This window comes from Rana temporaria, chromosome 5 (genome assembly GCF_905171775.1).
Source record: "Rana temporaria chromosome 5, aRanTem1.1, whole genome shotgun sequence".
In the NCBI taxonomy this organism is placed as follows: Eukaryota; Metazoa; Chordata; class Amphibia; order Anura; family Ranidae; genus Rana; species Rana temporaria.
Genome location: NC_053493.1, coordinates 93,974,221 through 94,046,309, shown reverse-complemented (window position 1 = coordinate 94,046,309; position 72,089 = coordinate 93,974,221).

Sequence of the window (72,089 nt, the reverse complement as noted above, 5' to 3'; positions counted from 1 at the left end):
TAACCAGCGGCTCCTCCGGGGGTAGCGCTACAATAGTTTATGGTGTAGTGAGAGGATCATTATAAGTAAATCTGTATACGTACAACAAATACACAAAAAACAACCAATGGATGTATAGATCAGCTATTGCTGTTTCGCCTCTGCTTAGTCCAGCATTAAAGCCCAGATCTTTCGATTCTCTCTGGTTTCCATGGAAGCTCTTAACCATAATAACGCTGACAGCTTAATGTAAATCACTAACTATAAGCACATGAAATAATGCCTTAATCAGCTTGTGTTGTACTGGATGTGAGGTGCAAGACTACAATCATTGCAGCCATTTGCATTCTCCGTGTTTTTAGCTGTACTCTCTGTGCAGTTTCTATAATTGACTAACATAAAAATTCTGCTGTCTTGATTAGCACCATGCTGTGAGCTACTTAAAGCGGGGGTTCACCCAAAAAAAATGTTTTAACATGACATTCAGCTGAGTTGTCAGAATGACAATCGGCTGTTTTTTTTATTTCAGTGCCGTACATACCGTATTTTCACCGCCGCTTCTGAGTATGTAATCTGCGGGACTGGGCGTTTCTAATTGATTGACATCCTTCCGACCGGCGCATACATCGCGTCACGAGTTGCCGAAAGAAGCCGGACTGCGAGTCGGCTCTATACGGTGCCTGCGCACCGACGTTCGGCTTCTTTCAGCAACTCGTGACACGCTGTATGCGCCGGTCGGAAGGATGTCAATCAATTAGGAACACCCAGTCCTGCAGATTACATACCCGGAAGCGGCGGTGAAAATACGGTATGTACGGCACTGAAATAAAAAAAAACAGCCGATTGTCATTCTGACAACTCAGCTGAATGTCATGTTAAAAAATTTTTTTTGGGGTGAACCCCCGCTTTAAGAATGTATTTTACTAAGTGCATGGGGAGTCACTGATTTTTATCTATTCACAGTTATCACTTTCTTATACATATAGTACATGAACTGGCCCTCTTGCTGTCTGCTACTAATCCACACTGGTTCTGCAAAGTGTCCCTTTCTTATAGAGATGTTCAAACATTTTTTGTTTATTGAAACTAGCCTTGCTTGATTAGGCTTACTAAATCATCCCTTTAGTAAAGGACTCTTATGATTTACATGTTCTAGGTTGGGTGACAAGGTGTAGGTGACATGCATTGGGGCTGGCTGCTCAGATTTACTTCTGATAACCCTTTTACCTGTTTAATCAGACATTCCTAGAACCTGTGTAAATTTTAACCAGTTGCCTACTTTTGGCGTCTTACAAACGTCCATAAAACTCCCTCCTCTGTACACAGGACGTGTCTTGTACGCCTTGCACTATCTTTTCTTATCTCCTTCTACTCAGCAACTGTGCACAGCCTGAGAGATTCTATGGCCTCGTACACACGACCGAGGAACTCGTCGTAAATTAAACATCGTTTTCCTCGACGAGTTCCTTGTTAGGCTTGTCGAGAATCTTGACAAGCTTTCTTTGCGTACACACTGTCAAGACAAAATCTTGTCGTTCTCAAATGCGATGACGTACAACACATACGACGGCAGGGGAAGTTCGATTCCACTGGCACAACCCTTGGGGCTGCTTTTGCTAATCTCATGTTACTGCGTGTTAAGTAAAAGTTTGGTAAGAGATGGTTTGCACTTTTCAGTCTGTTACAGCGTGACAAATGTGCTATCTCCATTACAAACGCTACTTTTATCAAAGGTGCGCTCCCGTCTCATACTTTATTCTGAGCATGCGCGGGTTTCTAAGCATACACACAAACGTGTTTCTTGTCGAAAACCAGCCCGACGAGGAACACGACGAGGAAATTGAGACTCCCGACGAGGAAAAAGAGAACTTGTTCTCTTTTTTTCTCGTCGAGTTCCTCGACAGTTTTCTTGATGAAAAACATACACACAACCGTTATCCTCGGCAAAAAAGCTCTCCCACCAAGTTTCTTGATGGATTCTGTCGAGGAAAACGGTCGTGTGTACGAGGCCTATGACTAGGAGATAGTCAGAAGCCTTCCTCACTGAATGATCACTCTGACAGACAATCTCAGTGAGAATTCAGTGTAACATTTTAAGCCAACACAACAACAAACAACTAACATAGTAGCTATCGTATCTCCTGCTTCCCCTTTCAGAGCCGGTTCACACAGGGGCGACTCGTCAGGCGACTTAGCCGCCTGACAAGTTGCGCTCCATTCTGCACTATGGAACCGTTCTAATAGGAGTGACTCAAGTCGCTCCGACTTAGAAAAAGGCTCCTGTACGACTTTGGGACGACTTCAGGGCGACTTGCATTGGCTTCAATACAGAAGTCATTTTGCAAGTCGCCTCTAAAGTTGTGTAAATATCGCCTTGCCGAGTTGCTTGGCATTTTGTGCTGCCCCAGTGTGAACCGGCTCTGAGACAGATTTGTGAGCGAGAGAGCTGCAGCTGACAGAGGAACGTTTTTATTGTGTGCACAGGGAATTAAAGTGGTTGTAAACCCTTACAACTCACTTTAGCTACAGGTAAGAGTATATTAACCACTTAAGCCCCGGACCAAAATGCTGCCTAAAGACCCAAGGGGTTTTTACAGTTCGGGACTGCGTCGCTTTAACAGACAATTGCGCGGTCGTGCGACGTGGCTCCCAAACAAAATTGGCGTCTTTTTTTCCCCACAAATAGAGCTTTCTTTTGGTGGTATTTGATCACCTCTGCGTTTTTTATTTTTTGCGCTATAAACAAAAATAGAGCGTCAATTTTGAAAAAAATGCAATCGTTTATCGGTCGGTTTGCGCAAAATTTATAGTGTTTACAAAATAGGGGATAGTTTTTTTGCATTTTTTTTTTTTTTTTTTTTTTACTACTAATGGCGGCGATCAGCGATTTTTTTCGTGACTGCGACATTATGGCGGACACTTCGGACAATTTTGACACATTTTTGGGACAATTGTCATTTTCACAGCAAAAAATGCATTTAAATTGCATTCTTTATTGTGAAAATGACAGTTGCAGTTTGGGAGTTAAACACAGGGGGCGCTGTAACATTTAGGGATCACTGTGTATGTGTTTACTAGTGTAGGGGGGTGTGGCTGTAGGAATGACGTCATCGATCGTGTCTTCCCTATAAATGGGATGACGCGATCGATGCGCCGACACAGTGAAGCACGGGGAAGCTGTGTTTACACACGGCTCTCCCCGTTCTTCAGCTCCGGGGAGCGATCGCGACGGAGCGGCTATAAACGAATAGCCGCGCCGTCGTCCCGGATCGCTCCTGAAGCCACGGGGACCGCCGCATGTACCGGGGGGGGTCCCGATCGGACCCCCGACCCACGTCAAGCAGGGCACGTATATATACGTTGATGTGCCTGCCTGTGCCATTCTGCTGATGTATATGTACATGAGGCGGTCCTTAAGTGGTTAAGGCTTACCTGTAGCTACACTGGATATCTCCTAAACCTGGACGGTTTAGGAGATATCCCCCTGTGTCTGCATGTGCTGAAGTAATCAACATATGCGCACTGAAGCAATGGCATGTCGTGCACGGGAGTGATGTCATCGCGGCTCGGCCAATCACATCGCTAGAGCCACGATACCCAGTAGTAAGTAGTAAGTCCAGGTGCCAGTTAGGAGGGGGTTAACAGGACCGCTGTGGGGGCTTTGATCTAAGTTAAGTAATACATATGAGCTAGTATGCTATGCATACTAGCTAATTATGCCTTTGTCTTGCCGGGTTTTTTTTAAGGGTTTACAACCACTTTAACTATTAATTAACCATGCCATGCTCTTTTTTTTTACTACCTAACCCTTTAATTTCAACCTGTATAATCACTATTTAACAGTTTCATCTCCTGTTCCATGTTTATATTTTAAATTATATGCTGGAAACATTACTTTATAAAGCACATATATATACATGTAGCGCCCTGCTCCTGTTGGGTAGGCGCTATTTGTAAATTTAAGTTATCTGAGCTGTAGTTTGTAGTTCTTTGGAACTTTGCAAAGTGTGTGGGTGGTCACATGGTCCTGTGGCAGAGGACTGTGCAAAGACTTGGCTGCACTCATCAAGTCTGTGGCAGAGACTTTTAAACAAGCTTTGCACCGGTTGCTCGGTCAGTGACAGAGGCCTATCCGGTGGATGCTGAATTCAGTGTGAAAACGGTTTGTCCTCTGGATCCAAGAACGTAACCGTGATCCGCAAAGCAAGGTACCTGAATCTCCCTTAACCCTCCATCCCTCTGTCTGAGCTTGTTTATTAAAACCTTGGAAGAAAAGAGACTAATGCCCTGTACACACGATCGGTCAATCCGATGAGAACGGTCTGATGGATTTTTCCATCAGTTAACCGATGAAGCTGACTGATAATCAGTCTTGCCTACACACCTTAGTTAAAAAAACGATCGTGTCAGAACGCGGTGACATAAAGCACAACGACGTGCTGAAAAAAATTAAGTTCAATGCTTCCAAGCATGCGTCAACTTGATTCTGAGCATGCGTGGATTTTTAACCGATGGACGTGCCTACAAACGATAATTTTTTTTCTATCGGTTAGGTATCGATCGGTTAATTTTAAAACAAGGTTTAAATTTTTTAACCGATGGATAAATAACCGATGGGGCCTACACACGATCGGTTTGGTCTGATGAAAACGGTCCATCAGACCGTTCTCATCGGATTGACCGATCGTGTGGACGCGGCATAAGTGTTGGTGTAGACAATTGTTTCAAACTCTTCAAGGAGGACCCCTAAGATGAACGTGGTGAATGGCGAGGTAACAGCAGGCCCAAATTTAAACCAGCGGCCCCTTCGGGGGTATTGCTACATACATTGTTATCTTTAAGGCTTTACTGTTAAAAATATGTGGTTTAGGGTATATATGTTTTATTTAAAATAAGTAAGAACTATAAATTACTGATGAATTATAAAAAAAATAAAATTTAAGCAAAAAATAAAAAAAATACTTTATTTCTTTTGTAAATAACTTTAACATGCTTTGTACCAAAAAAATAATATACCGCTCACTGTATAAATACGTAATTTTTTTAAAGGTGGATAACTCGGTAACGGGAGCAGCCGCTGCCACAACCAAGATATACATCTTTTTTTTAGTGAGCGGTCCTCTAAACGATATTGGTGGTCTCCACGGCGGATTCGCCGTGAGATCACCGTTATCGGCGGCGGGAGAGGGGCCCCCCTCCCGTCGCTCTTCTGCGCCCTCCGCCGCTTACCGCAGTCGTCGGCAGTGGCGGAGGCGATAGGGTCCTTCCTCCTGCTCGGCTGGGATACGAGTGAGAGCAAGATGGCCCCCACCCGTCTCCATAGCATAGAAGGGCGGAAGCGACGTCAAAACGTCACTTCCGCCCATGCTTCTTAAAGGGACATTTTCTTGTTGTCTTTTTTTTTTTTTTTTTGCATTTTAGTCAAAATATGTGATCTGAGGTCTTTTTGACCCCAGATCTCATATTTAAGAGGACCTGTCATGCTTTTTTCTATTACAAGGGATGTTTACATTCCTTGTAATAGGAATAAAAGTGATAAAAGTGACCCATTTTTTTTTTTTTGTGTAAAAATTAATAAAATAAATGAAAATAAATAAGAAAACCCCCCAAATTTTTTTTAAAGCGCCCTGTCCCGATGAGCTCGCAGTGCAGTGACGTCACCACACCGAGGAGTTGCTGGCCGGATCTTTCGTTTTACATGCTGCTTGTTTTTATCTTCGTTTTTAAGTACACTTACGTTTTAAATAAATATAAATTTTATACAAAATTACGCTATGGTGCATCCTCTTAGCATCCATATGTCCGGATGAGCCTGAGATTGTGCCTGGAGTTTTCCTCGGGAACCTGTTCCCCCCTGCAATTCTGTGAGTCCATAAAGGCCGTGGCTGGATTATTTATATGTTTCAGAAGGGTTGTTCTTGGATTTAAGGTGCAGAACAGAGAACCCCAAAAAACAAACAAATTACCAAGTGGCTGCTGTGGCTACACATAGAGGGTGGTGTAGGCTTTCAGGGATTAAAGCGGAGTTTCAACCAAAAGTGGAACTTCCGCTCATCTTATTCCTCCCCCCTCCGGTTCCACAATTGCCACCTTTTCGGCGGGAGGGGGAGCAGGATACCTGTCTTTGAGAGGTATCCTTTCCCACTTCTGGGAGTCCGTGCCGCGGATCCATGACGTCACTGCGAGGCTCCCTCCTCCTCCCCCGGGCGCCGGGCCAATAGGCGAGAGAAGCGGGGCCTCGCACATGCGCAGTAGGGTTTACTGCTGGGTTCCCTTACCCGCAATGGCGGCGGTAGCATCCGACAGCTGATGGAAATATCAGCTGGGGGTGCCGACATCGCTGGACTCCAGGGCAGGTAAGTGTCCTATTATTAAAAGCCAGTAGCTGCAGCATGTGTAGCTGCTGGCTTTTAAGTTATTTATTTTTTGCCAGAAAACTACTTTAAAATGTACAGGCACATAACACTTTCTCACCACCTGTCAAACGCCCTCTGAAAGCAATCCACTGTGGATTGCTCTTCAGAGGTCCAAAGCTGGTGTGAATTTTTTTTGTGTAGTGTAACACTTTTGGTAGTTAAATAGTAGATTCAAAAGTGCAATATTTAACAGTACAAAGAAAGAAAAGTAAGGAGGAAAGAGGGACAGAGGGATTTGGCTCCAATTGAAGGACAGATTGGGAGTTTAGGGTATGCTTGGTGCAATTGTTCAGTGATGTGTACTTTCTCTCCTTTTTCATAAACAAGTATATAGTCTGGTGTCAGTGGCCGGGATTCACGTAGAGCGGCGCATCTTTATACCGGCGTAGCGCATCTCATATGCGCTACGCCGACGTAAATCAGTGAGGCAAGAACAGTATTCACAAAGCACTCGCTCCCAACGTTGCGCCGGCGTAACGTAAATTGCCTGGCGTAAGCCCGCCTAATTCAAAGTAGGAAGGAAGTGGGCTTGATCCATTTAAATGAACCGTGACCCCATGGCTGAACGAATGGTGCATGCGCCGTCCCGTGGGCGCTTCCCAGTGCGCATGCTCAGAATCACGTCGGACCTAACGCCTAAGATACGTCGAATCACTGAACGTAACCTACGCCCAGCCCTATTCACGTAGTCCTATGTAAACGACGTAAAATACGACGGCTGTTCCGTCGTACATACCTTTGCATGGGATGCGCCTCCTATAGGTGGAATAACTTTACGCCGGACGTACGCCTTACGTAAACGGCGTATACTACTGCGACGGGCGCAAGTATGTTCGTGAATCGGCGTATCTCGGTCATTTGCATATTCGACGCGTAAATCAATGCAAGCGCCCCTTGCGGCCAGCGTAAATATGCGCCCAGGCTCCAAAGGCGTAGGAAACTTACGTCGGTCGGATGAAGCCACATTTCAGGCGTTAGGAATCAGGCGCATAGATACGACGACGCATCTGTGCACTTACGCGGCGTATATAAAGATACGTCGGCGTAAATGCTTTAAGAATCCGGGCCAGTGTCTTTAATCCTCCTTCTGTGTCTCTCAGCGGGAAGCTGCTAAACAAAAATACCTTTCCTATCTTTTAATCAGCAGCAAACCACCTTGACAGCTATCATCAAAGACATTTTGTTTTTAATTATGTTGTTGGGCACACCAGAATTAAAAAACAGATGGAGCCTTGATTAGCTGGTGTTTGTCATACAAGAAGTGTTGAGTGTATGTGCTTCATGTCTCAGGATTGAACTCGGTGTCTGTGCTACTCGCCAGTCACACTATATTACTTTCAATATCTTAGGGACTACCAGCACCGCAACAACTGTTTATCACATATGTCATTCTATTAGATATTCAAAGTGCACAGCATTGCATTTTTCCATCATAATAAATATAAAAAAACACTAAAGCCCTGTACACACAATCGGATATCTCCTGTAATCTAATCCGATGGATTTTTTCGTCAGATATCCGATGAAGCTGACTTTCATCAGTCTTGCCTACACACTATCGATCAAAAATCTGACCGTGTCCAAACGCGGTGACGTAAAACACTACAACGTGCTGAGAAAAATTAAGTTCAATGCTTCCGAGCATGCGTCGACTTGATTCTGAGCATGCGTGGATTTTTGACCGATGGACTTCCACACAGACGATCGTTTTTTTATCCATAGGAAAATTTTAAAACATGTTCTATTTTTTTTCACCGATGGAAAACAAACTGATGGGGCCCACACACGATCGGTTTGTCTGATGAAAACGGTCCATCGGTCTGTTTTCATCAGACAAACCGATCGTGTGTACAGAGCTTAGCAAATCTCTAAACTAAACAACTATAGAGTATAGAGCTAATACTCTACATTCAATCGAAACTGCTCCAAACCACCCGCCAAACACTAAAATGTCATATTAATGCCATTGTCAAGCATATAGCCGGGGGGAGGGGGGCTAGTTCAGGCCTAGAACTGCCCTGGGGGAAAAACCCAAAATATTTTTTTAAAGTTTCCATTTGGCAGGGTGTGATTTTAATAATGATGAACACAAGTAAAACATTACAAAAAATTTAAATAACATGCCTGGGAATACCTACTGCAATAAAAATTTACCTCTGTATGATGTAACCCAACCACTAAAATTTCATATAAGTGTTACCATGTTAATGTCATTTTAAAATTACATTTTTATATAAATAATTTCTAATAGTTTCAAGCCTGCAGCATTTATCAGAATAATACTTGGAGATCATGCCTTGAAGGTACTTTTTCAGGCACTTCCTGTTATTGGGTGACAATGTTCTGTCCTTGGCTCCCTACGGTGCTCCCACATTGTCATCCTGTCACACAGGTTTCCACACAGAGAATACAACGGGGTAATTCAACACACATTACACTACATGATCCACTATTGCTACTATTAGGAAACCCATCCTGGGAAATGTCATGCAACCATTGCTGTAGTAAATGTAGGAACAGGACCAGGCTGTAGAAGAATATTTTTACTATCATTATTATTAAATTATTAGTGACAAGTTGAAAACAAGTTCAGGTGCAAATCCAAACCCCACTGAAGTCAATGAGAGCCGAATCTTAGAAATCAGTAATTCCCATTTTCTAGACTAATAAGCTAAGGATTGTCAAACAAATGGCATGGGGAAGAGGGGAGGGGACTTGTACCAAAGCAAATAAATGTTTATTAGGCAGGGTATGCAATAATAATGTATAACAGTGTAAATTTGCTGTCCCCTTAAAATAACTCAACACACAGGCATTAATGTCTAAACCGCTGGCAACAAAACTGAGTACACCCTTAAGTGAAAATGTCCAAATTGGGCCCAATTATCCATGTTCTCTCCCTGATGTCATGTGACTTGTTAGTGTTACAAGGTCTCAGGTATGAATGGGAAGTAGGTGTATGAAATTTGGTGTTATCGCTCTCACTCTCTCATACTGGTCACTGGAAGTTCAACATGGCGCCTCATGGCAAAGAACTCTGGGGATCTAAAAAAAAGAATTGTTGCTCTACAAAAAAGATGGCCTAGGCCAGAGGTGTTCAACCAGTGGCCCGCTGAGCCCTCAGATGTGGCCCGCGACCTTCTGCTCTATGATCGTGGGTTGGAAATCCCAGATCTTGGGACCCTCCTTTCACCTCTATGGAGCGGCAGATGCAAACAGACTTGTGTACATTTACACTCGCCTACCTCGAATTCGATTCGCAAAAAAAAAAATAGAAGGGGATCTGTCCCCTTCCGTCTGGGCCCATAGAGTAGCGGAGGGAAGCGTCCATGTCCGCTCTGCAAAATGCATGTCATCCTCCCGCTCCACTCATTGTGGCCCGCGACAGGTTATCAAATCGCAAGACAAGTGTGTCTTGCCTACAGTCAAGCATGGTGGTGGGAGTGTCATGGTCTGGGGCTGCATGAGTGCTGCCGGCACTGGGGAGCTACAGTTCATTGAGGGAACCATGAATGCCAACATGTACTGTGATATACTGAAGCAGAGCATGATCCCCTCCCCTGTCTCCAGACCTAAACCCTATTGAGCATCGGTGGGGCATCCTCAAACAGAAGGTGGAGGAGCGCAAGGTCCCTAACATCCACCAGCTCCGTGATGTCCTCATGGAGGAGTGGAAGATGACTCCAGTGGCAACCTGTGAAGTTCTGGAGAACTCCATGCCCAAGAGGGTTAAGGCAGTGCTGAAAAATAATGGTGGCCACACAAAATATTGACACTGTGAGCCCAATTTGTACATTTTCACTTAGGGGTGTATTCACTTTTGTTGCCAGCGGTTTAGACATTAATGGCTGTGTGTGACAGTCAGTGGATGTCTGTTGCAAAGGAGCTTGCTAGGAGATATGCTTCTCCTCTGAACAGGGCTTGGTTCAATGGAGAGTCACATTAGGTGTTTTTGTTGTCATAGAATGGGGAATTAGGGGAATTAGGGGAATTATGATAGAGAGTGCCATTCTGTAAAGACTGGCAACAGCAGGACAGAAGAGCATGGAGAGAGATGCAGGTTTATTCTTTTCACTGGAAATCTATGCCTTTCCCTAAGAATTTTACTTAGGGAAAGGCAACAGTGGGCACCCTACAATCGTTTTGAAGTGAGAAATGGGCAGATAGAGAAATGTGAGCAGTGAGCTGTTTTTTTTACCACAGTTGGAAAGAACATATAATTTGTTTTGCCTTTTACTCTTATATGGTAATGAGAATTGAGAGGTGGAGCAGGCAGAGAAGATGACCAAGCCAGATGGGACAAGGCAGAAGAGGAGATGAGAGCATGAGGAAGATGTGGATGATCTAGACATTTCCCTATGGCCTGGAGGACAAGGGACTTTCATCTGGAACTTTCCTTCCATCTATGTGTAATCGGCGCTTTTCGTCACCGTATTGCATTCCACGCTGGAATGTGTACGGCGGCCGCACGATGACGTCATCGCCCGGCGCCGCGTGCGTTCCAGCGTGGAACGCGGAAGTGCCGAGCGTAATCAACGCTCTATTCTGCACACATGCCTCTCTGCTATAAACAGAGCAGCGTGCAGAGTACACGCTGTTCTATTATTGTCAGCCATAGCCGGACCACGCTACAAAACTACTGGTACTATGTATCCCTAAGCTGGAAACCATCCCACGCCGGATCCATGCCACAATTAAGCCAATCCCCTACCTGGATCCACACTGCCATGCATACTGCCATTGCTGGGGACACCCTAAGATATTCAGTATAAGGAGACCATCCACTACAGAATACCATTACTGCTACAATACTCTGCTATTACAGAAGAATACTCATCCTCTGCAAACGGATAAGTACCATTACTACATTACATTTACTACTCTAGAATTACCCGGATCACATATAGCCTTTACTAAGTACTATATTTGAATCTGCCTTTTGTTTATACTACCGTGCAGCTTGGGATTACTTAATGTGCCTTCTTGTAAACAGTTGTGGAATATCTTAAAGGCACATACACTCTCAAGCTATTTAAGCTTCAATTGCCTCTCTCAAGTTAATGCTACTTGCATACAGTATTCTCATATGCTACGTGCTTGACATTTGTTGTTAATAGTATACTGCCTTCCAGCCTAATATACTGAACATGTTCGTTATACCTTTTTTAGGCTAAGGATTGAAGGTGTGTTATACCTCCTCCCTTAGTAGCTCAATGCATTCCTATATGTGAGTGACATGATGTAGAGAACCCCCAAACTCGCATTCTCTGATTAGAGTGACGCCTGGGGTCCAGTACTGATGATCACTTCGCATAGAGAAGTGCATTGAAATCTTTTCCTTAATGCAGTTGTGATTCGCTCACCGTAACCTTTCAAGGCTAGGGGTTGAAGGTATGTTGTAATACCTCCACCCTTAGTAGCTCAACGCATTCATATATGTGAGAGAGATGATGTAGTGAAGCCCCAAACTCTTTTTCTCTGATTAGAGTGACGCCTGGGGTCCAATACTGAAAATCACATTACATAGAGAAGTGCATTGAAACCTTTCCCTAACCGCAGTTGTGGTTCACTCTCGTTCACCATAGTTTGTGACACTATGTTGCAAAGACTGCCAAGGACAATTGACAATCCTACTGAAAGGAATGTTGTAGCTTCTCCAGGCACAAAATTCTGCTCACCTAGAATATACAGGGGTTGAAAGGGAATTTCTGTCCTCGTAATTACAATACAGGGGGTTTATTTCGTCCTTTCCTAGACAAAGACTTTAAGAGCTGCTGAGAAATTCCAAGTTTCAGCTTTTGATAAATTATGCTATAAAAATTAAGAGGTGGAATGTGTTTCTATGGTAATTTATGTGATTTTTTTTATAGCATAAATATTGAATTAACACTATGCATTGTTTTAGAAGCTAGGCCTCCCCTATTGATATGCAAATTAACTTGTTGGAGTGGTTTGCGAAGCTCACTGCAGGAAATGATGTAGGGAGTAATTGTTGAACAAGCCATGTGCTCAGGAACAAAGGAACAGTTCTTTGGAGGACTTTGGAGAAGCATGCAGTCTGGAAGATCCTGTATCCTGGAAGACAACTCCAAGGAAGAAAGACCCAAGTTAAGATGATGTTTAGTATGCCTATCACATACATTGTACATGCTTATTTTCTAGAAAGGATCGTTAGCTTGTGCATGTTGTAGGTATATTTTGTAATATCTTGTATGCTATGAATTGTTTTTCCTGCAGCTGTATGTGCAGCCTTTCTGTTTAGTAAAACAAATATTATTATTACACCACAGAGTTGTAACTGTTTCCTTGGATTATACCGCAAAGTAACCTTAAAAGACCCAAGAAAAACACCATTCAAATGTGCTGCTGTACCTTTAAAATTGCAGTCACAGGGAATTTACATGGTGCTTTTTGCCATGCGATTTCCTGCACCCACAAACGCACTTGATGTGTAGATACATGGGGGTGCAATCAGGGCCGTTGATAAGGCAGTACAGCCAGCCCTCATGCTCTGGGCCCAGACTGCATAAGTTCAAAATGGGGGCCAAGGCACCTGCTGCAATGACCATTGGCTGGAAACCATGGACAATCAAAGTGAAGACATCAGCACACCAAGGATTCCTCGAAAGAGTCGAAAGCTTTATTTTCGTGGTCACATGGTAAACATATGGCAATGTTTGGAGCCAATAAGGGAACCCTTCGTCAGGCATGTGACAAAGGAAAAATAGGACAGGAAAACATATTTTTCTTCCGAAGCAGCGATGTGGGTGTGACAAAACACGTCAAGGGAGGGAGCATAGTGACGCCACTGCTCTATCCAGAGAGCCTGACTATCAAGATGGTGTATAGAGGTGAGAGTCTGAGGCGTTTTTAAACTACATACGATTGACTGCCATGAAGTTATGAACTGCTTTCTTGGTGCACTCTATTTGTAAGTAGTTTTATTTTGGTTTTAAAAAAAGTATGACCATTATTTTAACTGTATTACAATGTGTGGCGTTTTCTCATTACCTTCAGTAAATGAGCCTGGATTTGCCTCTTATCCTATGGGAGAAGCTTGTGGATCATTGCTGAGGCATCTGCTTATTAAAGTTAATGTCTGTGTAAAGGCAATACTTTTGGTAAAATAGTGTACTATAGTGGTAAAATAGTGTCTTATTGATTTGGGCTATTGACACACAGTCTATCAGTATATTATTATTTACATGCGTTGTTTTATGACATTTGGTTTATCATATGGTAGTTTGTGGCTGTACTTTCTTTTTTTTTTCTTTTTGATTGGTTTGTGGGGAATACATAATCAGTGCCAGCAGCAAGCAGCCTGTATCTTTCCTTTAAAAGGTAGTGCAAAGGACTCCTTTTGCTTTGTGCTTTCCTTAAATAGGCATTACTGTTGAATCTGGATACTTGCAAGCCTGCAGGAAAATGACCCTTCCATTAGGACCTACATTATGTCATGCTATGTGTGTTGTATGCCTACTAGCTTGATGAGGCCGAAGGGCACCACTTGGCCCAGCATAGGTCATGACTCTGATGATCTACTGTAGGTCTGCAGTGGTAGATATAAATAGCATATAGAGGGAGTGCAGTTAGGGTTAGTATATTTTAAACTATTCTTATATATATCTTTATTGTTAAAGTATCATTTTACTTTAAATAAACTGGGATCCATTTATAATAAAAACTGAAGGCTGAAAACTGGGTAGCTTTTGGATTCCTATAAAAAAAATAAAAAATCCTAATAATTTACTTTGCAAAGTAGGAAGTGTCTTCATGGTAAGTTATATAAATATTATAGGCTTAGAAACAAATGCATGCAGTCTGGCCGGATTTTCAGACTAATGCATGTTTTTATAGCTATCCCCTATCTTCTGTAGCTTTTAACTGCCAAGGAATTTCTTCCATATGTCATGACTCATGAGGAGATTTAACATCATAAGGGGCTCTAGGCAAGGTACCAACATTGTAACCCCTCCACACAGTACCCATGAATCTGGTGACTGTTGGCACTGGTTATACAATGTGGGAGCAATAGGTAGAGATTACTGGAAGATGTTCTTTTCTAATACACAGCTACAGTATATGATGTCATGCCTGTGGGGCTTTGGAAATATGGCGAATGATAATGCAGCACTGCAGCTCTGCCATACTCATATAGCCTGTGTTATTCATCCATATTCTACAATCACCAGTCAATAGTTATGTGGATGTCCACAGCACATATCTCATGAAAGATAGTTCTATGAGATTTAGGTGCAGTCACAATTTTACCCTTTCACAGATGTATGATAAACATTATGGCCCGGATTCACAAAGCACTTACGCCGACGTATCTCCAGATACGCCGTCGTAAGTATAAATGTGCTCCGTCGTATCTTTGCGCCGAACCAGAAACCAAGATACGCCTAAAAATAGGCTTCATCCGGCGCATATTTACGCTGGACGCATGTGGCGCTCCCAATGATTTTCAATTCAAATATGCAAATGAGGGAAATACGGCGATTCACGAACGTACTTGCGCCCTGCGCATAATATACACGGTTTGCGTAAGTCGTACGTCCGGCGTAAAGTTTTTCCCCATATATGAGGCGCAACCCATGCAAAGGTATGGACCAGGGAATATAAGCCGTCATATTTTACCCAGTTGTTTCGACGTGATTCTGAGCATGCGCACTGTGATGCGGCCACGGGACAGCACATGCACCGTTCGTTATATGTATCTGTCTGGCACTCGGCCCATCATTTGCATGGGGTCACGCCTCATTTGCATGTCTCACGCTCACTTCCACCTACGCTGGCTTACGCCTTAGAAACCCAGCGCAGATTTGGGAGCAAGTGCTTTGTGAATTTGGTGCTTGCCTCTCTGCGCTGCGTCGGCATAGCGTACAAAAATACGCTACGGCGGCATAAATATGCGCCGATGTCTGTGAATCCGGCTATATGAAGCCACATAAGTAATATGCACAAGATTGTACTCGAAAGAAAGAGAAATACTGGAAATGTAAATTCTCATCTCCCTTTAACCTCCTGGGCGGTGTTCCCGAGTCTGACTCGGGGTGAGATTTTTGGGCAAGGATCGGTAACCCCGAGTCAGACTCGGGCTCGCCTCGCTGGATGTACAGGGAGTTTTACTTACCTTGTCCCTGGATCCAGCGATGCCACCGCGCTGTGTGAGCGAGCAGGACCTCGCTCGATTCACACAGTGCCTCCGTGTGACGCCGATCTCCGTTCCCTGCGACGTTACGACGCACGGGGACGGAGAACGGCGCCAAATTCAAAAAAGTAAACAAACACTATACATACAGTATACTGTAATCTTATAGATTACAGTACTGTATGTAAAAAAAACACACACCCCTTGTCCCTAGTGGTCTGCCCAGTGCCCTGCATGTCATTTTATATAATAAAAACGTTTCTTTCTCCCTGCAAACTGTAGATTGTCCATAGCAACCAAAAGTGTCCCTTTATGTCAAAAATAGTTTTAGATCAGCTAAAAAACAGCGATAATAAATTATAATCACTTGCAGAATTGTGCGATAGCGATTTGTGGGGAAATTCGTCATAAAAAAAATAAAATAATGACAGCAACAATTCTGCAACTGAGCAAATTTCAGTGATTTTGATTTGATTACATTATTGAATAATTTTTATTATAATTATATTATTATTTGTTATAATTATTTATAATTATTTATTATATTATAATTTATAATTTTGTTTTTAAAAAAATGTCATACCCGGGATGCCTATTAGAAGCTTGTTTGGTCAGATTTAAGTGAGTTATTTCTAAAAATTACATACCTACAATATAAAACGCCAAATTTCCTTGCAAATAATGGTACCGCTTTCAGCATGTTTTTTCTGAAAGAATCATACCGCCAGGGAGGTTAAAGAGGAAGTAAACCCTACAAAATATAAAAATAAAATAAAACCCTGCAAGACAAAGGCATAATGAACTAGTATGCATAGCATACTAGCTTATTATGTATTACTTACCTCAGATGGAAGCCCCCGCAGCGGTCCACGTCTCCCCCTCCGGTGTGATTGGCAGGAGCCATGATGACGTCACTCCCGTGCATGCGCGGGAGCCTCCAGTAACGGCACATGGACTGAAGCAAGGGCACATAGATGCCTTTGCTTCAGTTTTCCCCAGTGCGCATGTGCCGATAACATCAGCAAATGCAGGGGACAGGGCATATCTCCTAAACCGTGCAGGTTTAGGAGATATCCTTGGTAGCTACAGGTAAGCCTTAATATAGGCTTACCTGTAGCATAACATGGTTGTAAAAGGTTTACAACCACTTTAATAACTTTTAAAACCATTCCTCTTTACATTTTCATGATAGTGGTTTTGGGCACGCTTTAGCTTTTGTTCTGAAACTGTATTGGAAAATAGGGCAGCCACTGCATGCAGGGGGAGCAGCTGATTGGCTTCTTAGTATGAATTCCACCTTTATGCTAACCCTAGAGCTGTTTTGAACTCTTTTAGTCATGGCAGGATCTGTAAGTAAGCGTTAAACTGATTGGTTGCCTCTGCAAGAGCAGTGCCAGGGCTGGAGGCAATGAGGAACATGGTAAGTTAAGTGTAAGGCTGGATTTATACCTATGCAGTTTTTAGTGCTTTTTGCATTTTGCAGATTTCCACTACAGTCCATTTAACATGGTCTCCTATGGAACATGACAGACGTGCACCTGGAGTGACGTAAGAAGGCGCAGAGAACGCCGCTGTTCAAGTTTTAACATTGCACCCGTTTTTTACTGTTGATGTAAGAGCATATACATTTAAATAAACGTCCCCTATTCTTTGATACTACACCATTGGAGGTCTTTCTCTGTCTTCTCTTCCCCGGCCCCCTATTGGAGCCTTGATAGGGACCATTTGAGGAATTGGTTGGAGTAAGCTGCAGCAATACATATGAAGTCTGCAGGAAGTCTGAAAGATACCAGTGGAAGTGTATACAGTGGGAATATCGCTTGATGTATGGAGGTGAAGCTCTCTATGGATTTCCTTGTTGCTGTATTTATATATATATGAGGTGAGAGTTCTGAGAGACCAGACACGCTGGGGATCAGACCACTTATTCATTTATTTGGGCATACAGATTGACGGACGTTTTTATTTATTTTTTCCATATGCACATTTTTTTTTTTTTTTTGTTTCTCCTCTTTAGCAGTTTATCTGCCCTATTTATATGGACTATTTTTTTGGTGTCATACACTATTTTATTATCACTTATCACTGTTATTGTTTTACCCACTTTATTGCAATATTTATGCGTGTTTAGATTATGCACGAGAACCTTTTGTCTTATATTCTATTTGGTGTATTGTAAACACTGTTAGTTTTTGCTGCATTTCACTGTGTATTTGAGATATTCACCTATTACTCTTAGTTGTGCAAAGGACACTATTTATCATAGCAGCTAACCTCCTTTGCAACTTTCAGTTCTTTAGATTGCACCTCTGCAACTCAAATGTTCTCCTTGGCTGATATGTAGGGGTCAGGGTGTGCATGCTTTCAAAAGTATATTTACCCTTTTTAACCTTAAAGTATCAATATGTCTAAAAAAAAGTAAGAACTATGAATCTCCCACAAATACAGTACTCAAATCTCAAATGAAACAATGTTGCAAAACATATAAAGAAAAAGCAAAATAAACTGCTGCAAAATAAACAGTGCTGTCATTTGTTCTTCACCACAAATGTCCATAGATTAAATAATACTAAGGCTCCCATACACATTATTTGTGTGAATAAAACACTCATAAAATGGTGAAGAAAAATATAGAATTTCAATAAAATCCTAAAGCAGGTAATTCCAGTGAATCTTCAGATAATGGTGACTTCACTCCTGTTACGGTAACCACTGTGACTGTGGGTTTTGGAGGGGACTAGGGGCTAACCTTCTACCCACTGATTATGGCCCATAGGGGAGGCTGGGGATTTTGTCTGCTTTACCTAGTCATAGCATGGAAAAGGGCTCAATTCAGGCTCTGATCCCATAGAGAGAGCAGATCATTCTCTAATGATGGACGACAACGTGACAAACGCTGAGAGCGAGCCTGGGATTAATTCTCGGGAATAAAGACGATAAAGCTTCCCTTCCGGAGTGGATGGAAAAGTGTAATATTCATTTTGTACAGGTTAATGGTCAGAGGAAATATGGTGGCCCTCCTGTAGACTGGGTTATTAACAATCTCCTTCAAGAAATCTAAAACAAATTGATTCCACTTTCCACTGCTGGAACATTGTATGAGATTTGTCTTATGATGACTTTTCTAGTGGACTTATTACACAAGTAAAAGCCAAACAACTGAAAGACAGCATGTGTAATGTACTTTGTGTATCCAGGCTGTGGGCTTGTTGCCAGATTGTCTGGGGTGGATTCCCTGACTAGTCAAAGCTGTCAGGGTGCCTGGCTGTGGATTTGTTTACTGTTATTTAGATCACTGTTTAATTAGGTTACTGTTAGCTGCTTAGCTGTTCATTAGATATACTGTTAGATGTACTGATGATATTACTATTTAAAGTTTGTATTGTTTAAGATAATGTGATCAAGTTCCTATCTGATTTTGTGTGGTATAAATTTTGTGTGAATTTACAATAGAGAGTTCCTGTTTGCACCTAAGCTAGTGTCGTCTAGTTTTTGGATGTAATTCCCAGCTATAATACCTTGTTTCTGTGTTCCAGCGGCAAGGAAGCATTGTTTGGCAGAGGCACCCAGGTTAGGTGCTAGGGGGTCCATCACAATCAGTGTTCATTTTGGCAGCAAATTTCGATTTTGTTTTAGTTTTAGTCCCATTTTAGTCTTCTGCAAGTGTTTTAGTTTTAGTCCTATTTGGTCTACTAAATCACCAGTACATTTTAGTTGACTAAAATGTCCTATAAGGGCACAACATGACAGACAAACAAACAGCCATTACTTCAGCATAATAAAGGGTATGCAATCTGACTGCAAGAAAGTTTTTGTTAAAAAAAAATCCCTGCAATGTACATAGATAAGACAGTTCTCAACAAAAGTTAAGTGTACTGTGCCTACCTTTGTATGAATTTCTGGTTGAATTGTCTGGAATGTCCGCATATTACGCTTTAAATTTGTTGTATTTTTACCAGCGAGTGCCGCTCCACATGATTTGCAAAGGATCATGTTATTTTTAACATCACAGCTCTGGACAGTCTGAGTACAGTGAGGAGGCCTGTAATGCTGCACAGTGCTCTGGACAGTGGTCTGAGAAGGCTTGTAATGCTGCACAGTGCTTTGGACGGTGGTCTGAGGAGGTCTGTAAAGCTGCAGACAGTGCAGAGTGCACTGAACTGCACTCTGTGGTCTGAGGAGGCCTGTAATGCTGCAGATTGCTCTGGATGGTGGTCTACTGCCAGTGGTCAGAGGAGGCCTATAATTATGCACAGTGCTGGATGGTGATCTGAGGGATGGCCTGTAATGTACAATGCCCTGGATGCCACTGCCAGTGGTCAGAGGAGGCCTTTAATGCTGCACAGTGCTGGATGGTGTTCATCTAAGGGATGGCCTGTAATGCACAGTGCCCTGGATGCCACTGCCAGTGGTAAGAGGAGGCCTGTAATGCTGCACAGTGCTGGATGGTGGTCTGATGGATGCCCTGTAACGCACAGTGCCCTGGATGCCACTGAGAGTGGTCAGAGGAGGCCTGTAATGCACAGTTCCATAAACAGTGCTCAGCTTCGACGGGCGGTGGTCTGAGGGGAGGCCCCAGGCATGCTGTAATTGTAATGTACTACAAAACTGTTACTGTACACACTCACAGTCTGCTTTGCTCTGGGCCACAATGCGATTTATGCTGGTTGTTAGGAGTTGGCACACGCTGACATCCTAACAACCAGTGACTCTAAGTCAGGGGTCTCAAACTGGCGGCCCTCCAGCTGTTACAAAACTACAAGTCCCATCATGCCTCTGCCTGTGGGAGTAATGCTTGTAACTGTCAGCCTTGCAATGCCTCATGGGACTTGTAGTTCTGTAACAGCTGGAGGGCCACCAGTTTGAGACCCCTGCTCTAAGTCAACGGTTTAAGAGTCGGCACTCACCGGCTTCCTAACAACGCGATATCAACGAGTTATCCCAGCTGTCAGGGGAGGATTCCCTGCTGACAGCAGAATGTAAATAAAAAGAGCGGACATTGAAAAAACAATGTGGGATCCCCCCAAAATCCATTCCAGACCCTTCAGCCTGGTAGGGATTCTAAGGGGATCCCCATGCAAAAAAAATGGCGTGGGGTCCCCCCCAAAATCCATGGCAGTACAGGTGCGGGTCGCCGGTGTTGGTTTACGTTCATTGTGTCTGACAACTGCCTTGAATTTTTCTTTACTTTTGAATTTTTTATTACTTTAGGTAAGTGAGTACTTTAAACCCTGTTCTCATTCACATATGTGTGTGTGTGTTGGGGGGGGGGGTTTAGGATCTGGTGACCCCTTTCTTTAAGGGGGATTCCTGATTCCGATACTCTACCCCCTACAACCCTGGCTCTACTCTTTATCAACAAGAGGACAAGATGCTGTGCCAGCGCAGTTCCTCCCCATGGAAAAGTTTCCACCCATGTTGAGGGCATGTGGCTCTGTATGGTTCGGGGGGAGGGGGTGCTTGTCCCCTCCCTTTCCTTGCCTGCTGGGATGTATGCTTGGATAAAGGTCTGGTATGGATGTTAGGGCTTCCTCTTAAAACCCATACCAGAGCCGAAGATATCAAAAGAGACAGGAACAACAAGCGCATGTGTCGCGCTATATAAGTTTCTCATTCATTCATTCAGGGCTGGGTATGGATTTTGGGGGGGGGGGGGGGTGTTCCCTCACAGTTTTTTTTTTCAATGCTGGCTCTTTTGTTTACATGTTGCTGTCAGTGGGGTATCCCCTGCTGACAGCAGAGGTGGTTCATCATTGTTAGCTGGAAGCTGACGGGTGCAGTTGTAGTTGTGAAAATGTTAAAAAAAAGTATCCAAATCGCAGTTGCGCTGCAGCTGTACTACAAAATCGCATTGAAAAATCTGATCAAAATCACACTGCACTAGTGTGAATCTAGTCTTAGAGAGGTTTCTACCTTATGTTGACATTTAAAAACACAATTTCTACATTGTTTCACTCTGCTCTATAAAGCTGTCATTTTGCTTCCATAATCACAGGTTCATCCTACGGTATTTGAATACTAGATCATTGAATATTATAAATATGTATGCACAACTGTCTGTTATTTCTTGCTATGCTAATTTGTTTAGAGTATTCATCTTTCTGTTTTACTGTTAGCACAAATTATTTTTAGAAGCAACTGAAATTCAGATTTCAACAAATTAATGTCGTAAATATGGCAATTACATTGGTCTTAATTACACTTGAAATGTTATATTTGAATAATAACCTGCGATTTTTGTAAACATTGAAGAGAATTGCAGCAGTTATAATTATAACCAAATCAAATTAATTTGGAAACAGCACTAAAAGACAAACTAACCAAATGGTTGCTTCTGTCTTCTCTGACATTATATGATGGAATTTGATGTAAAGACAAATGTAAAGCTGGCCATGGGCATACAAAGGCATACAGACAAAATCTAAATAGCTGGAGGCAAAAAGAAGGGAGAGTAGACACATCTGGCACTGTCGTACCTTGAGGGAAAGAAGAGGTTGAACACATTTTCTAGCCTATCCAATCAGTATTTCCCTTATAATGTCCACCCTTTGCATGGATTTTTAACCGATGGTTGTGCCTACTAACAATCGTTTTTTTCCCATCGGTTAGGAATCCATAGGTTAAATTTAAAGCAAGTTGGCTTTCTCTTTAACCTATGGTTAAATAACCTATGGGGCCCACACACGATCGGTTTGGACCGATGAAAACGGTCCATCAGACCGTTGTCCTCTGGTTAACCTATCGTGTGTACGAGGCCTAACCCTGGTATACCAGACCCCTTTCACACTGAGGGCGTTTCTCAGGCACTATAGCGTTAAAAATAGCGCCTGCAAAGCGCCCTAAAACAACTGCTCCTCACACTCCAGTGTGCAAGTCTGAGCGCTGGCAGGGTGGCAGAAAAAGTCCTGCCAGCAGCTTCTTTGGAGCGCATTAGGAGCGGTGAACTCACCGCTCCTAATGCGCTCCTGTCCATTGAAATCCATGGGCAGCGCCATACCGCTGGCAAACTGCCGCTGTAGCGGCGGTTTGCAACCGGTATTAACCTTTTTTCGGCCGATAGCGGGGGGTTAAAAGTTCCCTGCTAGCGGCGGAAATGCGCTGCAAATCCGAAAATAGCGTTGTTTTACCACCGATGCTCGGGGCGGCACAGTGCTAAAGGGGTCTTAATGACATCCCTCAAAACTGTTACTAAATAGATTTAGATACAGTAGAGAGGGATTAAAACACCTGACAGCAGCAGTAGAGCAGACACTAGTTATGGTGACAACCAGGGATTGCATCAATTTGGATGGATTTCCTCTCTCTTTTAGAGATGGGATAGGAACTGAAGGGAAATCTCCCCAATGGGACGAGATGGCAAAAAAACTGACGGGGGTTATAACCCTCCCCAACTCCGAAACCCCAAATGAAAAATAAAGTTTTGGCTTTCATTTTTTAACCCCATGACACATACTGTATATTTCGTGTGCACTAATTATATGGAAAGCTTCCCCCTTAAGAAGTTTTCAACTAGAATTAGCTAACTACCCAGCTGTCTCATGCTAAGCAAAACAGAAATCTGTCTTTTCCAGCACAAGATTGGCATTTCTTAGGGATACAGCTCAAGGTGCAGTTTCTGTTGCAAAGATGAAAGCAGGAAAAGATGAAAGCAGGTTTATTGGTAACTGGTGAAAGTGGTGTCGCATGGGAGGGGCCACATAGTCAGTTGCCATGGACTCAAAATTTGAAAAGGAAAAAAATTCTGCGCAGCCAGAAAGTCATCTGAAGGCGCCTCCTTGGCCAGATGTAGCCAGTGTATAAGCCAGTGTATAAGCAGCTGCATTAAAATTAGAGCAGTGGGCAAGATTATCAGAAGAGAGTGTTGGGTGGTTGGGCTTCAGTATTTCTTTCCTTGCTTTATTGGTTTAGGTGGCAGCTTGGATATAGCGATCGGCCCGTCTGACAGGCAGCGACTATTGGGCACAGGGTGATGATGGAGGAAAGTGTCAGAGCCATGTCATAAAAATGAGGAAGGAGTGGAAAAGGAGGAGCTGTTGCTGTCACCTCTCTCCATGGATGCACCAGCAGACATACACGTTGTGTCACCCTCCAACTACCTGCCTGTACTGTATTGAGTGTCGAACATGACAGGAACTAGGTGAGGAATTGTGTCACTTTACCAAATCCAAATCATTATTTACTAATATACTTCTCAGTCAATAGGGACTAGCTACATCTTGTATATGGTGGAAGAGACTCATGGAGTGCTAACAGGGGTTAGAAGGTGCAATAATTGCCTTGCCCCAGTCAATGGCAAGCAACCCACACTACCCCACTGGTTGGCAAGCATGTCTGCCTGTTACCATCTGCTGTCTCTAGTCACGTGAAAGTGAACACCGTTTTGCTGACTGTTAAACATTTCTCCCAAAAAGCCTACTCTTTAGAAAATATCATGTTAGCAGTAGGTAGGAGTGGATTTTGCTGAGGACTTTGCAGTTACTAGTTGACCAAATGGAACATGGTTAGCTGTATCATTTCAGTGATTGAACCTGTAACGGTCACAACTGTTTACGATATCCCATCCATCAACCACAACAGCTTATCTGACACTCCAACCAACAGGACCCGATCCATCCCATTTCCCAGAATAACCGAGACACACAGCTCTGGGTTCTGGTTTCAAATGAAAGACATCTTTAATGGTGCACTCTCAGGGTTTTATACAGTTCAAGCATTAAAGGAACAAAGAGACTCTCCACCCCCCCCCCATCACACACTGGGGCTTCAATACATCTTCAGATGGGCTAATTACTAATCAGTATCCAGACATTTCGGCGCCGGGCTGACATTTTTAACATGACCTAATTACTACACCTGAGAAGTCACATTCCACATCTTAGACAGTCGTTCTGTCTCCGCATACAGCTTGACAAGTTCCATTCCACATCTTATATCAATAGAATTCACACAAAGCAGCATCACACAATGAGAGGTCTTTCAGAAGCAGACTCAATTAGCATGTCAACAGTCTACACAGAGGATGAATCACTATTGACCAGTTGGGTCAACATTAACCTACAACTTGCTATATCTCAAGATCCTGCAATATGAACTATCAGTAATGTCCCATCTCATGTAATTTCTAATTAATATTTCTCAGTCACCCTATGCCCAAAAGGGACACAGGGTGACCCTAGACCAGGCGAGGGCAAACTCGGCCCTCCAGCTGTTTTGAAACTACAAGTCCCATGAGACATTGCAAGACCCTGACAATAACAGGCATGACTCCTAGAGGCAGAGGCATGATGGGAATTGCAGTTTCACCACAGCTGGAGGGCCGAGATTGCCCACCCCTGCCCTAGACACAAGAGTGATTAGTGACGCTGGCACAGGAGTACCCCTCATCCTTCCAAAGTCTCTGTTTGTCACGGGTCATTCTGTTACAGAACCTTTAAGGTTTAGTCCACCCTTAGCTGATATTTCAGAGAGTTATGCCCTGTACCCATGATCGGGCTTTACTCTGACCAACTCACATTGGAATTCCAAAGAAATTCCATTGGAGGAAAAGAGAACATGTTCTCTATGTAAACTCCAACGAAATTTCTCAGAATATCCGATAGAAAAACTGTGATGGGCATACACACTGTCGGAATTACTGATGGAAAAAGTCCATTGCTGCAGCAAAAATGATCCCTAACTTTGCATACAATGGGCAGTACTTTCAGCTGATCATGACTCGTTCTGCTGAATGGTGGTGCCATGCAACCATGTGTGTAGGTGAGGTGCAGTGTGGCATGATGACAATAATTCACACAGATGGGTGCAATAAAGAACTTGTATTGAAGAATGCATTGACATGCATTGACGGTTTGGATAGACTGTTTAAAAATGTTTTTTCAAGGAAAGGGTCTATGTACCCCAAAAAACTTTCAATTTTTTAAGATAAAATTAACACTTTTTCTTACATCTTCTATTTGAGTTTTGATTAATCTTTTCTCTCAGTTAATATTTTTGTCACACTTTACTAAAGCAGGCCTTACACGGGCGAATTTCGAACAAATTTTCTTTTCAAAATCAGAACGTTTTTTTTTTTTTGTGATCCGATGATTCCACCATTGATTTTCGAAATTCGGCCGACCAAACCTTCATGTTGCCGGGAATATTCGTTTCTCTCCGGGAATATTCGTTTCTCTCTGGGAATATTCTTTTCTTGCACATGCGCGTTTTTTTTCTATTACATTTCTCGCACGATTCTCCCATCATTGATCAGAAAATCTTTTGTTTTTCAAAAAATGTCAAACATGTCGGATTTCTCAAATTTGTTTGCCGCACCAAAATCGGCTGTTGCTGCAGCCCACTAACGGTGCAAAATTTGTACGAAGATTCTTTGATACGATTTTTGAAAGTAAATTCTTTCGAAATTCGAACCGTGTATGGCCGCCTTTACTGTATACTTTCTGTTTTTTTACTGTCTCAGTAGTTGAAGTTGTCTTTGGTCTCCTGGTCAACATCCTCTTGTGTATGGTTTACCAAATTGGTATGTATAGGGTGTCAACATTTTGGTGAAGTTTTAGATTGTGACTGTGATGTAGACTGTGATGCCTGTTTTAGTAATATATAATTGTATGTAATTGTATGTATAAATACATTTCAGCACTATGTATGCATACAGTATATATATATATATATATATATACACACACACACACACACACATACATACAGTATATATATTAGGGTTGCACCAATACCAGTATTGGTGCCGATACTAAGCAAGTACTCTTGCAAATGCTCCAATACCTAAAACCGATACCTTTGCAGTGCTATTTGAACCCATACAAAATTAATAAGATCAAATTGCACTGCAAAGAATCGCATGTGAGTTGAACAGGAATGCAGTGCGATTCCTATCCGAATGACATGGTGTTTCCCACACCGCTCCTGTGTGAACCCAGGCTGAAGTCACTGCATTCCTGTTCAAATCACATGCAAATCTTTGCAGTAGGATTTTAGCCCATTACTATTATGTATATTTATACTGTAAATATATATAGCAAATATTACAAACAGTTCCTAATGCTGACACCGCTTTGCTTTGAAAGCCAAGGGGATATAGTTAAAATGTCATTACAGTCAATATTTTATTGTTAGTTTTGGATAGAGTGGAGAGGGATTAGAACTCTTGTCAGTTTTTATTGCTGTATGTGCCCCTTTAGGGAAATTCACCCTCTCCATTTGTCTGGTTTACCATTATCATCAAAAGTGAAATGAAAGGAAAATCACACATTTTAGGTTGACATCAGAACAGGAATAAAGGAGAAATCTTCCAACGAGGACACTAGTTCTGGTGACCCTTGTGACACCCTAGGATTCCCTTACTTTGGGGGATCACCTCTCACTTCTTGTTATGGTTATGGGACAGGAAGTGAAGGGTAAACTCTGCAATGGGACAGACAACAAATAATAATAGGATTTATAACCCTTCCATACTTTAACCAAAAAATAAGTTTTGCCTTTAATGACATTTTAAGCTGGAATCTAATAAAATGATCTAAGAATCTGCCAAAATGATTCCGGCTCTACTTACACAATTATTCCTATGTGTTTCCTGGGGTATCATTTGAAATGTAAATCCAATTTTGCTCTCAGCGGATTTCAGTCATATTTTTTGGAACTGTCCTCAGATTAAGGTCTTTTGGGCTGAGGTCACCACTTTTATTTTGACTGTCACCACCATTCCTGTGCATATTGTCAGTGGAGGTATGTCTGTTGGGACTTGTAGAACAGCTGGCCCCTCGCCGGGCAAGCAGAACCCTACTAGGATTATTACTTTATTATGCCTGTAAGTCTGTAGTACTCCGATGGAAGGCTTTGTCCGCATCCTCAACAAATTTTTGGAAGAGGTTAGTGAACTTGGCTCTGCCACTATACAAGAGGAGAGTCCCGGATGTCTAAGACACTTGTGGACATCGCTGGAAAGCGATAGAGCTCAGGTAAGTAATTATGGGTTGCTGGGGAGGCTGCTACACACAGAAGGTTTTTTTATTCTAATGCATAGAATACATTAAAGTGGAGCTCCGCCATTCAAACAATATTAAAAGCCAGCAGCTACAAATACAGCAGCTGCTGACTATTAATATTAGGACACTTACCTGTCCTGGAGTCCAGCAATGTCGGCAGCAGAAGACGAGCGATCGATCATTGTCACTCTGCACCAATACTGTTTTTTTTTATGGACGAGTAGGAGTATCAATATTTTCGGTAAGTACTCGCTGATACCGAATACTGAGGGCCAGATCCACGAAGCAGTTACGCTGGCGTATCTATTGATACACCGCGTAACTTCTAGGTTGCTCCGGCGTATCTTTGTTTTGTATCCACAAAACAAGATACGCCTGAAGCTGGGCTAGATCCGACTGGCGTACGTCTTAGTACGCCGTCGGATCTAAGGTGCATATTTACGCTGGCCGCAAGGTGGCGTTTCCGTCGATTTCCGCGTTGAGTATGCAAATTAGCTAGATACGGCGATCCACAAACGTACGTCCGGCCGGCGCATTTTTTTCCGTCGTTTCCGTAAGGCTTTTTTCGGCGTAACGTTACCCCTGCTATATGAGGCGTAGCCAATGTTAAGTATGGAAGTCGGGCCAGCGTCAAATTTTCCGTTGTGTACGTCATTTGCGTAAAACGTTCGCAAATAGGGCTTTGTGTAGAATGACGTTCACGTCGAAAGCATTGGCTTCATGCGGGTTAATTTGGAGCATGCGCACTGGGATACCCCCACGGACGGCGCATGCGCCGTTCAGAAAAAACATAATTTACGCCGGGTCAAGACGTATAGACATAAAACACGCCCCCATCTCATCCATTTTAATTGCACGCCCTTACGCCGACACAGTTACACTACGCCGCCGTAACTTACGGCGCAAATTCTTTCAGGATACGGAAAATACGCTGAAAGTTACGGCGGCGTAGTGTATCTGAGATACGCTACGCCGGACGGGAAAATGCGCAGAGGATACTTACCTGTCACGTGGCTGTGCTAAGAAATTCCATAAAATATGGGACATCTGGACGGAATCCCTGTCTACTAATGCAGACTCGATGGACGAGTTAGTAATGCTCTATTAATTACCTGTAGCGGCTCAAGTGGCATCTCTGAACTTGTAGGCTTCCTTGGGTTGCTTGGTCAATAGTTATGGGGAGAGGGGGGAATGTGAATGTGTATATGTAACGTGTACTTTTATTTCGTAAATAATTACAATAAGCTATGTGGAGTATCTGTGGAAATAGAAGAATACTCTAGATAATCTGCACAGGTGGTTGAGCGTACAGTAGTTTATGTTGTTTATTATTATTTTAGTTTGTGTGTGACCGAGCCTGGGTATGCCCAATAGGCTCTGTATTGTATTGGTTTTTTTTTACCTTGAAAATCATAATAAAAAACAACTTAAAAAAAATAAAAAAAGATAAAAATAAAAAAAATCCAATTTTGATGAGAAATTAACAACCTCTCAGGGTCAACTATATACATTTTAGGGATTTAGACATTGAGGCAAACTTTTATTACACAATAGTAAATCCCCACTTACATGGGGCAGACTGTGGCTGTGATCTGCTTGCTCAGCAGGGGATCTGTCCACTGATCCCTGCTCAGCAGAGAGATGACAGGTCCGTGTCTGCTCTGTTTATCCAGCGCTGGGTTCGAGCTGCTCTGGTTCCTGCAAACCCACCCTGAACCTAGATATTATTACGTTTTTGCACCTGTGGGTTAGTGTTCAAGCAACGCGTCTCCACACTGAAGGTGGACCTCCCTATTGCTCTGGCGTTTGCTGTTCCTTCAGTACACTTGTATTCTGTGGGGCAGATCCTCAAAGAAATTACGCGGCGTATCAAGATACGCCACGTAATTTCGAATTTTGCGCGTCGTATCTTTGTTTTGGTATCCACAAGACAAGATACCACGGCATCTGTGTTAGATCCGACAAGCGTACGTCTTCGTATGCCGTCGGATCTTAGATGCAATTTTTCGGCGTCCGCTAGGTGGCGTTCACGTCGTAATCCGCGTTGAGTATGCAAATTAGCTATTTCCGACCATCAACGAACGTACGACCGGCCGTCGCATTTTTTTACGTCGTTTCCGTTCGGCTTTTTCCCGCGTATAATTAAAGCTGCTATATGGTGGCGTACTCAATGTTAAGTATGGCCGTTGTTCCCGCGTCTAATTTTAAAAATTTTACGTCGTTTGCGTAAGTCGTCCGTGAATGGGGCTGGACGCCATTTACTTTCACGTTGAAAACAATGACGTCCTTGCGATGTCATTTGGAGCAATGCACCCTGGGAGTTTTTACGGATGGCACATGCGCAGTTCGTTCGGCGCGGGGACGCACTTCATTTAAATGAAACACGCCCCCTACCCGCCCAATTTGAATTCCGCCACGAGAGATACACTACGCCGTCGTAACTTACGGCGCAAATTCGTTGAGGATTCAAACCAAAGCCAGGTAAGTTACAGCGGCGTAGCGTATCTTACATCTGCGCCGTCTATGTATGTGGATCTGCCCCTGTGTGTTTAATTAGTCTTGTCGCTGTTCTTAGTGTTTTCTTGCTGTGCTCTTATTCCCTAAGAGCCCATTCACACAGGGGCGACTCGTCAGGGGCGACAGCCGCCTGACAATTTGCGTCCTGCTCTATTGAATAGAACCGTTCTAATAGGAGCGACGCAAGTCCCTCCGACTTAGAAAAAGGTTCTTGTACGACTTTGGGGGCGACTCGGGGCGACTCGGGGCGACTTGTATTGACTTCTATACAGAAGTCATTTTGCAAGTCGCCTCTGAAGTCGACTTCAGGTCGCCTTGCCGAGTCACCCCCAAAATCGTGCTGCCCCTGTGTGAATGGGCTCTTAGGTGTCTGTCTGTGTATCCCTTTGTTTTCTGTTTCTGTGGGTGCTTTCCACAGCATTGTTTCTTCATTTTGCCTCCTTCCCCTCATTCCTACTTGGTGTGTCCATCTCTGTCTACACTTTTGCACAGCTTCTCCCACTCTCCTGTGTTTCATGCTTGTTTCCTGCTCCCCCCCCCCCCTCCAGTGTCTCTTCTTAGCTTGCTGCCATAGTCTTTCCTTGGTACCTTGTATTCAGTGTGTACTGAGTCCTTCCAGTGTGCTATTTGTTAGCACTGTGCCTGCATGCGTGTGTTGGAGAGCCGCAACCTGAGGGCTGCCTTGCATCGAAACATCCACACCTCAAGTGCCTCGGGGGAAACCTGTTGGCTCCTTATATCCTTTAGCTCTGACAAGCCTTTGTTTGCGTGCAGTAGCACTGCTCCTGCATCTTGTAGGACCAGCACCCTGGCATACCCGTTTAGTCATTCCTGCTGCCGCTATACCTGGAGTTTTACAGTCCCAGGTGTCTCAATCCTCAGATCGTGATATACTCTATGGGAGCTGGATGTAAACAGACCGCCTGTTTGTTTACAACTGACTGCCATCCGATACAATCTTCTGTACCATTCGTCTCTATTTGCCGTATTAGATCTGTTTGGATGTAGGTGGGTGTAAATGGACACGTCTGTTTACACACCCTGCTCCTTAGAGGTGAATGAAGGTTCCGATCAAGTATGCCTGAAAAACCCAATCGGAATGTGAAAGGGGGCCTTTGTTTCTTTGTTCTGAGAGATTTCCTTTTGTCTTACTGGGATCCTTGCCAAACAGTGAAATCGGAGGGTCTGTCCTTATCGTAACTACCTGAGCAATCTCCACATTAAAATAGGAACAGCTGTAGCATCTGTATAATCTTAGGTGAGGAATAGCTTCAGATTTTCTCAAAACACGGACTGTGCCTGAATCAGGGACTTTGCCTGAAAATTTGGGACAGTTGGTGAGCTGGACTAAAATAATGAATATTTTTCTTTTATATATTTTGAACTTTACTTGAAATGGTTCTGGTTACCTCTCATATCTGGTCATCCGCTGTTCTTTGCTCCTTCTACATTTCATCATCCAGTGGTGGCGTTGCTAGTGTCATAATGTGTTACATTTCAGCAGATGTGCCTGTGGGGTTGTCAGTTGATCTACTGCAAGTGCATACATTTTAAAGTCAAACTTTACTTACCATTAAAAATATGGTAGCAGACAGCCCTTTACTATGGAAGAGACATGCTATGAGTCTTCTGCAGTAAAACGTGTCCTGTCTGCTTGCAAACTTCTTTAGTAGAGATGAGCACAGACATTCTGTAAACTCATCTTTATCTGAACGTCCATTTTGTTCTCTACTGAAGTTGAGCCAGCTGTGGGCTGGGTTATTCCTCACCCTAATGCACATGAAACAAATGGAATAGGATGGTGGCATTGTCAGTGCCCCTTATACACATGCCCACAGTTTGTCAATGTAATTGGCTAAATATGAGCATGTGTCCATATAAGAGCACTGACCCCTGTGTTTACAGTAAGTCCCCTATATACGAATCTTCAAGTTGCACATTTTTTTGCACAAAAAAAACTGACAGATTGCTGTACTAACTAAAGCAATGTTAATGCAGCGATCTCCCCAGCTGTGCTATTGTGTTCTGACAGGGAGACTCCCCCCCCCCCCCCCACCCGCCAGAACACACTGATCAGTGCTTGCAGCCTTTGTCTGCAAGCACTGATTTTTTTTGTACTTACGAACAAGTTGGACTTACGAACAAGCTCCCAGAATGGAACTTGTTCGTAAGTAAGGACTTACTGTATGTGGTGTGCTTGTGTGGAATGACCCAGCCCACTGCTGATTGAACCTGAAAAGTGTCCGAAGTAGAAATTCAAATAGAGATGAGTTTGGAGGATGCCCAAACTCATCTCTATTCTTTAGAATGGACTGAGCTGCACATATGCACACACATGTGAATGTTATGTGACCCTGAGCCACCCAAGATGGCTGAAGATACTGAGCACGGGGGAAGACCAGATGAAGGCACTGGCAAGAGAGCTCACAGATGTTGCATTGCAAGAGTATAGCGAAGTACAGGTGATTATAGTGCTTCATTTTTTACCAAGCAGAAATGTTTACATTTTGGATGGGATGATTATTTAAATGATTTAAAATGTAAATTATAGATAAAAAAAAATTCCTTTGACAAAGTTTGCGAAAACACGGACAAAGATGATCTATTCAGGTTATAAACAAGTTAGCAATGCATGCATTATCGGCAAACATCCCACGTCAGTCTGTCCTAAGACTTTATTATTCCCCTGCTGGGTTCAGCTGTGTTGATGTTTGCTCAGCTTAAAGAGGGTGAAGCCATGTTATCAATCACAGCTTGCGAGCCAAACACACCTCTCTTCCGGTGAAAGTCATGAGTCACTACTGACTGCATAAAATAGCAGCCAGGGGATTTGACTCTTGATAAAAAGTCAGAATTTGCATATCAATACCAGCACCAGGTACATTGTACAATTTCGGTAAAGAAGAAATGTTTTTAAAAGAGCAGAGGAAGCGGATAATGTAGGTATCAATTTGTTTACAAAAATAGAAAAGTTCATTTTAATAAATGCCATAATCAAGCTTCCTGCTGATATGCTAGTTTGGCTACTGCTGCCTTTTAGATTTTTCTCCACTAGTCCAATTTATTTTTAAGCTGTATGCTAAAGGTGTTCAAAACTCATACAATAAAACAGAAAATATATGCTGCTCACTTAGAACATAAACTGTGCTCCCATATGAGACGTATTTTCTCTTTTTCTGTAGCAGTGTTAGTTAACTCAGCTAACAGTATTAATCATGCTCACTGCAGATAAGTAAACGCAGAATTGCATTTTATAGTTATAACACTAACCAGAAATTAAGGTATGTAATTACACTTCATGTTCATCATCTTAAAGACAAAATTGACCATCTAAAAGTGAACTGCTTCTATGCAGATGTAGCTCCCTGGGGTTTAGTCAGGGAGCTCCTCACAAATTCACTTGCCAAGCATAGTTATGTTGGTCAATTGATAGAGATCTATTGATTCCTCCCTAAGTTTAGCCTTGTTGCACTTTTCTCTTCTACCACTAGGTGGCCAGGTACTTGGTGGTACAGGATATGAGAAGGGCAATCCAAGGTCAGGTTATGGGTATATGGGGTATCTCATTCAATGGGCAGGGGTTTTCTTAAATCCATTAGCCTGCTGGGAGAGCCTATTCGGGTGATATCAGATGATCTGTATTCTGTGCCACCTGGGTGGACGTGTGTCGTACGCCCCTCCCGGCTGCTTGGTTTTGCCACCAACTACTAAGTCATGTTTTACCATCTTTGCACCCACTATGCCTCACAACTCACTACATATTATGCTTTAGGGGACAGGACAAATTCACTGCATCAAAGGGACGATGGATGGGGCCATGTTCCGTCAAATCTTGGGTGAGAACCTCCTTCTCTCAGCCAGGGCATTGAAAATGAGTCGTGGATGGGTATTCCATCATGACAATAACCCACAACACATGGCCAGGGCAACAAAGGAGTGGCTCAAGAACAAGCACATTAAGGTCCTGAAGTGGTCTCCAGACCTTAATCACATAGAAAATATGTGGAGGGAGCTAAAGTTTCAAGTTACAAAATCTCAGCCTTGAAACCTTAATGACTTGGAGAGGATCTGCAAAGGGGAGTTTGACAAAACCCCTCCTGAGATGTGTGCAAACCTGGTGGCCAACCACAAGAAACATCTGACCTCTGTGATTGCCAACAAGGGTTTTGCCACCAAGTACTAAGTCATGTTTTGTGAAGGGGTCATATACTTATTTCACTCATTAACCTCCTTAGCGATATTCCTGAGTCTGGCTCGGGGTGAATTTTTTATACCAAAAGCGGTATCCCCGAACCAGACTCGGGATTGCATTGCAGGATACAGGGGGAAGTTACTTACCTTGTCCTTGGATCCTGCGATGTGTCCCCGCTGTGTGTGCGGGCTCCTGCGCTGTGTCTCCTCGCTCGATTCACAGTGCCGCCGAGCTCCGTTCCCTGCGATGTTACGACGCACAGGGGCGGAGTTCGGCGCCAAATTCAAAAAGTGAAAAACACAATACACATACAGTATACTGTAATCTTACAGATTACAGTACTGTATGAAACAATTACACATCCCCTTTGTCCCTAGGGGTCTGTCCAGTGTTCTGCATCCAGTTTTATATAATAAAAACTGTTCTTTCTGCCTGGAAACTGGAGATTGTCCATAGCAACCAAAAAGTGTCTCTTTACATCAAAAGTGCTTTAAGACCAGCTAGAAAACAACGATAATAAATTAGAATCACTTGCAAAATTGAGCGATAGCGATTTGTGGGGAAATTCGTCACCAAACAATAAAAATAATGACAGTGACAATTCTGCAACTAAACAAATTGAAGTGTTTTTGATTTAATTTCATTATTGTATAATTTTTATTATAATTACATTATTATTTGTTATAATTATTTATAGTTATTTATTATATTATAATTTATGATTTTGTGTTTCAAACTTTATCATACCCCGGATGTCTACTAGACTCCTGTTTGGACAGATTTAAGTGAGTTATTCCTAAGAATTAGAGGCCTACAATATAAAATGCCAAATTTTCATGCAAAAAATTGTACCGCTTTTGGTACAAAATTTCAGACATAATCATACTGCCAGGGAGGTTAAAATGCAAATCAATTTGTAACTTTTTTGAAATGCATTTTTCTGTATTTTTATGTTGTTATTCTGTCTCTCACTGTTAAACTAAACCTACCATTATTATAGACTGATAATTTCTTTGTCAGTGGACAAACTTACAAAATCAGCAGGGGATCAAATACTTTTTTTCCCTCATTGCACAGTATTTTTTTTGTGTAAAATCATACTTACCTAGGTGGATGCAGCATCAGTCTGCCAGCACCTCTAACACTGAGAACCCAGCGATTCAACAACGGGTGATTCACAGCTCCGTGAACAGAGCTGCTGTCAGTCACAGTTCTCTGCTCTACCCCCTCCTTGCTCACTGGAGCGCTGGGCTGAGGAGAGGTGGGAGTTGCTGGCTCAGCCTCTCAGTGGCTCGCTGAGAGGCTGAGACAGGTGTCTGTCCAGGCATGTGGGCGAATCTCGACTTTATGGTCGTGATGACACCCAAACCTTGACCGACTCTGACATCAGCAGAGAGCGGACTTCAGCCCATCAGCGGACTTGCTGAAAATGGGTCACTGGAGTGCAAAACAAACTGCATTCCTGTCATCCACAGGAGAAGTACAGCCAAACAAGCTTTGGCTTTACTTCTGTTTTACTGGAATATTTACCATTACCTCATGCCCTGGAAACAACTTTAAAATTCTGTATTTCCCATTACATTTTGCCTTTGTAGAAATTGTCACCAGGACAAACAGAGAGGGGGAATCTGTCTAGTGGTGACGCAGACAGCAGTAAAAACTTGATATGAGTTGTGACGGATTGCTTGGCACCCCTCTTGGGTGCTTCTGTCAGTATACAGCTTCCTCTATCTGGAAACTGGAACCAGGTATTCTAGCTGAATATTGCACCCAAGAACTAGACAATATTAGCTTAGGTGCAAACTGGAACTTACTTTATTGTAAACTCACACAGAATATATTTACAACACAAAATCAGATAGGAGCTTGATCACGTTATGCAAACAAATAACATAGCTAAGGAATAGCCAACATAAACATAAACAGTAATCTAATTACACCGTAAGCTAACTAGTCACCTAGACAAGCCTAGGTGACTCAGTGCCTCTATTGCCGCAAGTTGTTTAATAAAAGAATTGGAAAAGAACAAGACTAAGTGCTTGGTGCATATATCTGTGGACTTATTTTCCAATAAAGACTCCTAGTTCTGATACGGTGAACAGTTAGGTAACGGCAGACCCAAATCGAATCCAGCAGCTCCTACGGGGGTAGTGCTACACAACTCTCTTCAAGACCCCCCTGGAGTGTAGCACAGTGAGTGAGAGAGCAAAGAGTGGCATGGGTGCTGCCAGGAGTCCGGGTCATAGAATCTTCCTTCTGAAGGCAGGCTTGGCTGTAAGGTGCTTGTGCAGGAGGAATCATGGTTTGGTCAGTAGCTGAGGGAACAGACAGCAGGCAGGTTTGAGTCGAAGACAGCAGACAAGCCAAGGTCACACCAGAAGGTCAGCAAAGTAGACAGGGTCTAGCTGAGGTTGAACCTGGAATCCACAGGTTGAATCTGTGGACAAGAAAGAATCAAGCTGTGGCCAGTAAATAGCATGAGTCCATAACTGGGAATCAGATCTCTTTTACGGGTTCATGGTTCAAGTTGCTATTTTTTAGCTGAATACTATCTAGCAACTTCCCAGTTCAGGTCTTCCTAAAATAGGCCATCTGGCAGCAAGTTAGAATTAGTCATGTGTGCCAATGCTACTGACATCTATGCAATATGCCCACGTGGATTGATGTGCGCATGTGAATTACAATGTTTGTGCAAATGTGTGTGTGTGTGGGCAGGTAGTAGGTAGGTGCCCTACTTTATTGTGTTTTATTGTTTTATTGATGTATTGTATTTTTTGTGTTCTGTAACTTCAAGTTCTGGTTGGTACTGTAAGGTGTAATTTTCTTCCTCTGTGTACATGTTACTCCCTTCTGGTGGGCATAAATACAGGAGAAGTGCAGTCTCTTGGTAACTGTCCAGGGTGAGAAGGGTTGTGAGAGGACCTGTCTGCATGATGTGAACAACTTAAGATACGAAGAAAGAGGATGGATAGCCGCACTCCAATGACGAAACGGTTGTCTTTTATTCAAAACAACACAGCAAGTACATCACTTCACAAGGTGCAACAAAGGAACAGGTAGATAGCCGATGCGTTTCGCACTGAGCTAGTGCTTAATCATGGCTAGTGTGCAAACTGGACTGTTTAACCTATATATAGGAAATAGAGGTGAGCATGTGACTCCCATCACCAAGTGGCCGGGAGGAATCTGTAATTAGGAGACTCCCCCCCCCCCCTCACCAGATGGGAGCCACAGCTCACCTGTGCATACTAAAACACATATGTGTGAACACACCTTAATCAACACAAATTCTCTGATCCCTCACAAAACTTCTTTTGCATATATAGAGTGAAAATAAAAAGTATATATATATATACATAACACAATCATCATGTAAAACAGAAAAACCCTATACAATAAAAAGTTGTGCATAGTACATAAACATAAACATTATATGTGTAGTGATCTAAAAATAACATAGGCATGTGTATATATAGAGATATATATGTCAGGCTATATGCTCTATCATAAATATATATGTGAACAGTGAACAAACCCATGAAGTGAATAGAAGTGTGATTAAAACCGAAATATATGTGATATCTTGATGTTTGTCCATCAACCATACCTATCAGAAGTGAACAGTCTCCAAACCAAGAACCAATAAGCATATATAGAACGAACTATAATGCATAAATATATAGATATGTATACTAGTTCATGCATGTTGAGTGTAGAGCTGGAACGCACTATAGTGCGTAAGTGTGTAGAATTGTATGCATATAGCTAGTGCGTTGCAAGCACTAGAATGGCTCTGGAAACTGAAAATTGAATGTAAAACTAAAGTAATATCGTATGTTAAAAATAGACAAGAAGGGGGACAAAACACATGGGTAGTGTGTGGGTACACCGCAACCCAATCACATTACAGTGAACACCTACGCATACTGGGTATGTCCTAAGACAACGTGGACGTATTAAATGTGAAAAAAATATTATTGTTTATAATAATGAAAAGGAATCCAGAAAAAGTGTTGTATAATGAGTGTACCAAAAAAAAAAAAAAAAAAAAGGAAGAAAGAAGGGGGGGTTAGGGGTTAAATACAAAAACGTAATTTATGTGAAAGATAGAGAATGGTAAACCCAATACAACGGTGTGCAAGTGCATCAGTGTGAGGAGATACAAAAATATGAGCCTAACTACACAGGGGGCTACTAGTCCCCAGTCAAGTGATGTACCGTGGTCGATCACGATGCAACCCGATAGGTATACACAAAAACAAAAAACGGATTAAAATGAAGTGGAACCAATTGAAACATCGGTCATGAAAAAGATAGTATATATATCTGGGATAAATATAAAAAATTAGAAAAAGTGTAAGTTTGTACTCAAGTAAACACAAATGTTCCACTATTAGTGTATATAGACCGAATAAAGATAATGCATACGAGAACTGTCTAATATAAATATAGAGGGGATCAAAATTTCAGGCAATCACAAATTAAAAAAGAACCAAAAAAAACTCCAATACAAAGATGCACAGATGCCTGCAAATGGTGTGGTTAGTTACTCATTGGGGGAAGAGATATCACAGCAATGTAAATATATGTATGTATACAGGAATGTAGATGTAAAACAATATAAAAATACATGTGTGTAATAAAACTCCGCGTCCCTCCAATTAAGTTAAAAATCATGCAGTGACCTGTGGTATGGAGTGATTCGGCAATGCCGTGCATGAAGTATAGGTGGGATAAACCCTCCCATACCTCGGCGAGTGTGATTGTCCGGGACATAATATACTTAGGATGACTGCTCTCCAAAATGGAATACCATATGAGGGCATGCTCAGCGGTAGAGAACAACTTACTTGGAGAATTACCCTTCAGTGGGACCCATTCCAGGGGGTCTAACAACATGGAATTGTGATTGAAAAGGACTGTGCATACAATCAGGTATAGACAGCACCACAAGAAATGGCAGAGTGTAGATTGTAACAGCAAAGCCAATTATTCATTACAGCAGAAGAGCATCTATGTTGTCTAAAGATTTGATGCCATTCGCTGTGAAGTTGTCTTAACATGTGAAAGAGTTTATTTATTAAATTCAATTGTTGCAAGAAGAGTTGCCTGGTCTGCATTTCTTATGCGATATATCAAATGTATTATAGTGGTGTATTTAGAAGAACTGGGAGTGGAAGCAGCCATGTTTAACCCTCTGGGTTAAGAAAAAGAGGATCTATGCAGTAATCATTGTAACCAAGCTAAACCTTGAGATTGTGTGCCTACAAATGAACATTCTAGGGAACCTTTATAGTTGGAGAACAAAGGTGTAACAAGGCGTAACAAGCAGCCAGTCGGCAGGGGAAATGGTGATTGTGGCAGGTGATAGGAAACTTGGTGGTGAGGGAACAGTTAGTACTTCATGCTCCCCACTTAGAGGCCAGGTCTCCATACTGAAGCCTCCTACAGTACAAGTCTAGCCTATGGTCCAAGCCTGGGGTACTGGTTTGCTCAGCCTTGTGAAGAGAAGTATGGTGGCTTCCCTGTGTCCCCATGGACATAACGTAAATCCCCCGGCGGAATTCAAATTCCGCGGCTAGGGGAGTGTACTATTTAAATCAGGCACGTCCCCGCGCCAATTTAAATGCGCATGTGCTGTCCGCGAATTTTCCCGATGTACATTGCTCCCAATGACGTCGCTAGGACGTCATTGGTTTCGGCGTGAGCGTAACTTGCGACGAGCGCGTTTGAGAATCGGCGTACGCAAACGACGTAAAAAAAAAAAATTGACGCGGGAACGATGGCTATACTTAACATTGGCTGCGCCTCATAGAAGCAGGGGTAAGTATTCGCCGGGAATACGCTTACGTAAACATTGTAACAACACTGCGTCGGGCCCGCGTACGTCCGTGAATTGGCGTATCTCGCTGATTTACATATTTCTCAGCGTAAATCAGCGAGAACGCCCCCAGGGGCCATTTTTAAATTGCAGTTAAGATCCGACGGTGTAACACAGTTACACCTGTCGGATCTTAGGCATATCTATGCGTAACTGATTCTATGAATCAGTCGCATAGATACGACCGGCCTAACTCAGCGATACGACGGTGTATCAGGAGATACACCGTCGTATCTCTTTGTGAATCTGGCCCAACATGTCAAGTGTTCAGTGAAGATGCGAAATAGACTGGTGGAGTATTACTTTCTCAAAATGCTAGAGTCTGTTGTCAGAAAAAGTGAGAACAGACCTGACCACCGGTTGGAAAAGTGTACAAGTAACTTGGCTGCAGTAGCCTTAGTTGCCCCAAGGGGGCACATGCTAACACATGCACAAGCAACCAGCTGACAACAACCTGGGTCTGTGCCTTGGTGCATGCCCTGGTTGCCTTCTGACACTGCCCTGACACAGGTTGTTAAAATCCATGTTAATGTGCAAAATAATTCAAGTTAAAACACATTTGATAAGGCATTGCAAGTGTCTGATTCAGTGCTTAAAGCGGATGTGCCACTAAAACAATATATTAAAAGCTAGCAGCTACAAATACTGCAGCTGCTGACTTTTAATATAAGGACACTTACCTGTCCTGGAGTCCAGCGGTGATCGCAGCAGAGGATGAGCCGATCGCTCGTCACCCTGCTGCTCCCCCCTCCATCCACGGTGAGGGAACCAGGAAGTGAAGCGCTGCGGCTTCACTGCCCGGTTCCCTACGGCGCATGCGCGAGTCGCGCTGCGCCCGCCGATTGGCTCACACGCTGTGTGCTGGGAGCCGAGTGTTCCCAGCACACAACGGGCGACAGACGGGATGTGACGGAATGCCCGTCTTTCGCCCGTAGCGTGTGGCCGGAAGTGGGTGCAAATACCTGTCTTTAGACAGGTGTCTGCACCCCCCTCCCCCCTGAAAGGTGTCAAATGTGACACCGGAGGGGGGGAGGGTTCCGATCAGCGGGACTCCACTTTAGGGTGGAGGACCGCTTTAAACTGCATCCCTTTGACCTTCAAGCAATAGATTTTTTGGCAACCGCAATACAATTACATCATTGCTGCAGCGAAAATCTTTGATGTTGTTCTTCATACAAATTTTCTATAGAAAACAGAAATACTGTATGTGCATTATTAACAGGAGATAGCCGCATATGACTAAACAGCATAACACCTTATTTTATTCACTAAGCTATGTGAACTTGTGAAAGTGAAATTCTCAGTTCTTTTAATAAATCAGCTCCAGTAGGGTTGATATACTATTCAGTAAAAGGCTGGACATTTAGTAAAATAAATAAATGTTCACTTTGCTTAATAAATAAAATGGAACATTGTTCACATTGAATACCAGATCATCCAAGGGAATAAGAAAAAACGGGATTTTTGGTTGCACATAATTGGTTGATTGATGTGAACACAGCTTTATCTTATTTACTAAGAGCAGTGAACAATACATTAACTTTGCAAAGTAAACAGTCTCTGTTCCTTTAGGAAATCAACCCAATTGTCTCACTACAAAACATATTTGGAAAGTTAGAAAACTAGGAACTTAACCACTTGCCTACTGGGCACTTTCACCCCCTTCCCGCCCAGGCCAATTTTTGGCTTTCAGCCTTGTCACACTTTGAATGACAATTGCGCGGTCATGAAACACTGTACACATATAACATTTTTATCATTTTTTTCCACACAAATAGAGCTTTCTTTTGGTGGTATGTAATCACCACTGGGTTTTTTATTTTTTGCTAAACAAACAAAAAATATGTACATTTTGAAAAAAAAAAAAAACTTTTTCACAGCTTGTTAAAATTTAGCAAACAGGTAATTTTTCTCCTTTCACGGATGTGTGCTGATGAGGCTACACTGATGGGCACTGATAGGCTGCACTGATGGGCACTGATAGGCTGCACTGATGAGATGGCACTTGTGGGCGCTGATTAGGAGGCACTGATGAGGCTGCACTGATGGGCACTGATAGGTGGCACTGATGAAGCGGCACTGGTGGGCGCTGATTAGGAGGCACTGATGAGGCTTCACTAATGGGTGTCACTATTGGGCACTGATAGGTAGCACTGATGGGCACTGATAGGTGACACTGATGGGCATGGATTAGTAGCACTGGTTGTGAATGTGGGGACCGATGTCCCAGTAACAAAAGCCGGTTAATGTTTTTCTTCTTTTCTCCTCAAGCTGTCAACGTGAGGGGAAAAAAAGCTAATAACCGGCTTTTGTTTAGTTCCGTGATCAGCTGTCATTGACTGACAGCTGATTACATGGTAAAAGGCCCCCGTGATTGGCCCTTTATCCCGATCTGTGATCAGCTGAGTCTGAGCACGGGAGGACGTTCATGGATGCCCTTTTAAGCCCGTGCTGATAAATTACAAAATGTAGTTTAACCCCTTCACGCTAACTGTACACAAACATGCGACCTCTCGGTGGGTGGGCCTTGATCTAATATTTGCATACTACACTGCATACACAATTGTGCCGAGAGCACGTGCCCTGTGCGTCCCCGGCACAGTTACCGCCGGCTAACGGGAAAAAAAACTTCTGATCATGTGACCGTCATGACAGCCAATCAATGTGGTCATATGGCCATTAACCCCACCCTGCCTCCCGCCATCAGATAGATTTATGGCATTTTTCTATTATTTTTTTTAATTGGTAATGGCGGCGATCTGCGATTTTTATCATGACTGCGACATTATGGCGGACACAACGGACACTTTTGATGCTATTTTGGGACCATAGTCATTTATACAGCGATCAGTGCTATAAAAATGCACTGATTACTGTGTAAATGACACTGGTAAGAAAGGGGTTAAACGCTAGGGGGGCGACGAAGGGGTTAAAGCAGAAGTCCAGTTGTAAAAAATAATTTGTAAAAGTCAGCAGCTACAAACACTGTAGTTGCTGACTTTTAATAAGCACACTTACCTGTCCAGAGTGCCCGCGATGTTGGTCCATCAGTTCGGGTCCGACATTCGAAATAAGTTTCCTACTGCGCATGCGCAAGTCGCGCTGTGCTTTGTGAATGGACTGCTGTCTTCTGGGACACACACATGTCCCAGAAGACAGCACACCCAAATGTCCTAAAAGACAACGTGAGGAGGAGAAGACTGAAGACTATCGCGGAATAGGAAGTGGCAGATTAGGACGATCTGAATAGCAACAGCAATTTCTGGTAAGTATATAAAAAAATACACCTCCGCTTTAAGTGTGTCCTAGGGAGTGATTCTAACTGTGGGGGGTTGGGCTACAAGTGACATGACAGAGATCACTGCTCCCAATGACAGGGAGCAGTAGATCTCTGTCCTGTCACTAGGCAGAACAGGGAAATGCCTTGTTTACATAGGCATCAACCCGTTCTGCCGCTCCGTGACACGACCGTGGGCACCTGGCAGACATCGAGTCTGCGGGACCCACGAGCACGCTCACGGAGCACGAAAGCGCCCACTATGCCATGATTTAAAGGGGACGTACAGGCACGTCCCTTTGCGCAGCCGTGCCACTCTCCCGATGTACATAGTTGTGTAGCGGTCGGCAAGCGGTTAATACAGCTCATAGGATCATGAATGTTGATAGGAATGCAATAACGAACACTAAGGGGCAGATTCTCGTAGATTGGCGTAAAAATGGGCGGGCGTAACGTATCGGATTTACGTTACGCCGCAAGTTTTTCAGGCAAGTGCTTTATTCACAAAGCACTTGCCTGTAAAGTTGCAGGGGCGTAGCGTAAATCACCCGGCGGAATTCAAATTTGGCGGGTAGGGGGCGTGTTTCCTTTAAATGAAGCACGTCCCCGCGCCGAACGAACTGCGCATGCGCCGTCCCTAAAATTTTCCGCCGTGCATTGCTCTAAATGACGTCGCAAGGACTTCATTGGTTTTGACATGGACGTAAATTACGTCCAGCAGCATTCACGGACGACTTACGCAAACAACGTAATTTTATAAATTTTCGACGCGGGAACGACGGCCATACTTAACATTGGCTGCGCCTCATATAGCAGGGGCAACTATACGCCGGGAAAAGCCTAACGTAAACGTTGTAACTTTACTGCGTCGGCCGCGCGTACGTTTGGGAATTCGTGTATCTAGCTAATTTGCATACTCGACGCGGAAATCGACAGAAGCGCCACCGAGCGGGGAAAACAAATATTGCAGTTACGATCCGATGGTGTAAGAGCCTTACGCCTGTCGGATCGAATGGATATCTATGCGTAACTGATTCTAAGAATCAGTCACATAGATACGACGGCCCAGATTAGGACTTACGACGGCGTACATGGCGCTGCGCCGTCGTAAGCCCTTTGAGAATCTGGGCCTAACAGTGTGAATCCAGCCTAATAGGGAAATGCTCTGTAGGAAGACATTGCATTAAGGCATCACTGGACTTTCCGTCAAAACATTAAGGGAAGGGAACTAGGGAGTTCAGCTCAGCCTCAGTGGTTATGGTAGAATCAGATTTTGGGGGGACATCTCTCCAGCATGGTCACAGACAGGGCTGGACTGGGAAATAAATTTGGCCCACTTTCATTTTGCAAACACGCACAAAAACATTAATTCATCAGTGACCATGATGACCAGCAGTGGCAGTACATTAATTCATTCATGCCTGTAGCCCTCCTTTATTGCAGAAATACTACAGTCGAGGGTCAGAGACTGCAAAACTTACTACAGTCGAGGGACAGAGACTGCAAAACGTACTACAAGCGAGAGTCAGAGACTGCAGACATACTACAGGAGAGGGTCAGAGACTGTAAAACGTACTACAGGCGAGTGTCAGAGACTAAAGACATAGTACAGGAGAGGGTCAGAGACTGCAGACATAGTAGAGGAGGGGTCAGAGACGGCAAAAGGTTCTACAGGAGAGGGTCAGAGACTGCAAAACGTACTACAGGCGAGGGTCAGAGACTGCAGACATAGTACAGGAGAGGGTCAGAGACTGCAGACATGGTACATACTACAGGAGGGGGACAGAGGCTGCGGATATACTACAGGAGGGGGACAGAGGCTGCGGATATACTACAGGAGGGGGACAGAGGCTACAGATATACTACAGCAGGGGACAGAGGCTGCGAATATACTACAGGAGGAGGACAGAGGCTGCGGATATACTACAGGAGGGGGACAGAGGCTTCACTCAGACATGATGTTAGTGTCCTCCTCACCCCCTCATCACAGTAGCCTTCTCCTCTGTCCACCATATAAAATAGGAGCAAATAGGAGCAAATCTATGAGCGGTTGGCAACACTGCAACCGGCCCACTGAGCCATCGGCCCACCGGGAATCTCCCAGTAGTCCCGATGGCCAGTCCATCCCTGGTCACAGACATCATTGAGGACCTTGTGGGGTATAAACCTTTCTTCACTTCATTCATTCTGAATTTCAAAGTTTTGAGGAATATCTGTTTTGACATAAAGAGTAATCATATTTTGATAATACTTTTAAATCTCAGTGATTGCTAATGTAAGTTTCATACCCGAAAATGAGACTGCAAAATAGTGAACATTTACAATTTATATCGGGGTATATTTTCTTCTATGAAATTACTAATAGTGTAAGCTGACCACATTAGCACTTCAGATAAACATTTAGTATAATATGTTTACCACATTCCAGATCTAATCTGCCAATTAAGAGTACTGATTATATAATGAAGTCCATTAAGCAGTGAATTGAAAGGTTAGCTTTTAAGAGAAGATGATTCTGGAAATGCCATAATGTTAATTATGTTTTATTAGTGATTTCTGTTGCAGAAAGGTTCAAAGTAGGGGGAAACATACTCAAATGTATTATGTAACTACATAAGTAAATGGAATTAAACACAAGAGAGGGAACATTTTAACGTATTACATAAAGGCTTGTGTAACTGTACAAATGTACAAACTGTGCAAATTCATCTTGATGCAGGGGGACAAATGTTGGTGTGTGTTTGACAGTCGTAATTTCAACGTCATGGGGAGTGATCCCCGTAGAATGCAGAAAAACAGCCTTCTTCAAGATATGGAAGACCATATATGATCCAGTACACTAACATAACCTCAGACTGACAACACTGTAGGGGCATCAAGCTCTGCTGTTTTGCAAAGTGTTCACCACTTAACACAGAGAGAGCAGAGAGATGAGATCATCCGCATTCTGCTGATTCTTAGTTGTTCAATAAAAGACAGGGACTGGTCCTAGATTAGACTGTATTGTGCAACTGCTCTATAGCCCTTAGAGATACTATATATCAGGGAGTGTCACACATAAATATGTTGTCTAGTAGAGAAGCTTAGATGACAATACTGGTGCATCACCCTCTAGTGTGTGCTACTAGTAATGGTAGAGTAGGTAAAATATATTCTGACAAGGAATAACCCAAGCCACTAAATTGGGTCAGGGTTAGTAGAGGCCACAGCTGGATGACTCATCTTGGCAGGTCTCTGGTGCCTCCCTCTGGTGTCTGGAAGGTTGGAGAACCTTCTATAAATAAAGGGCAGGGGGTAGGAGGGGCTGCAATGAATATTTGTGGGGTCACAGCCAATCCCCAGAAGTGGTCTGGCAGGGGGCTGAGACAACCCCATGAATAGACATGGGCCAGGCCAGCAGAGGCAGTCAGGTAGAAGATGGAGATACAGTGTTGAGAAGGCTGTCGGTGGTCCTGAGAGGTGACCCCTAGTCGGGGGGTCCTGCTTGGACAGGGGATTGGTTGCTGGAAGGATCCTACCAAAAACACAAGGAGGAAGCTTTCCTGGATGCATGGGAGCAAAGAGAGGACACAGTGAGCAACACTGGTTAGAACTAACAAAAGGGGAGACTGCCACATGTAGCCAGTCTCCCTTGAAGACAGTGGTGGGCTTAAGTCTTCTACCTTTTTCCCTGAGATCTCCAGAGAGTCAATCAGGTGGGCTGGTGTAGAGAGGCAGCCAGGAAGGCTGGTGAAAGAGGTAGCTGCAGCCAGGTGGGCTGGCATTGCCTGAAGAGGTGGTGCTGGGATCAGTGGCCACAAAGAAAGCAGAAGGGAAGGTTACACGCTGTGTTACTTAATGTGTTCTACACTTAAGGGACTGTAAATTCCTTATGGGCCATTACTGAACTTACAAGCCATGCACAAGCCTCACACTGTACTCAGTCTTGCCATGTTGTATGACCTGTGACATGTCTTCCACAATCTTACCTTTGTTGTATAGTTTGGCTGTTCCTCACCCAGTTTTAAGCATCCTACACAGCTGTTTCTGTTTCAGTTTATGACTGAGTTTCAATCTACGTATGAAATGAATGATCATTAATTGGTTAATTATACACCTAACTCATATCCTACAAAATGCCAGACTGTCAGGGACTTACCTTCCAAAATCGTCAGCCCAGCATTGGGCTGAGACAGCGGCGTGCATCAGCGGTACGCGCGCGTGCGTCAGCGGCGCGCGTGCACGTGCGCAGCGGGAGCGCGCGCGTGCACGTGAACCCTCCTTGGTGCCAAAACGCCTTTAAAAGCTCAGTCCTTGCTTCCTGCAAGTTGCTGTCTGATCTGCAGTCCCTGATTGAACTTGAACCTGAGAACCTGTTTACCTGATTGAACTTCTGATTGAACTTTGTGACCCGGCTTGTTTGACCATCCGTACCTCTCCGATCCTGACCCCGGCTTCCATTGACCACCTCTTCAGATTGACCTACCGTTGCCAGACCTTCCTGCTTGTACCCTGATTACTCTTCTGCCTGCTGCATCTGATTACCTGAACCATCTGTTGTGACCCGGCTTACCTGACTCTGCTTCCGTCTGCTGTCATTGATCTAATCATCTTCCAGCCTACCCTTCCAGAGGAAGTCAGCACCTGCTTCACCTACCCAGCACGCCGGCACTCCTACCCCGCCAGGCTCCTGAGTCTGCTGTCCCCAATCCGGCAGCTCACGAGCCGGAGCTGTAAGAGAGGCCTCCTCCTACCATCGGGCTCTGGCTACCAGGTACGTGATACATAACAGTATCAGATAGCCATGACAGAGCCTTCAGGAGTGGCCCCGGCCATGGAGGAGATTTGCAAACACCTCGCATCTCTCACTCAAGCTGTAAAGAACCTACAGGACGGCTACATGCGACTGGAAGGTCAAGTACAGAATCTATCGGGAGACCCAGCTCCTACATCCGCTGCCAGATAATCTCCATCGGCCGCTGCTCCATCCGTAGTAATGCTACCGCCCGAACCCAGAGTTCCGATGCCAGAGCGATTCACCGGGGATCGTTCCAAATTCCGGGATTTCCGTAATGCCTGTCAATTATATTTTGCCCTTCAACCAAGGACTTTTTCCCTAGAAGCCACTAAAGTGGGATTTGTGGTTTCTCTTCTTCAAGGAGAGCCCCTAGCCTGGGCACACCGATTATTGGAAGAAAATGGCACCAACACAGAGACTTTACTAGCCTTCTTTCGGGTCATGGCACAAATGTATGATGATCCTCAGCGGACTACCACTGCCGAGGCCGCCCTGCTCGCACTTCAACAAGGCCGCCGAGCAGTGGAGGATTATGTCGCGGACTTTCGCCGCTGGAGTGCGGACACCCAGTGGAACAGCGCAGCTCTGCGACACCAGTTCCGCCTGGGACTTTCAGAGGCCTTAAAAGATGAACTGGCTCGCATTGGGGTTCCTGATACCTTAGAAGATTTGATCGACAAGGCTATTCAGATTGATCGACGTCTACGAGAACGACGGGCTGAACGTTCTTCTCATCTGAGTCGTCCAGTTTGGGTCACTACCAAAGCACCCATGCCTGCATCCCGATATCAACCACCTGTCTGCCCAAGTTCTGCCAGCTCTCCTCCAGATACTTCTGAGCCTATGCAACTCGGAGTCATGCGACCCACATTGCCTCCAGAAGAACGAGCACGCCGTCGTCAACTGAATCTATGCCTATACTGCGGTGAGCCCGGTCATTATGTCGCCAACTGCCCCATCAAGATGCGTAAGTGCCGTTCCTCTGTTTCTCTCAACGTTTCCGCTCTCCCAGCCAATACAACCCACCTTGCTCTCTCTCTGTCTTTACAGCTCCAAGGAAGAACGATTCCGGTCAACGCAATTATTGACTCCGGGGCCTGCAGCTGCTTCATTGATGCCGCCTTTGCCAACCTACACAATATTCCTCTTCGAAGAAAGAACTTCAGACTTTCCGTTTTTCTAGCTGATGGATCCCACATTAAATCAGGACAAGTAACACAAGAAACCCTTCCTCTACCTGCTACTACTTCCGCCGATCATAAAGAATTATTAATTTTGGATGTGATCTCCTCTCCTCTATTCCCTGTGATTCTTGGCATTCCCTGGCTCCGGATTCATAACCCTCAGGTTGATTGGTCCTCTGGAACTTTACGATTTCCTTCCCGTTACTGTCAAGAATATTGCTTACCTAAAGTACCTAGCTTTTCTCCCACTCTGCTATGCCTGAACACCGATCCCGGTTTGCTCCAGTCCGTCCCGGAACATTATCACGAGTTCCTCGATGTGTTCAGCAAAAAGGGGGCCGACTCCCTACCACCTCACCGTCCTTATGACTGCCCGATAGAACTGCTTCCTGGGGCTGAGATCCCTTTTGGGCGCATCTTTCCATTATCCGAGAAAGAACAAGATGCTCTGAAAATTTATATTGACGAAAACCTAAACTAGGGGTTCATTCGGCCGTCCACCTCACCGGCGGGTGCTGGAATATTTTTTGTTGCCAAAAAGGATCAGACCCTTCGCCCATGCATCGACTATCGGGAACTCAACAACATCACGGTTAAAAACCGATACCCGTTGCCCCTAATACCTGAATTATTCCAAAAACTAAGATCCGCCACTATCTTCACCAAGCTGGACCTGAGGGGGGCTTATAATTTAATTTGCATCAGAGATGAGTGGAAAACTGCCTTTCGCACTCGGTATGGCCACTACGAGTACCTCGTCATGCCTTTTGGGTTATGCAACGCTCCCGCTACCTTTCAGCATTTTGTCAACGACGTGTTTAGAGACTTTTTAGACATCTTCGTCATCGTCTACCTGGATGATATACTGGTCTTCTCTGGCTCGTTAGACAAACATCGGGAGCATGTCTGCAGAGTTTTAAACCGGCTCCGCCTGCATGGCTTATACGCAAAGGCAGAAAAATGCAAATTTGAGTTACACACCATTCAGTTCCTGGGTCTGGTGATCTCCCCGACGGGAATCGAGATGGACCCAAAGAAAGTGTCTGCCATTCTGGACTGGCCAGTACCTTTAGATAAAAAGGGGGTACAAAGATTTATAGGATTCGCAAATTTCTATAGACGCTTTATTAAAGGTTTTTCTTCCATCGTTGCTCCCATTACACAGCTTACCAGACAAAATTTCCGTTTCCACTGGAACCCCGAGGCGCAGAAGGCCTTTGACACCTTGAAGGGACTCTTCACTTCTGCTCCGATCCTCAGTCACCCCAACCCGGTTCTACCTTTTCTCCTTGAGGTGGATGCTTCTGAAGTCGCTGTAGGGGCCGTTATATCTCAACGACTTGGGAACAAGGAATTAGTACACCCGGTGGGTTTCTTCTCCCGAAAACTCTCCCCTGCGGAGAGAAATTACGACGTAGGTGATCGTGAATTATTGGCCATCAAGGCCGCATTAGAAGAGTGGAGATACCTGTTGGAAGGTGCTGCACATCCCGTGCTAATTTATACGGACCATAAAAACTTAGAATATTTAAGAACTACTAAACGATTGAAACCCCGACAGGCCCGCTGGTCTCTCTTCTTCTCCCGTTTCTGTTTCCACATCACCTATCGTCCTGGATCAAAGAATGTCAAGCCAGATGCTCTGTCCCGAATGTTTGACAACCCAAAGGACACCTCTACCCCTGACACCATTCTTCTAGAAAACAGCTTTCTGCTATTACATGCTGATCTCATATCCTTACTTAGAGGAGCGTCTTCTGAATCTTCAAAACCTCCCAATATCTCTCTAGAGTCCAGAGATGGATTATTTTGGAAAGGAAGCCAGATTTTTGTACCCGAAAAGACCCGAGTCGAAGTTTTAAAACATCTGCACGATCACCCACTGGCAGGACATTTTGGGGTTCGCAAAACTCTGGAACTAGTACGCCGCACCTTCTGGTGGCCCGGCTTGGAGGATTTTTGCAAGTCCTATATCAGATCTTGCCCTATCTGTAACCGGAACAAGACACCCCGAAACCAAGCTTGGGGGCTACTGAAACCACTACCTGTGCCCGATCGACCATGGAAAATGATCGCCATGGATTTTATTGTAGAACTTCCCTGCTCTGAGGGTTGTTCCGTCATTTTTGTGATTGTGGACCGTTTGACCAAAATGGCCCATTTCCTTCCTTTAAAGAATACACCTTCTGCCATTGAGACTGCTCGTGTATTCATTAAAGAAATCGTCAGACTACATGGGGTGCCCTCCAACATCGTGTCAGATAGAGGAGTTCAATTTACCTCTCGGTTCTGGAAAGCTCTCTGCAAGACGCTACAGATTGAACTTGCTCTATCCTCGGCCTATCATCCTCAGACCAATGGGCAAACTAAAAGAACCAATCAGACTTTGGAACAGTACATCAGGTGTTTTACAACGTTCTCCCAAGATGACTGGGTTTCTCTGTTACCCCTAGCAGAATTTGCGTACAATAACGCCAGTCATTCTGCTACGGGGCAATCTCCCTTTTTTGCCAATTATGGTTTCAACTTAACCTTTTTACCAGACTTTCTTTCAGAGTCCTCAGTTCCGGCTGTACAGAGCACCATGGAGTTCCTCAACCGCAATAACCAACTGTTACGGGAGACGGTGACCAAGGCCCAGGCTGACAGTAAGAGGTTCTTTGACAGAAAAAGGAGAGGTGAGCTGGATCTGAGACCAGGAGACCAGGTATGGCTTTCTACGAACAATCTTAGACTAGCCTGTCCGTCCAAGAAATTGGGACCAAAATTTTTGGGACCCTTTCCGGTCAAGAGAAAGATCAATACAGTTTCATATGAACTATCCTTATCTGATTCTCTTAAAGTGCATCCTGTGTTCCATGTCTCTTTGTTAAAACCCGCAGTTCCGGATCCTTTTCCTAATAGGGGGTCCAAACCTCCCGAACCGATCCATGTCGATGGAAACGAGGAATTCGTGGTAGAGACTGTCCTGGATTGTAGGAAAAGACAAGGACAAAACCAATTCCTGATCAAGTGGAAAGGTTATGGACCAGAAGACAATTCCTGGGAACCCGAAGGTAATATCCATGCCAAAAGACTAATACGTGCATTTTTTCTCGCTCACCCTGACAAAGTGGCCCGACTGGGCATCCGGAGGTTGCCCTTTGGGGGGGGGCAATGTCAGGGACTTACCTTCCAAAATCGTCAGCCCAGCATTGGGCTGAGACAGCGGCGTGCATCAGCGGGACGTGCGCGTGCGTCAGCGGCACGCGCGTGCACGTGCGCAGCGGGAGCCCGCGCGTGCACGTGAACCCTCCTTGGTGCCAAAACGCCTTTAAAAGCTCAGTCCTTGCTTCCTGCAAGTTGCTGTCTGATCTGCAGTCCCTGATTGAACTTGAACCTGAGAACCTGTTTACCTGATTAAACTTCTGATTGAACTTTGTGACCCGGCTTGTTTGACCATCCGTACCTCTCCGATCCTGACCCCCGGCTTCCATTGACCACCTCTTCAGATTGACCTACCGTTGCCAGACCTTCCTGCTTGTACCCTGATTACTCTTCTGCCTGCTGCATCTGATTACCTGAACCATCTGTTGTGACCCGGCTTACCTGACTCTGCTTCCGTCTGCTGTCATTGATCTAATCATCTTACAGCCTACCCTTCCAGAGGAAGTCAGCACCTGCTTCACCTACCCAGCACGCCGGCACTCCTACCCCGCCAGGCTCCTGAGTCTGCTGTCCCCAATCCGGCAGCTCACGAGCCGGAGCTGTAAGAGAGGCCTCCTCCTACCATCGGGCTCTGGCTACCAGGTACGTGATACATAACACAGACTTTGTGAAAGTGTGCAAGTGTAGGAATTTATGCTGGTTTAAAGCCAAAGGGTAGTGACACCAGATTTTAATTTGATTTCAATTTTTCTTCTGTTTGCTCACCTTGCTTTTTATAGACAAATTAAAAATAAAATAAAATATAAATATAAATATGCTAAATCAAAACCGGAAGAAACATTCTACTGCCTTAACAAAACATTACTACAGACAGCAGACATAGTTGCTCTGAAGCCCAGAGCACTCATCCCCAGAAAAAAATTCAGGTTGGTTCAATGACACACTTACATTGCTAAAGCAAGAACGCAGAAGAGCGGAAGGAGCCTGGAGAAGGAACTCAAATATGGAAAACCACACAAAATACAAATTACTCACTAAGAAATACCACAAAGCGATCTTCAAAGCAAAAAAAGAACACTTCTTGGACACCATCTCAAAAGCACTGAACCGGCCCTGTGAACTCTTCAAACTAGCGGCACAGACCACAAACCCCCCTTGCCTAGAGCCCCCAGCAAATGAAACACAAGAATTCTGCAATGAATTATAAGATTTTTTTATCGACAAAATCGAAAACATTCGGGAAAAAATTGAACAGAAAAAAACAACCAACACCAATCTACAGGAGCAAGAAGAAAAAAGACAGATAAATACACTACATGCAACGAAATTCAGTCTGGTCCCAATCACACTCGACGCCACCAAAATCATCATCAGAAACCTCAGAGACAGCACATCACCGAATGATATTATTCCCACAAAACTTCTGAAAGAATGTACCGACATCTTGGCACCGACCATAACACATCTCATAAATCAATCCTTCAAAGAAGGTACTGTGCCGATCTCCCTCAAGGAAGGCATTATAAAACCCCTCCTAAAGAAACCGAACCCCGACCCCAAAGACCCTAATCACCACAGACCAGTAACAAGCCTTAATACCATCTCGAAGATCTTGGAGAAAGCGGTAGTACAACAGTTACAACTCCTTTTGGACACTTACAAACTCTTGGACCTACTACAATCGGGTTTCCGTCCTGGCCAAGGGACAGAAACGGCTCTTCTAAAAATATGGGATGGCGTCCTCGAAGCAGCAGATGGCGGAGAATCATGTCTCCTGGCGCTACTGGACCTTGGCGCAACTTTTAACACAGTAGACCACAAAATGCTGCTGACTCGTCTCACAGAAGTAGCCGGAGTCGCAGACTCGGATCTACCCTGGTTCGCATCCTTTCTAGAGAATCGATCCCAGACAGTGAAGCTAGGAGCCTTCATTTCAGAAGCAAGTACAATTTCATGTGGAGTCCCTCAAGGATCACCCCTGTCGCCCGTGCTCTTCAACATTATTCTCCGACCCACTCCTCAATATTATCAGCAAACAGGACCTACTCTACCACTCCTACGCTGATGATAATCAACTCTACCTTCGTATCACTGGGAAAAAAGACCAATACCGCGCACTAGAAAATTGCCTCTTACTGATGGATAACTGGATGACAGAAAGTTCCCTCAAACTTAATGGATCAAAAACAGAACTTCTCTTTCCCCACGCAAATTGAAAGAAAAACTCCAGGACAACAGGCACACCTCCCACCATCCTTGGACAAACCATCACCCCAAGCACCAAGGTCAAAAGCCTCGGAGTCATCTTTGATTCAGACATGACCATGGACGCACAAATAGGATCAGTAGTCAGCAGAGCCCACCATCTTCTACGCCTGCTACGTAGACTCATCCCCTTCATCCCGGATAAGTAGTAGTCGGAACAATCATCAAAGCTCAACTGGATTACGCTAACTCCCTCTACCTAGGACTACCCAAATACCAGATCTCGCATCTACAAGTCATCTAGAATACAGCCTGTGACGGTATTGGTATGATATCCCCGTCAAACAGTCCCTTCTTCCCATAACAGAACATCACAGAATCATCCACACATGAGCCAAGGCTGAATGCTGGAACCAGACAGCCTTTAATAGTATAACACACAGCTTATATGTAATTTCCAAAACTGTTACAATGACAAATCTCCGCCCCCCTCACACTGGGGCTTCCATACAGATCATGGGCAGACATTTCGGAGCCGATTCTGAAAACACATTTTCTTTAGATAATGACATCAGTGGAGTTAATTACTAGGTGTAACAGAATACATTATCTAGACAGCCTGACCACAATGAAGCAATCAGAATAATTAACCTGAGCCCCTTCTAATCACAGTAAACAGTAACCACAGGGCTTCTTCACACAACACACTAGATCAATTAACATTTCAACAGCCTGTTAGTAGAGTGAGTCACACCTGAAATCACCTTCTAACACAGCATTAACCAAGCAGGGAGAATTTAAACTGAAGCATCCTTCACACAGCCGCCAGACTGATAATGGGAAAAAAGCCTTGGGATTCCATCACCCAGTCCCTGAAGTCCCTCCATTGGCTAACTGTAAAGCCAAAAGGAAAAGCCCCGCAATACCTATGCGAGAAAATATGACACTGCAACCATGGGCGGGCCCTACGGTCGACAAATCAAAACCTGCTCTGCATCCCCAAGACCCGCTACAAATCGAAAGGAGAACGAAGATTTGCAGTCCAGGGGTCACGGCTGTGGAACACACTACCAACGAGCATCCGCATGGAAGATAACCATTGCGCCTTCAGGAAAAAACTGAAGACCCACCTCTTCTGAAGGACAAGGACGACTCCGGATACAAGTGCCTTGAGACGATTTAGTTCGCATTTGTTAGCGCTATCCAAGTTACTCACTCACTCATTCACCCAGTGTACCATAGTAACATCTGACAAAAAGAAGCAGCAGACTTTGTGAAAATTAATATTTGTATCATTCTCAAAACTTTTGGCCATGGCTGTACAATCTAAGGTCACTAACTCACATTCATGCATACACATACTAGGGCCAATTTAGATTTGGGCCAATAAACCTACCAGCATGTCTTTGGAGTTATTGAGGAAACACGTGCAGGCACAGGGAGAACATGCAAACTCCAGGTAGTGCTGCGGTTGGGATTTGAACAAACAACCCTAGTGCTACCAGGCAGAAATGCATTTGACCAACTTGTGACCTGCACCAACCTGCTTTGAGCTGCTTTTACACACATGTTGACTTGCATGGGGAGAAAAGTGACCCGAACAAAAGTCCATCAACACGGGTCCTATTTGATTCAGTAGGGTAGCTTGTGGTGCTAGTGCCTTGGCATACATTTCTGGCTACTTTTAGAGAGTGTTGGATAATTTCTCTCCATTTTCAACTGCTCTCTCCATCCTTCTACTTTTCTGTTGTTTGCTACAGTCTGGCTAGTAGCAGTACTAGAATTATACTACAAGGTAAAATCTATTCTATCCCTCTCACAGGCTCTCACAGGCTTTGTGAGGCCTTCAGCAACATTTAGGCCCCACTTCTCCTATCCAGGCACACAGGAGGGCTGCACGGCCGAGCACTCACTTTTCTCTTGGCGGTCGGCCAGGCTGCAGCAAGCGCTGGAATGGGATCTTTCCCACAAGCTCCTCCTTCCCCTTCACAGACAGTCATAGGGCAGCTGGATAGTTTAGACCGCCTGGTCAGACTCCTGACCCGAATAGGCAGCCGCCAGGTGAGCGGCGTGGGCTGAAGGAGCCCACATGGACTTGCGGCCCGCACAGTTTGCCTTTTACAGGTGGCCCCTGGAGCCAGTTGGTCAGTCCGCATTAGTGATCGAGCACAGGCAAAATAGGCGGCCGCGAGGCCCCTGTGAGTGCGGGACCTTAGACGGCCGCCTAATTCGCCTAATTAGAGAGCCGCCTCTGCCAACGGACTAACGGGTTGCTGAGGAAAAAGTAACACTGTGCTGATTGGCAGAGCTGCTCTTCTCCCTGTCCTCCTACAGTGGCTGTTATAATGGGACGGGTGGCATTTATTCTTTTACCACTTCCATCAGCTCATTCCCCACATTTACAACCTTTTGCACCACCTGCCCCACCCTATTAGAGTGTAAGCTCTTCTAAACAAGGACCTCTTAATCCACTTGTATTTTAATTGTATTATAACTGTATTGTCTCCCTATTTTATTGTAAAGCACTGCGTAAACTGTTGGCGCTATATAAATCCTGTATAATAATAATAATAATAATAATAATAATTTATGTCACAAATCTGGAGTCTTCTCACATCCTGCAGTAGCAGTGACAACTCCACCACCAATTTTGTGCATGAATGTCATGGAGACAGGAAGCAAAGGGGAATATCCTCAGTGAGGTCACAGGCAGAAATAAAAACCAAACAAAAAATTAAACTCCTCTTCTGGCTGTCCAAAATTCGAAGAGACATTTTTGGACAGAGTTGGGCTTTAAACAAAATGAGAATGTCCATCATAATCCTGCAGATGCACGTTAAATGAGTGTGCTAGTTTTATATATACTTCCCAAGCTTCTTCATCATGTAAATTCTCTTTTCTCTTTTGTTAAAATGCACATTTATCTTTACCAAAAAAAAGAAAAAGCTAAAAGGTTATTTTTCCAAGTTTGAGTCATCAGCAAGTCGTGGCTTGTTGTGTTTTCTCTAATGACACATAGCATTTGTGAGACTTGCTAATCAGATGCATTATTCTTATTCTGACAATAGAGGAATCTTGCCATGTATAATGCTTTTGAAAACGGCAGCAAAAGAAGAAGTGAAATAATCTGTAGAAGTAGCAGTATTATGTCAATTAGTAAACAAGCTTCATTACACAGTCCCATATACTAAATTTGGGGTTCTTTTATCCAATGAATGAACTTAAACCACACAGTTAAAACTGATTTTGTCAGAAAAGGAGAAAAAAAGTACATTAATAAACAAATAATCTGTTAGAGACCTGCTGTTTTGGCCTTAATCAAGGATATGATTTCTCCAATGACCTAGAGCAATCTGCGACACCATCTGTTTTATCAGCGGCTACTATATTGGCAATTTGGAGGCGTGTGTGGGCAATCTTCTTATTGACTTACTGTGACATTGGAAAGTTCTTTTATCTGGTAACAGCGTTCAGCTAACCATTTTAGTTACAGTAAAACCTTGGTTTGAGAGTGACTTGGATTGAGAGCGTTTTGCAAGACAAGCAAAATGTTTTAATACATTTTGCTTTGGTATACAAGCAATGTCTTGATATAAAAGTAGCGTCATGTCACAACTGAGTATAAAAAAGAGGAGAGGAGCCTCTAAGTGTAATATGGTTACATTTAATGAAGGTACAACATTTAGCAACTTATTGCTAAACTTAGAGGTGCCTCTCTTCTGTTTTATATCCTGTAAAAAAATGCTTTGATATACAGGTGCTTTGGATTACAAGCATGTTTCTGGAGCAATTTATGCTTTCAATCCAAGGTTTTACTGTATTTTTTTTTTTCATTGTTTTTTCATTTTTTATTTAGCCTCAGATGTAGAGTTTTCCAAGGTCTCAGTCCTCTCAGCAGAATGTGTTTTGAGAATTTTGGTCACTTTTATTCAACCAAATACCAACAAAACACAGCGCTCTGTCCATGGAAAGAAAGAACACAATACAATAAGATTTCACCAAGAAGATGGAAAAACACAGAAAACCTTCTATAGCCAGCTAACCAACCTGCCCATACATGCATCAAAATGTGTCCCGTTAATGCTGAACTGGCTGAATTTCAGTCCATGAATGGCAGCTTCAAGGCTGGGTTCACATTAGTGAAAATTGGATGTGGAGAGGATGCGGATTTCTCCGCATCCAATTCAAATGACAGAAGAGTGTGCCCGGCTCTCAATGGAGCCAGTTTACACATCTCCATGTCACCTGTGAAGCGAATTGCACAGGGGTCCTGTGCATCTTTGGCTCCATTTCAGGTCCAAATTCAAGCAAATTATCAGGCCTGATTCATCCCTGAAACGGAGAACAGGGATGCATCAGACCCCTGCTGTCAGCCGCATGCGAATTAGGTGTGAACCTAGCTTAAAACACCAAGGTTGTTCAGTTCCACTTCCTAACCAGTAAAAATGTAATGGCGGACACAAGCTCAGATTTTGAATATTCACTTAACATCCCTGTGACATTTGTACCTACAGGTAAGCCTAGAATAAGGCATACCTGTAGGTACTGTAACTATCTCCTAAACGTGCGCAATTTAGGAGATATTTACTGTACATTGTGCCGATGATGTCATTGGCACATGTGCTCTGTAGGAACGACCGCCTGTGCCATTTCTGTTGGAGTGTGTGTCATGACCGGCGGCTCCAACGCGCATGCGCGGGAGTGAAGTGGCTAGTCACACAGCCGGAGTCCGTGGCCCCAGAAGGAAGATGGATGCGGCATTGGCTTTGTTTGCAGGTAAGTGTCACATAATATGCTAGTATGCAATGCATACTAGCACATTATGAATTTACTTTGCAGAGAAGAAGAGAGGAAGAAAAACCCATCAGGGTTTACTTCCTCTTTAAGGGGAGCAAGCATAGCATGCCTTCCTTAACTGATAGATGATCGGCATGTTAAACCTCTTTTCTGTCTAGGCCATTTTTCAGATTTCATCACTGTTATACTTTGATTAATAATTACTCAGTCATGCAGCACTGTACCCAAATTAATTTTACATAATTTTTGATACAGATAGAGCTTCTTATGGTGGTATTTAATCACCACTGTTTTTTTCTCTTGTAATACATAAAAGTAAAGTAACCAGTCCAAGAGAATCACCGCTCTAAACTATAGTATCCAAATGGCAAGGTGCAGGTAAAAACGGCACACCCAACTTCAGGTGCTCAGAGGCTCAGGATGCCCTTTCCACATCCAAAACGAATAGTAGTATAATCCAATGGAAGAGCCTGCCCAACTGAGTAATTCAGCTGTATTCTTTAATGTATTACCAAGTTCAAACAGACATGCTGACACGTTTCAGCAACAGCCTTGTTCACAGCCCTGTGAACAAGGCTGTTGCTGAAACGCGTCAGTATGTCTGTTTGAACTTGGTATTACATTAAAGAATACAGATGAATTATTCAGTTGTTCCAGCTATTTCACTGGATTACACTACATAAAAGTATAAAGACCGAAATAAAAAAAAATACAAAAAAAAACTGTTTCCCTAAGCCTTTACTGTAAAACTTAAATAATAAATAATACTTTTTTCATGAATTTATTTCAAAATGCATTACATTTCTGTGAAAGTTATAGTGATAGATTTTATATATATATTATATATATATATCACACAGAGTATCTCACAAAAGTGGGTAAGAAAAGTGATTTACTAAGTGGAGAGTGCAAAATCTGGTGCAGCTCTGCATGGAAACCAATCATCTTCCAGTTTTTTTGTCAAAGCTTAACTACTTGCCACCCGCCCACCGCCAAATGATGGAAGGATGGTGCGGCTCTCGTTCTGGGTGGACGTCATATGATGTCCCCCCAGTACAGTCCCTTGGGGGGGTGCCCAATGTGGTGATCACGCTCACGCCATGTTGCTAGTGCGACCCCGATCTCTGTGAAGAGCTGATGACGCGGCTTTGGACACAGCCGATCAAGTGGTTAAAATTACAGCCGGTCACATGGTAAATGCAGAAGTGACGGTAATCGGCTCTCATTGCCTCACACTGATAGAGTGTGTGACGAGGAGAGCCGAATAGCAGCATCTCCTCACAGGGGACACCCGGAAGGTAAATCAGGGCTCTGATCATCAGTGCCCTGATTTCAGTAAATGCCACAAATCAGTGCCCATCAGAGCCACCAATCAGTACCCATCAGTGACATCAATCTGTGCCCATCAGTGAGACCAATCTGTGCCCATAATTGACACCAATCCGTGCCCATTAGTGACTCCAATCCGTGCCCATCAGTGACACCAGTCCGTGTCCATTAATGATGCAAGTCAGTGGTGCCTTTCAGTGTCCATCAGTGCCTGCTCATCAGTGCTGCCCATCAGTGCCACCCATTAGTATCCATCAGTGACATCAATCTGTGCCCATCGGTGACACAAATCCATGCCCATTAGTGACACCAATCCGTGCTAATCAGTGACACCAATCCGTGCCCATCAGTGACAGCAATCCGTCCCCATTAATGATGCAAGTCAGTGGTGCCTTTCAGTGTCCATCAGTGCCTGCTCATCAGTGCTGCCTATCAAAGCCCATCAGTGCCAAGAAGAGAAGGATCCGGGCTGCTCTGTGCAAATCCACTGCAACAGAGTAGGTAAGTATAACATGTTTGTTATTTTTATAGGAAAAAAAGAGCCTTTACAATCACTTCAATTGAACAAGCTGAAGTTAGACTGGCTACCATGCCACATAACCACGCAGCAGATTTTGCACTCTCCAGTTTTAGTAAATGAACCCCACTGTGTCTTGCAACCAGGAAGAACCACCAAACTGGAAATTACATCACAGGAAGTGACGTTGCAGGAGATGATGCGTGCACAGTGGGACTCTGCTGGGTGGCACAAATGGTCTCAGTCTCTGTGGTCCAGGGAGGGCTGAGGTTTCTGTGCTGTCATAGACAACTTTCTGTCTCTAGTCATATTCATAAGCTGGCAGGGTGAACTCCCGATCATGTGACCATTGTCCATCCCACCTCCAGTGCATAAAAACCCATTTAAAGAGATGTGCGGGAAGGATCTAAAAAGAAAAATGAATGTAATCAGTGTGGTGGACTGAAACATCGCACCTCCCCCTCACCCCCCAGCAGAATGGACGCCTATCCAGTGTTTTCCTGCCGAGAAACCTGAGCGTCTGTATACTTACCTGTCACCGTGGAAACCCGCGCATGCTCAAAATTAATTTGACGCATGCGCGGTAGCTTCCAAGGGCAATGTAGGGTGCAGCAAGATGGCGGCGATGGCATCGAATGTGATGAGCGCATGCTTGTCGTACGTGATGATGTCATCGTGTTCTTGCCATTCAAAAGAATGGCGGTTCTTTTGAATGGAGTGTCTGTACACTCGGGCGGCAAGAGATTCTTGCCAAGAATCTCGTCAGGAAAAACTACGTTTTTTTTTTACTGACGAGATTCTGGCCTGTGTGTACAGGGCTTAAGACTGGGAAAGAACAAGGCCTGGAGATTAAGCTTCTCTTGAGCTATGAAAGTGAAATTGAGACACAGCTGAACAGACTGGAATGAAAGACTGTTATGCTTTATCTAAGACTTAATATTTTAGTAGATTTTTCGAGAAGCAAAGTGAAATCTAGTTTATAGTAACCAGAGGAACAATAAGAACTGTAATTCTGTTTTTTACTTTTATGTTCTGAACATTTATCCTTTAGCTAAACCTTGGTTAACCAAGAAAGTTAACAAAAATGAAAGAATGTGGCAAGAAAATAATTTTTACAACAAACTTAAAGAGGGCATAAAGAGTTCTTATGTGATCCACGTTATTTCCCTGCTAATAAGAGGCCCCATGTGTTCACAGCATATGCAGCTGGCAATAATGGTCCAACTGCTTGGTTTTATTAAAATTGCTGCTGAAGTGCTTAGCACACCTGCTAAACTTTAGCTTTCCAGTCCGCATATATACATTCTCACGCATCTGATTAAGGCGTTAAACGACCATGTCAAAAAAAATCAGAAAGTTAAAAAATTCTCCTACATTTACCTGTTCTACCAATTGCCCACATCAAGAGCTACAGTGCCTAGAGAATCCACATCCAAGGGTGTAAGTTTAATGTTTCATTTGTCAAATGTTGTTGCTTCAACCACCTTCTTTTTCATTATTGTGTTCTGTAGTGACAAAGGGCCTGGCGGACCCACAGTGATCAACAGGGGAGCACAAAACTAACACTCTAGGAAGTATGTTGAAGGAAGAAGATCCTCTGTGCACTCTAGCTTTTAAAAAGAGTGAAGATTGGAGGTGGCGGTTCAGGTAAGTATCCGAATATTGTACGAAAACTGTCGTCCGAGGAAGAATCATACGATAATCGGATCGATAGTACAAGGCTTCTGTGAGCCGATCACGACAGTTCATCCGATATTATTTTATGGGACATGCACAAAAATTTTCCTTGTACGATACCTAATCTTACCATATTTGTTTAGTCAGTAGAGTTGTTGTCCGAAAATACAACACATATACATTACAACACATGACATCAATTCCGATTTATTTTTCCTGTCGTACCAGAATTTTCGTGACTTTAGTAACCTATTCAATTTCCACTTGCGACTAGTAAACAAAAAAAGTTGATTTTCGGATGGTGTGTACGGGCCATAAGACTCTTGTTTTAAGATGAACCTTCTTTTTCTTGTGTAAAATTTGTGATAGGGTTGCTTTAACACTGAACCCTAAGCAAACAGCTAAATAAACAGTTGAAATATAAATACACTATATTGCCAAAAGTATTGGTAAACCTGCCTTTACACACACATGAACTTTAATGGCATCCCAGTCTTAGTCCGTAGGGTTCAATATGGAGTTGGCCCACCCTTTGCAGCTATAACAGGACATTTTGAAACAATTTCAGTTTGAGATTCTTCTGAGATAATTCAAAATTAATTGACATTTGCATTTGGCCTACAGTTGACCTCATTCTGACTTGCATTTTATCTCTTTCAATTATTATTATTTAGGATTTATACAGTGCCAACAGTTTCCTCCCATGGGAACTTTTGATTGAGAGGAGTTGCCTCTGTGACACTGTCATTAAAAAGCTGCTGTATTTGACAGCTGGGGCTCTCATTTTACAATCCAAACTGATACCAAAGATACTGAGATTCACCTTTTCTGAGGGCCAATGACTCTGCAAGTGATCTGCACGTAATTCAGAAACTGCACTGAACAAGAGATCAAGCAGAACCATTTTTACTTTAAAGACTGTATTTTATATTACTTTTGCTAATTTATGCAGATTTTATAATACCCAGGGCTTTTTTTCTCAGACGATAGGTGCAGGAACTTCCCCCTTTCCAAGTCACCCATTTTCTCCACCCCTACTAACCTCCCAGTACCACCCCTTTTAGACATTAAAGAACCAAGTATCATTTTGTGGTGCCAAGTAATTTGTATGGAATTTGGTTAATGATATCAAGAAAAACAGTAAAATAGATCCCCTGCAGCCAGCAACAATAGATCCCCTAACAATGGACCACCCACAAGAAAATTTCCCCCCAGCAACAATAGACTCCCGGCAGCATCAACAGATCTCCGCATAGCCAGCATTAATAGACTCTCTGGCTGACATCAACAATATAGACCCCTCTCCCTACAGTAGATCTCTTTCAGCAACAACTGACCCCCCAGCAACATAAGACCCCCCCAGCAACAATAGACCTCCCCAGCAACAATAGACCCCCCCAGAAAAAAATAGATCCCCAGCAGTGAGCATCAACACCCTGCAGCACACCCCAGCACCCCTTGCCATTACATACAGTCAGTCCAGAAGGTTCCGGAACTGCATTCCCCCGCGTTCCCGCTGGAAAAATGCCCTGATAATACCTTTTCTGTAAATATGTTCTGCATTATTTTTCCTTTCTTTCCTTAAAGCAGAACTTTTTCATTTTTCCATCTATTAAAGCCTCTGCCCTTGTTGTTTGTCTGCCAGTAAATACCTTATACAGCCCACTTCCTGTTTCTTGTCTGGTAAAAGCCTAGGCTTGTGACATCATGCACAGCTCTCTCTCTCTCTCTCTCTCTCTCTCTCTCTCACTTTCTCTATCTCTCTCTCTCTCGTGAGAGTTTGCCAGGAAGGGAGGTGGATGAGTCATAAGAGGGACAATGAAAGCTGCAGAGCTGGAGGTGTGCCTCTGTGTAAATCCAGGAAGTGAACATGCAGCAGCTTTAACTGCCCACAGTAAAAATGGCTGCAGCCAGACTTAGTGGAGGGAGATTTCTGCAGCATATTTGCCAAGCACAGAATCACAGTATATATAAAATAATCTGCAAAGTCGTTGGAGGTAAACTTCAGAATAGCAAAGATGTGATTGCAGACTTCAATTCCTCTTTAAGAAAAAACAAACAAACAACTTTTAAGCTGAATCTTTGAATGCTCTAACTAAAAATTAAGAACTTTGCCTATCTTAAGAAGCTATTGTAGTGTAACTTCTGTTACATTCTTGTCTAAATGTGGCAGCAATTGATGCAGACATTTTTGACAGTTCAGAATTGCAACAGCAAATGCTTTGAGCAATGTGCATTTCAATTAAAACACATGGTGCAGCTAGAGTGTGTCTGTGTGTAAAGTGTTAACTGCTCCGTCCACCTACCCTAGTGACGATCCCTCGCAGGTGTTGTCCCATAATCTGGAAAAATACTGTGCAGGATCAAGCTGAAAGTATAATTGTCACATATGGTGGGAGCGGTGGGTAGTTCTACATAGAGCATTATTGTCACATTTATTTGGCAGGTTGTTGGGATTTTTCTACTTAAGGCTGGGCTCACACTAGTGCAAATTGGATGCGGGTTTGAAAGGGAACTCTGCAAGTTCAAATGTAAAAGGGGAACTCTGTGAGTTCAGATGTAAAAGGGGAACTCTGCGAGTTCAGATGTAAAAGGGGAACACTGCGAGTTAATTAGCTATTGTCAGACAACTGGATGGGCTCAGGGCGAAGCACCCACCCTTTTTTAAGCCAATTAGGGCCCCAGGCTCTAATCATGTGGTTAAAAAAAAACATTAAAATCTATGCTTCCGGCGCCCTGCATGTAGATTAGAGATTTGGTGCGTGGATTAGGGGGCAGCACCCCTGCGCCACTAATGGAGCGGCCGCCACTGGTCAAACATACCAAAGAGTATGTCAGAATAAAAAACTACTGCCAAACATGCACATTTCCCCTTTTGTATCCTTTTAAAAATCCTAAAAGTGCAGAAAAATACATGTTGAGCCTGACAGAAATGCACATACCTTCCTCTTGAGGGATGACAACACCATGCTAATGCTGGAATGTCAGCCCTGTCCAGTTGTCTTTTTATGTATTGCAGAATACCCCCCCCCCCCCCTTCCTTCACACTTCCACAACATGGGGGTTGTAGTCTAAGGAAAGGACTGGAATGGAGGGATGATTATACAGCTGATACAGGACAGCGCTGGATTTCTGGCAGGATCAGCAGTTTTTTTTTACCTATTGACCAGATACAACAAAATGCTTTCAATGGGGATAAATAAGAGAAGTTCACTTTTAGGGTTTACTTACTATTTTAGCCCCTAAAAGCTACCATTTTCTGCAAAGTTTAATAAAAGTGTCATATATTGCATGAAAATGATCGATGAATGTCAGGAGACAAATCCACTTTGAAAATAAACACTTTTTTTTCTATTAGGAACACTGGCTAGAAAAACCTAATTATTTTCTTCTACAGAATCCTTAGTCACATCATTGATAATTACCTATCAAAAAATGACTGGTGACAAGTTTTTAATATTCACAGGACAGCGTCCTGTCTGGCTGGAGGATTCGTTTTCTGCGCTAGTATGATAAATGAAACAATACCGGAGGATGTAGCATGCACTGATTGGTATGCTGGCTCTGCTGTATGTGACCTCCATTTCCTATGCAAAAATCAGAAAGGATACAGCACTGTCATCATAATATCACTTTATTTTATGGAGTGAGTGGGAAGTGCTTCCATGTGCCTGTATTGTCCCATGTAAATTTAGTACAAAGAGATAAGTGATGCATATTTAACTGTAAGATTTTCAGTGTGATTTATGCTGACTAGGCTTAGTTGGATAGATGACTGGTACTGATGCAATGATAATGGGCAAAAGTAATATAGTAGATTAAAGTTTGTACTCTGGTGTGTCTACTGAATAGCTATTTTTCTCTGCAAACAGGGTCTTTGAGATTCAAATTGGCCCAGACTGACACACTGATATTTTAACTAAACTACCCCAAATCCCCCCCCCCCATCTTTTTGATGACATTACCACATGCACATGCATTTCCAGATGAGAGAGATGTTGGCAAGATCCTGAGTTGTGCAACCTATGGACCTGTGTATGTGGGCTTTAATTTGCTTGGATCCCCTGCTGTGTAACTATAGACATATGTAGGTGGGCTTTAGTTTGCATAGATCCCCTGCTGTGTAACTATAGATGTGTGTAGGTGGGCTTTAGTTTGCGTCTTGTATAACCTACAGGCATGTGTACATGAGTTTTACTTTGAGTGGATCCCTTGCTGTGCAACCTATAGGTCTGCATACATGGGCCTTTGTTTGCGTGGATCCCCTTTTCTGAGGGCCTGAGAGGGGGGGGGGGGTTGGATTCACTTAATTTGCATAGAGGCAGGAAGTGAAGGGAAATCCCTGCAATGAGACAGCGATGGTAAAAAATAAATTGACAGAGGCTATAATCCTCCCTTACGCTATCCAAAATGAATAAAAAAAGTGATGCCTATAGTTCTACTTTAAGCACAAATGTCTGATAATTTTATGGAGAGGACTAGGAAGATATAACCATGCCAATGGTGCAGGAGAAAACATATAGCACAGTGAGGAAGGTTTGTGGTCCAGGATGATAGAACAGTCAAAATTAGAAGCTGTCAGTTAATCATCTGGACATGCATTAAGTGCTGTGCCAAGCATTTCATAACTTTATGTTAAACCCCTGAGTAATAGTGCTGCAACATGAAAATCTTTTACTTCTTCTCCTATACCTCTCAGGCGTTCAACCATTTCCAAAGTTTGTCTTATGTTATCTTGAATATCCTGGCCTTTCATCAGCTTGGTTTGGTATACCTTTCTAATCAAATACAGTTTATAATAGAGATTAGCTCTTTGATGCACCTGATCTTTTGGATATTTCTCTATCTGCTCATTCTTTAACCACTTGATGCCCATCCACCGTCAAATGACAGAGGGACGGTGCAGCTCTCATTCTGGGTGGACATCACATGACAGCACACCCGAACGGCCCCTCCCGTGCGCCAGAGTGTGTGGCAAGGAGAGCCGATCAGCAGTATCTCCTTGCAGGGGACAGCAAGAGATGTAATCATGGCACTAATCATCAGTGCTCTGATTACAATAAAGCACCAGAAGTGCAGCCAATCAGTGCCCACCAGTGCCAGCAATCAGTGCCCACCAGTGCCACCAATCAGTGCCCATTAGTGATGCCAATCAGTGCTGGCTTTCAATGTTGCCTATCAGTGATACAGGAGATGGTTAGCGGCTGCAGACAGGATAAGGCAGGTGGTTAGTGGCTGCAGACAGGATACAGGAGGTGGTTAAAGGCTACGGACAGGATACGGGAGGTGGTTAGCGGCTGCGGACAGGATACAGGAGGTGGTTAGAGGCTGTGGACAGGATACGGGAGGTGGTTAAAGGCTGCGGACAGGATACAGGAGGTGATTAAAGGCTGCGTACAGGATACGGGAGGTGGTTAGCGGCTGCGGACAGGATACGGGAGGTGGTTAGCGGCTGCGGACAGGTTACAGGAAGTGGTTAGCGGCTGCAGACATGATACAGGAGATGGTTAGCAGCTGCAGAAAGGATAAGGCAGGTAGTAAGTGGTTGCGGACAGGATACAGGAGGTGGTTAAAGGCTGCGGACAGGATACAGGAGGTGGTTAGCAGCTGCGGACAGGATATGGGAGGTGGTTAAAGGCTGCGGACAGGATACAGGAGGTGGTTAGTGGCTGCGGACAGGACAGAGGAAGTAGTTAAAGGCTTCGGACAGAAAACGGGAGGTGGTTAGCGACTGCAGACAGGATACAGGAGGTGGTTAGCGGCTGTGGACATGATACAGGAGATGGTTAGCGGCTGCAGACAGGATAAGGCAGGTAGTAAGTGGCTGCGGACAGGATACAGGAGGTGGTTAAAGGCTGCGGACAGGATACGGCAGGTGGTTAAAAGCTGCGGACAAGATACAGGAGGTGGTTAGTGGCTGCGGACAGGACACAGGAAGTAGTTAAAGGCTTCGGACAGGACACAGGAGTTGGTTAGCGGCTGCAGACAGGATATAAGTGGTGGTTCAAAGGCTGAGGACAGCATACAGGTGGTGGTTAAAGGCTGCGAACAGGATACGGGAGGTGGTTAGAGATTGTGGACACCTGTGATACTTAAAATATCATCTGGTAACTGCTTTCTATGCAGAAAAACTAGGGATTCTCCCAACCTACCTGTCCCATACCAGTACCTTCCTTTCATCTCTTACCAGACTCCAGAGAGCCATGGATAGAGTCAGCAGATGCCATTCTACCAGGAGACAGAACTGTGAAACCTAAATAAATGCTCCCCGTAAACTAGAACAAATAACCATAAAACTGCAGAAAAGTGCCCTGTTTTTACGTGCTGCCCGTAAAAATACAGGCGGTTGGCAACGCTGATGTACCCACATCTGATCCTTTTTAGAAGATTTGGATGTCTCCATGAGAAATTTACAGATGGACCATAGCATATAGGATTAGGGATGAGCCGAACACCCCCCGTTCGGTTTGCAACAGAACCTTCGAACGGACCGACCGTTCGCGCAAACATTTAGAACCCCATTGACATCTATGGGACTCGAACGTTCGAATTCAAAAGTGCTAATTTTAAAGCCTAATATGCAAGTTATTGTCATAAAACGGGTTTGAGAACCCGGGTCTTGTCCCAGGGAACATGTATCAATGGAAAAAAAAGTTTTAAAAACGGTAGTTTTTTTCTGGAGCAGTGATTTTAATGATGCTTGAAGTGAAAAAAAAAATGAAAAATTCCTTTAAATATCGTACCTGCTGGGTGTCTATAGTATGCCTGTGAAGTCGCACGTGTTTAGAACTGTCCCTGCACAAAATGAGATTACTATAAGAAAAAAGTAATTTAAAACTGATTGCGGCTTTAATGTAATGTCTGGTCCCTGTAATATGGATGAAAATCATTGAGAAAAATAGCACAGACACAGACAGTACACACACCACGTTGCTTTAGGTGCACACTGCAGAGGACACGGGCAGTACACACACCACGTAGCTTTAGGTGCACACTGCAGAGGACACAGGCAGTACACCATGTGAGAATACTTCAGCTAGCACAATCACCTGCCTGCCACTAAATCAGAAAGAGCGGATCTAGCTATACTATACAGTGTATCAATATACGTACAACACCTGGGATGCATATATATCCTCTACACACTGTGGGCCAGATTCAGGTAGGAGATACGACGGCGTATCTCCAGATACGCCGTCGTATCTCTGAGTGTGAGGCGTCGTATCTTGGCGCCTGATTCAAAGAATCAGATACGCCAGAATTTGTCTAAGATACGACCAGCGTAAGTCTCCTACGCTGTCGTATCTTAACTGCATATTTACGCTGGCCGCTAGGGGCGTGTACGCTGATTTACGCCTAGAATATGTAAATCAGCTAGATACGCCTATTCACGAACGTACGCCCGGCCGTCGCAGTACAGATACGCCGTTTACGTAAAGCTTTTTCCAGTGTAAAGTTACCCCTGCCATATGAGGCGCAGCCAATGTTAAGTATGGACGTCGGGTCAGCGTTGAATTTTCTGTCGATTACGTCGTTTGCGTAAGTCGTTCGCGAATAGGGCTGTACGTCATTTACGTTCACGTCGAAAGCATTGGCTTTTTGCGGGTTAATTCGGAGCATGCGCACTGGGATACTTTCACGGACGGCGCATGCGCCGTTCGTAAAATGCGTCATTTACGTGGGGTCACAAATTAACATAAAACACGCCCACATGTTCCACATTTGAATTAGGCGGGCTTACGCCGGCCTATTTACGATACGCCGCCGCAACTTTGCTTTGTGAATACTGCACTTGCCTGTCAAAGTTGCGGAGGCAAGCGTAAATAGGATACGTTACGCCCGCACACAAATACGTGCTCCCTACCTGAATCCACCCCTGTAACTTTAACTGACTAGCCTGCCTGCTCTATCTACCTACAAAAAATGACTCTCTCTCTCTCTCTCTGTCTTCTCTCTCTTAACCTCCGCAACACACTACACAAGACCGACCTGCAGGAGGCTTTTTATAGTGTGGGGTGTGTACTAAACCCCCTGAGCCATAATTGGCCAAAGCCACCCTGGCATGTTGAATTCTAGCACCTATTGTTTGAGAAATAAAGCCCTGGGCAGATGTAAACATCAACAGTGTGTAGCGGGGTCATCCTGTCAGAGTCTAATGACAGGCCTTTCCCGCTGGAACTTTATCCACGCTTGTAAATATGTAAGATACCTTTAAGAAGTTATGCATTGTGGGACTGCAAGTAGCAGGAGATATGGACTCCATTGACTCTTAGGAGAAACAAACTACACTTCCCACAATACCTGCGTTATTGGAACATGTGACACCTCCGCACAGACTTATGGGGGAGGTTATTTAAAGTTAGGGAGGAGCTGTTTTCTCTCTCTCTGGACCTGCCTCTTCTCTTCTGTGGAGCTGTGTAGAGCTCCACAGCAGTGCTGCTAGGCCTGAATTTCTCAGGAAGATTAACCATCCGGAGGGAAGCAAGACAAAGAGTGCCCAGCTCGTATGACAGGAGACTGGAGAAGCCACCCAGCTGACATCTGAAACAGTGGGAACCTGATACCGAGATCTCGTGCTGCGGAGCAGTGATTGACGAGAGTGCCTTTGAGAAGAATCCAGGCGGATCGGGCCTGTTGGGTGAGAGAGCACATGCTCAAACCTTCAATCCTTTTTCCATAGACAGACAATTTAATACCACCCCACAGGCCGGAGACACGTGTTGGCCTCCAGCTGAAACGTAGAGGCCTTTTACTGTTTATAGTTGTTATACAGAAGTGACTGACGCTGGCTAGCGATCAGTTCACCAACGTTTGCCGTTTGGGATACTTTGTTTGATTAACTTCCTCTTATTATCTACCACCTGTGGATTATAACTTTAACGTGCACCAACCGGCCGCAACGTGATTTTAACTGTTTGCAGGATCGCTCGCTAGAGGGAGCTCGCGAGCACAGACTGTGTACTTTAGTTTAGCTGAATGATAACATTCTTTAGTATAGATCTGTTTCTTCATAAATGTCACTTGCTGATTTCCGCATTGGC